The sequence below is a fragment of the Nelumbo nucifera genome, chromosome 5 (genome assembly GCF_055504915.1).
Source record: "Nelumbo nucifera cultivar China Antique chromosome 5, China Antique-T2T, whole genome shotgun sequence".
Classification (NCBI taxonomy): Eukaryota; Viridiplantae; Streptophyta; class Magnoliopsida; order Proteales; family Nelumbonaceae; genus Nelumbo; species Nelumbo nucifera.
In genome coordinates, this window is record NC_142653.1 from 84,647,402 (window position 1) to 84,719,490 (window position 72,089).

The window sequence follows — 72,089 nt, forward strand, 5'->3', positions numbered from 1 at the left end:
TCTTCAAGCGAAGACTGGTGTTAATTTTGAACTATGCAACTCACTTGAGGCTGAGGGTGTACATTTTAAGTTGTGGCCTATTTATTCGATCGCCTAAAGGCAAAGTAGTGAATTACGGGTGGCCATGAGTCGAGCCTTTTACAAATTATTTGAGTTTGGCTTGTGAAAAGTTCGGCTTGATTCAGTTTAAATCGAGCTTTGCGAGTCAAATTCGAGCTTGATATATAGATTCGTTTGCTAATCGAGCCAAGCATGAGCCCAATGAAACTCAGCTTGTGAGGCTCGCGAGCCTAATATTAAATAAATAATATTTGTTATATATATATACATACATACATATATATATAATAAATAATTTTATTATATATATAATAATATTTGTATATATAATATTAAATAATTTTTGTCTAAAAAATAAAAAAAAAATAATTTTATACATATCATTTTTATTTTCAAAAAAAAAACTTGGCTTATAGTCAAGCTCTAACTTGTGAGCTATGAATTGAGCCGAGCTTGAACTCAAGTCTCGAGCTTGAGCCTAATACTATTCCTACGAGTCGAGCTTGAATAACCAAATATTTGGCTAAGCTCAGCTTAAATCTACCCCTAGTAGTGATTATATGTTGTGTCGATGACGACGGTGACGGCGAACTACAGCGCAAGCAATGTTAGATATGAGATTTATCTCAATCTCAAATCTCTCTTTTTTAGATCTGTCATCTAGACTCTTAGCCTTCTCTTCTAGATCTTTCAAATCTCTCTCATTGATCTTTTAGCCCTCTCTTCCAAACTCTTAGCCTTCTCTTCCAGATCTTAGTCTTCTATCACAGATATGAGATCTCCCTCAACTGATCTCTCTCTCTCTCTCCAGTAGATTTGAGATCTAAGATCTGAGAGATTTCTCTTTTCATTCGAATTTGGCTCTTAACGGTTCAACGATCAAACCGTTTGGGTCAACAGTTCGTTGACTAATTCAACAGTTTTTTACCAAAAACCGGGTTTAGGGTAAAATAAAACCGGTCGCTTGAACGATTTCCAATCTAAAAAGTCCGACCGTCCAAGTCAATAACAGTTCGAAAACATTGACCATTTAAGCTTCGACCCACAAAGTTTCTACCATGGAAAATTAACTTGACTACTGTGTGCTTAATTAAGTTTATTCATAAAGAAATATTTCATATCAATATATAATATCTTGGCAAGTGTTTAATAAAATCTTAGGCGGCTTTTTACTGTTTGAATTAGGTGGCACCTTTGCATTTTTTTTTTCTTTTACAATTAACCACTTTAAATACCCCTTAATTTTCTGTTCCAACTTAAATATCGACCAACCGATTGTTTAACCAATTAATAATTAATCAACCTTTGACAAGGTACTAGGTACTCAGAGTGATAAGATATTATTGAAAGTAACAAATTAGTTTTGCCTTTTTATTTAAAAATTAAAATTATTAAAAACAGTGGTAGCCTTTATGGATAATATGATATCTTCTCTATTTTAGGTTGTTGCTCTCTAACTCTTTAAGTGATGGACGATATTAGTATTAGATAAAATATACCACCAGACACCAGTTACACCCCCTTTACCTTTTAATTAGTAAGGTAAGCTAACCTTTTATTTTCTGTCACCTTTACGTACTCTGTCCCTTCTAAGCGACGGCCTTCTTTATCGTCGAAAAAAAGAAAGAAAGAAAGAAATATAGAAAGGAAAGGTTTTAGATATACCTTCCTTTGCATCGCTTCTACCTTTCGCTTTTAAAGGATAAAGAGTAAATATCATCTACCCTATAGACCACAGATAAGTATTAGCCTCATCTTTTTGCTGCTTCATGTTTTAAGGCTTTGTGTTGCCTGGCTTATTTGTAAATTTCTTTATTTTTGGAGTTTAGATCTGTGACCCACAATGTCCGATTGTCTGTGGGACGTTGTGTGAGATAGATCTGATTTTTTTTTTTTTTTTTTTCGGGGGGGTGGGGGGTGTTTCTAATCAAACTCATTCCTGTGATCAAATCTCGCTACTCGCCTAAAAATTTTCCAATTTTCCTATATAATCAGCTTTAATATGAATGGTTTTGGTTTTGATTTGTTAGGTGACTATAGCTATAAGTTTTGGGTACTTGGGCCTATATAATCATCAAGTATGTTTAATTGTATTTTTTTACTTTAAATTTTTCTTATTTTTGTTGTTTGGTTGGATTTCACTTTAAACGTTTTTTACTCTCTACCTCAGATTAATACCCATTAAAGTAGGGTTAATTTTGGTTGTTGAGATAGTTTGTGGGTAATTCACCTATTCACGTCCATGCTTTGGTATTTATTAAAAATAAATTAATATGTAATTACTAATTTACTCATTCTTAGAATAACATGGCATTCCTAAAATTCTCTCAATAGTGGAGGTTGTTGGTCCCTAATAACTAAAGTTTTAGCATTTTGTTTCAAGAAACACTGAAATATGGAAGAAACAAGAATTTAACATTTTTCCAAATGCCATATACACAAAAATTAAAGTATTTCAATTTTCTACCATTTATTTGATGAATGATAAAACCTAAACAGTTGTTTTATTTTGCTTCATATGCAATAAACGCCTATATCTATGTGGTGATGTGGCGGCATTTTATACGCCCACAAAACCAAAAACAACCCAAGTGTCACTCGTTTTTAATAAATCCTCACGAGCAGAAAGAGAGAGAGAGAGAGCACGCACCTTGGGCGCCACATACATCATACATGATACCCGTATGATACTGATATCATGGAGTGAATGGAGGCATGGAGCTGGACCTCCCTCCACCCGTAACAGTCCTACAGGTCTTTTGAAGTCTTAACTTACAAGATCAGATCAGGCTAAGCCCTACAGTCCTGGTCGGTGACAAGAGTGGCGAGTATTTGATTTCTTTCTTTATTTGTTGACCTTGTATTTTTAACGTCCGTTAGGTTGATGGGACATTGGTGACGATGATTCCGTCACTATATGACGTCTACCATCTATATGTATGTGGACGTCACGTGCTCGCTCGTTGGGGGGGAGAAACCAGTCAACTCGTCCGGCGCCAGCTTCAACCAACGGTCCGAATTTGCTCCTCGTTGCGAATTCTCATCATTTCTGAACGATTTCACCCTCGTGTCATGACGACCTGTACGTACTGACACGTGGCGGTTACATCCAAATTATGTGGTCCCTACACCGTCATTTGTGGAATGTGCCTGGGATGAATGCTTTTAAGGAGAGAGAATTTGCCTTTTCACCGACCCGCTTATTCCGTTCTTTTTGTAACATGGATGTGTTTCCCTACAATCTACCCCTCGATCTTTCGCAAATTTTCTATTAATGCCACCCACTTTTACACAGCTGTCCAGCCCTATGATGAAATTACGTTTTTCCCATGCCTCTCTATTATGTATTTGAGTAAAATAGAAAAACCTCCTCTGAAATTGCTGACAATCATAAAAACCCTTCTTTTTAATTTCATTTTAATAAATATCTCCTCTAAACTTTTGAAAAACTCGACAAAAACCTCCCTTCTATCATGTTTCCATACAAAAACTCATAGACTGATGTAGTAGTTTTTTTCCAAATACCCATTATATCCTTTTATAAATTATTTTACATACAAAATTATTGAGTAACCATGTTTTAATTCAATACAAACATTAGAAGATGATTGTTAAAAAGAGATTTTTGTCAAATAAAAAATGGGATTATTTCAGTAATTTTGTATGTAAAATAATTTATAAAAAGGTAGAATAGGTATTTAGAAGAAATTGATGCATTAATCTAACATTTTCTGTTTAAGAAAGTGAGAGAAGGGAGGCTTTTGTTAAATTTCTCAAAAGTTGAAGAGAAGTATTTGTATTTTACCCTATGTATTTTTTAAAATAAAAAAGAACTAATCTCTCCAGTACTATGAATTTTGGCAGGGATGATTATTTTATATAGGAGATTTATAAATGGTTTCGGTCAGTTACTGGTTGAATGGTTTTCAACTTGAAATGGTAATCAATAGAAAAGAAAGTAAATCGTTTCAAAATTCAGATGATATTTTAAAACTATTTTATATCAAACATGTATTTGATCAAATGTACTTACCCATAAGAATTAATTAGTAACGACACTATGGCCTTGTTCTTTTTTCTTTTCTACTACTTTAAAATATTGTCCCATCTTCAAACATGTGGTGGGCATATGTAAGCTTATGCAGATTATCCATTAAAAAGGGAAGGCAAGTTATGCAACAATTACGGGTGTTTTTGTCTTTTTGATTGCATGTGCATGGTTCTGTAATCATAGGATTAGAGATTTGGAATGGCTCACAAATCTTCAAACTCGACAGTAGGAGGAGGGACGGGAGGGAGTTATTGGGAAATGCCTTAACCTTGGCTGTTAGTTCATGTCTTTATTTGTAAACATGCTTTTTACTTTTTTACCCCCCACCACGCTGATGATAACGTGCCATAGGATGGAGTATGACACGTTATCATACTCCACAGAATCAGAATCAAACACATACATTGTTGTTATATGGATGCAACTGTAAGATGCATACTCCAGACTATTAAAACAGATTGGCACCAATTACGAGCAGAAGAGTGAGTACAACGCCATCGGCATCTATATTTGTGCTGATCTGCTCTTTGCGCATTATTAAGCTTCATGTCTTATTACCCCATTTGGACTTTGGAGCTGCGTCTGTCTCTTGCTCTTTCACCTTTTCTTGGTAACAATTAAGATAAAGACTATTTAGTATATATAAGTATGTACGTACAGTAGAGAAACCGTGTAACCGTTGGTATAGTATGGGAGGGAGTACGGTGGAGTTGGACCCTCGCCTCCCTCGGCTCCAACTCCTCCTCGTAACCTTGTCATGTGTGTTACGTTTTTCGAGCATTATAATAATTTATAGCCCATCATCACTCATCAGATAGATGGGTCCTATGATTTCTTTGTTGCATTGAATTGGATAATACTAATTAATAGGTTAACCTAAAAATAATCTAATTATATTATTTATTTCCCCATGATTTTAGCTTCTAATGGCACTTGGCACTCCGCACTCGTGTACGTTTTATTTGATTTGGCAGGTGGCAACTACTGAGCTGATTCACATGCCAGCAGCAGCTACAACACTCATTTTTTCATTTCCCAGACAAGCCCATCAATCAAAATGGAGGAATGGTTGTAAAGTCTTTGGTCGTGTTCGCCAATCGCCATACAGACAAAGTGGGAGTGGGACCCTTTGAAACACATTTCCATCTTTGTACCGTAGCGCGTCTTTTTCACATCATAGGTCTCGCCGTATGTATCGTCTTAACTACTAACCACAACCTTCCAAACAGAAAACAGTATTCCTACACCTACAAGCTCCATTTGTTTTGTATTTAATATATAATAAAAAAGAATCAGTGGTAACGAAAAATAATTCTCTTGAAATTGAGGGGCATTTTCGACTCAACATTTCTTTCCATTACCACAAGTTCCGGTGTCACTTGCGGGAAGTAAGTGCCTTCATCACTGGAGTTTCAGTCACAGCTCACAAGGCGCGGCCACCTATACCTCCAGTACACACCACCCTTCCTTTTCTCCTTCCTTCGCTTCTCTGAATCTCTCAATCTCCAGATTTCAAGTTCAAATAAACATATTTTAATAAATTAAATAATAAATAATAACATATAATATATATATATATATATATATATATATATATTTTTTGACAGAAAAGGAGCCACAGACATTGACGCCCGAGTTAGATCTCCACCCACCCTCTCTCTCTCTCTCTCTCTCTGCTCTGCTTAGCAGGTAAGCTTCTTCTCCGAGTTCCAATTACCTCCAACTCGGCCTTTACTCTTAGTTGCTTCCTCTGCTCCGATCTGCAACCGCTTGCTTCTGTTGGACTCAAGCAATGTATGTTCAAAACTCTCGTTTTACTCACACCGTTAGGGTTCTCCTTGTCGGCGACCTCTCTTAACTCAGTGTTTTCTATTCTTTTTTTCCCCTTAATTACTCAGATTTAAGTTGGATTGATGGATTTCATTCGGAAAAATCGTTTTTTTCGTGTTAATTTCATCTCTTAATGGAAGTTCTTGCATAGAAAGGCGGATTTTGGGTCCTTTTATACTGATTTGAGCTCTGCATTGGTTAGCATGATCTTCTTCATTTTGTTATTTGCCAGGACTTTAGACATTTTGTGTCTGTCTATGTGTGTATGTGATTATCATTGTACGAACTCGACTATAAAGCCTCCCCCCACCACCCCAAAAAAAAGAAAAAAAAAAAAGCTTTTGCGGTTGTTCTTGCCTTCAATCGATTAGTAGATTGTAGTTATCGGTAAACATCCTTTTTTTTGCCATGCAGGGGTTTGAAATTACGCTGTATTTTTCTTCTGTTTAATGATGCTTTAGGTTTCTAGTAGTCTGTGAATTACTCAAACTTTTCTTCTTCTTCTTCTTTTCAATTTGCTATTTTAATTCTTGGAGCAATATTTTAAAATTTCAATTGAACCAATTGGTTAAACAATGTCTTCCAACAGTTCGTATTCTTTAGCTTTGGCTCATTTTTATGTGCATTGTGGGTAGTCAATACTTTTGCATGTCTTTTTGCGCCAATTTGAGATCCATTGTATTAGCTCCTTGTTGTACATGGCTTCCCTTGTATATACTTCTATCCTTTTTAGATCCAAACATGTATACTTCTCAAAATAAAAATCCATTTTCAAATACTGGTTAAATAATTCGGTTATAATTGGCATTACTGCAGATTAAACCTTGTTTACACAAGGTCAACATTCGCAGCGAACTTGGGAAGTTCGAAGCTTGTGTTTCTGTTTGTCTGGTCAATTCACAAAACGCTGTATACCTGTAGCATGCCAGAAGGGTGTTGAGCATTACAGCTTCTCCTATTGGTTTATTTGCTTCTGAGACAGGTAGAGATTAGTGATGGAAGGAGGAATAGACGTTGATGCACCTTTAGATTATGCTGCATTTCAGATTTTTCCAGACCAAAACAGGTTAGCGCATTTCCCTTGTAATTTTAAGATGGTTTTGCTCACTAACATGATGTGAAATTTTAAGGGGCTATTCCTGAAATAATGAATGATGAAGTTTATGTTTACTATTTTATCATTTTCTGCAATTTTAGTGCATCAAGAGTTATGGTTCTGGGCAGAATTTAATTGAGAGTTTTTTTTTTTGTGTGTGTAGATCTTGTTCAATTGAATTCACCTTTTGATCGTGTGAATGGAAATTTGAAAATTTTATTAAATGTAGATCAGCTCGAGTTATTTATTTTTCTTGAAACCAAGGTCTTTAGAAGTCAGAACCTAAGAATTGTTGTTTACCCCTCTAAGGGTTGTGTGTTTGAGGATTAACCCCGACTCACTCAAGCTTAAAATGCGTGGAATCAGTACTGTGCACTTCTTGCTTATTTTAAGAAGCATTTCCTTTTGATGCTCCTTCACTTCTCTTTTGATGACTCAAATAAAGAAAAAAAAGTTGTTAATTCTACGTTCTTGTGCTATTGAGGATATCTGGTTTGTTTTTTCATAGGTATGAGGCATTTATATATGCTGACAACAAAGTAGAGAAACTAGCTTTTGGTCTTCTGGAGCATCTCATATTTCATCTGCCTGAAGTGAAGGACTTCCGCCCCAGAGAATCGGGTGACAGTTTCAAACTCCAGTTGCCTGCAAATCTCAGGAGCTCAGCATGGTTCACAAAATCTACTCTTTCCAGGTTCATGTTATGAATAAATATTTCCTTTCCCTTCCATTTCTTTAGTCATTCTGTTCTTTTCAGGTAGGTTCTGCCTCTTCTTCAGTTCCTCTATAAATGTTAGCGCCATTATTTCTGATCAGGTTTCTTCATATTGTTGGTGCACCTGAATTAATAAAAAATGCTACTGCAATTAAAGATGAGATGTTGCAGCTGGAAGAAGCCAGAAGGTTTCACATTTCCTTGTATTCACAGGTAAGAACTTGTACCTCTTCTGCCAACTGAAACCTAGCCTCTTTGTTATTCATCAGAAAGTAAGAGCATTTACTGTTTACAGGGTAAACGGGATCTTTCTGGAAATGGGGAAACAGGTATGCCTGGTAAAGTCTTAAAAATATTTACATAATGTTAACATTCACGCCTTTTAGTTCTTGAATAAATTTTTATTGATAAATGGTGGTGCTTTTTGATGGTAAAATATATACAATGATGACATACAGCAAGTATAGTCACTATATGTGTACATATAGTCTGCCCAATTCTGCTCCTTTAGCCCTTAATAGAGTTGAACTACAACTGCACAGTCTTCCTCTGACACAATAGGTATTCCCCCCAAATCAAAGCTTCTTATTAATTACACCACAAGCTAGGGAACCAGCCAGTGTATTAGCAGGCCTTGGAACCTGTGCAAAAGCTGTTCTCAATAACTTTTATTTATCTAATCTGCCACAGTCCAACCATCTCTCCTTTCAGCCAAGTAATGATGTAGTTCTTGAAACATTTGAATTTAGATAATCCAACGTATAACCCCATTTCTAAAATTATGTAGAGAATATAATTGTCTTTGTTTGTGTGTAAGGATGTCTTAGTAATTTTACAACTTTTAAGTAAATGATGAATACAGGGCCATATTCTTCTGCTAGCATATTTCTCTTCAACATTTTTCTTTTAGCCTTCTCTTCAATAAATGGCCTACCATAACTGTCTACAAATAAAACAATTTATATCCAATTTGATTTTCCTTGGAATTGTTTGGGATGTTTTCTGTACTTGTTCCTTGGTTCATTGCTCAGGTCACATATTTTGTGAGAATGGTTTCTTTTGTAATGGCTATCCTTGGATTTAGAAAAAAAAAAAAAAAAAAAACAATGGCTTTTTAATCAATAATGGGAATCTCAATTAAAAGGGACGTACACCAAAAGATTTGGCCCTGGAGAACCTAAGTCTAGATAGGACCTTTTTAGACCTTCCCTTGCTAGAGAGTCAGCAAAGTCATTGGCCGGCCAATCTTGGAGACTTGGACTCCAGATGAATGAGATATTCAATCTTTGCCAATGGTCTTGCTTCTTGGATGTAATGTTAAAGTGTTCAAGGACCACCATAACTAGAGGGCATCCAGCTAATTACCACCCTGCAGTTTACTTCAATCACTGTCCCACCCAAGCTGATGATTATACTAGTTTTAAACTTTGTAGAAGGGATATGGTTTCTGCTCTTGGAGATTTTCCTTCTCGTATAGGCCTCAAATAAATTACCAATAGCCAATGCCATCTCTTGATTCTATCAAGTTGGTAAGGATGTTGACATCTTCAGATTCATTGTTTTCAAAAATTCTACTATTCCTTTCACTCCACTGGCTCTGCGTGTTTCTCTGGTGCACTGGCACACTATTTTTCCCCTTTACACCTGAATATAAAAGTTCCATATGTTTTATAATGGTTCCTTGAATCAATGATGACCCTGATAAAATTCATTAATGCCATACCAAAGTTCTGTGGTCTTTTTGGGAATAGCTTCAGGAATCATGACTACAAAGGGAAAGGGGTTGGGGAGCTTACACATGTCTATTTAGAGCATGTTTCATGACTTCATCCTTGACTCTTATAAGTTATATCTTGTTCCACAATCAAGTTATTCAAACTTGCTAAGAAGCAAGAGAAAGTTGTTCATCAAATTGTTTTCCTTAAGTATCCTGCCAAATATTGTTATGCTGAAATCCAGCATCACATGCATGTTTTATGCCATGGTTAGTACTCAGTGACATATGTAGTTCTAACCCTTTTTTCATAAATTCATTTTTGTTGTGGATGAAACCTTCATTAGGACAACTATACTGCAATATATAGTTCTAACCCTTTTCTCATATGTTCCTTTTTTCTCCTTAAATTTTATGAGGTTTATTTTCTCCTTAGCAAAAAGTTCGAACTCCAATTTTCAATACTAATTAAAAGAAAATAAAAAGGAAAGGAGAATTGATTCCAATTTTCCTCTTTAACAGATGACAACAGCTTGAAAGATTCTGGATTAACACTGAGAGTATGTTCTTTTATCTTTCGCATTTCTTTTGTTGAATACATCATGTCATTTAATTCGAATTATGGGGCAGATTCTTTTGATCATTGTTTATTGGCTACTTAACATGATTTCTGACATGTCTACAGTCTGAAGTTCAGAACACATCATCTGATGCCACAAAGTAAGTTCAAAAGAATGTTGCTATTATGTTTCAAGTTTTATCCTTGTTCCCATTTCTTCTGACCACAACAATGAAAACTACCAGAAACGAACTGCTGCGAGCAATGGACTTGAGACTTACAGCACTAAGGGAGGAATTGTTGGCTGCTTTCAACAAGATTGCAGCTTCCACATGCTCCACTAAACAGCTTTCTGATTTAGCATTATTTGCTCAACATTTTGGAGCAATAGATTTAAGGTACCCTATTTGCTAGATTTGGGTTTGGATTGATCTGTTAGTATTTTAGTTTTCTCCATTGTTATTATTTTACAACTTGCAAAACAATCATTAGATAAATCCTGTTTTCCTGTTCTGCTGATTATATATACTCGTGCACTCTTTGACATTTTTTTTTTATTCCAGGAATTCTTTTTTCAAGTATATAGAACTTTATCAAAAGAATCAGGATGCTGATAGCAAAAATGAGCAGTCAACATGCTTGCAGGATTCAGGGAATGACAGTAGGAAAATGGGAGATGGGATGCCTCAAACGTGTTCTCCAGTACATACAATTAAACATGTCAAATATGGTGTATCCCCTGCAAAAGTTGCACAACTGGAGCGCCAAAGCTCATCAGAAAGCGAAGAATGCTCTAACTCAAGTGATGGAGATCAACCATCTAAAGAAAGAAGCCGCCCTCTTATTAGATCTGCATCACCTAGAAGGTCTGCATCTCCAATGCGAAGAATCCAAATAGGGAGATCTGGATCAAGGAGGGCTACTGCACTAACTATTAAGAGCCTTAGTCATTTCCCTGTTAGGGAAAGAGTATCATCCAACAGAAATGCTCCTGGGAACAGCAGTGATGAGGAAGAATCTGATCAGCTTCAGAAGAAACCTGACAGTAATGTACTGAGAATGAGTGTTAAAGATGCAATAAGTCTCTTTGAGAGTAAACAGAGAGATCAAGATTTACATCCTCAGAGGAGGTCTTCAGCAGATATCATTATCAGCACAAATAAATCTGTCTTGAGAAGATGGAGTGCAGGCATGGGGGATTCTTCCACGCAATGCTTGTCGGAGAATGCTTCTGAAGGTGTTGTTCAGGTAACTCCTAATAATTTAATAGTTGGAGAAAATCGGAAGAATTCAATGGACCTGATGACAGAGAATAATCTTACTGCCGAAGGTGTGGATCCTGTTAAGACTGCTGAGGTAGATTCTTCTGTTGAGGCAGGGAATATAAGATCATTTAATTCAACAGATAATCCAACAGATAATGCTGTATCCCAAGCAGAAGCAGCCTCTGACCGGTTAACAGCCTCTGCAGAATGGAGTCAGCAGAAAGAAGCTGAGTTAAACCAATTACTTATGCAAATGATGGAGACTAAGCCTGTCAGATATCGAAATATGGCAACTGGAAACAGCAGAAGCCAGGAGCTCACTGAAAAGAAAGGTGCCTCTTACGATTACTACAAGGAAAAGAGAGATGAGAGACTTCGAGGACAAAATTCTGGAAAGCGAACTGAGAAGGATGGACAGATTAAAGCAATGCAGGAAGTGGTTGACCAAAGGAAAAGTGAAATGATCTCAAAAACTGCAGCTAGTGCAGGCAAAAAGGATTCCCTTGGTAAGCCTAGAAAATCAGAAAAGAATTCCTCTCCACCTGTACAACAGAAAAAGGAAACCTCAAAGCCTGCCATTTCCAGGAAACCTTCACCTAAAGCATCAACTCTGCCTGCGACACGTAAGTCATGGCCATCAACTCCATCCCCTAAAACGACAAAAACAATAACATCCAGAACCCCTAATGGGATGCCCTCTAACACCCCATCAACTCGTCGGAAACCTCAGGCAACACCATCACCAACTCAGTCAAGCCCAAAAGTGGAGAGATCCCAGCAGCAACAAAGAAACATTAATGGGAGCCAGACTGACACTAAGCAGGGGTTGAAAAAGTCTGCTGAGAAGAAGCAGCAAGCACTGGTAAAGGGAGGCAGAACAACAAAGACAAAAGTCCAGCCAGATTCTGGAGATGATACAGGCACAGTTCCAGTGAAGCCTAGTTTTTATAGCAAGGTGACCAAAAAGAACAGTAGTGTGGTTCCATTGGAGTCAAAGCCTTTTCTCCGGAAAGGGTCCAGGGTTGGCACCGGAATGGGTCAAGTTATCAAGTCAAAAGCTTCTCACTCTGATGAATCTTTGAAAAATAGTGGGAATCTTATTCAGGCTGACGAGAAAGAGGTAATTGATGGAACTCCTGAGGCAGTAACTGAGCAGAATGACAAAGATTTAGCTCCACAAGTAAGTGATAGTGCTAATTTAGAAGGTGAAGATTCAGCAAATATCCATCAGAAATGTGAAAACACAGAGACTTCTGATCAATTTGCCCCTGAGGTTGATGATAACCTTGAAAAAACCACAGACTTACCGGTTAAAGTTCCAGCTGATGAGGAATCGGCTATCTCGTCCATTGCCTGGGTGGAAACAGAAGATCAACATGAAGTGCCTCTTCCTTGTGAAAGCAGCACACCTGAAATTACGGTTCTGAAAAGTGAGGAACCAGTGGTATTATCAAATCCCCGTGTTCGTCACTCCCTGTCACAGATGCTGCAAGAAGATAGTGGTGAACCTGAGATTATGGAGTGGGGGAACGCTGAAAATCCCCCATCCATGGTCTATCAAAAGGATGCACCCAAAGGATTGAGGAGGTTGTTGAAATTTGCTCGAAAAAGTAGGGGGGAAGCAAATGTTACTGGTTGGTCCAGCCCATCAGTCTTTTCTGAAGGAGAGGAGGACACTGAGGAACCAAAAACCACTAGTAAGAGGAATGCTGATACTCTACTGAGGAAAGCTACCTCTCAAGCAAAGAGCTTTGGGCAACATAAACCTTCCTCTGGTGAAAGTAATAATAGCGGAAATTTCACTATTAATGATAGACTGTTAGGTATATTTACCCTTCCTCCTATCTGAATCACAAAAGTTGCATTTTATTTCATTTTTCTTGATCACCAAATATGTGTTTTGTTTTTCTTGATCTCCCATGTTATCCAAATGGTTTCTCCGTTTTCAAAGCAAGTATATGATTTTATCCTTTTTTTCTATTGAGATTTCCTCTTATTCCATTTTAGATAAATTTCTTTGGTTGATATCATCAGGTCTATTACTTCTTTCCTGGAATCTCATGCAAAACTAATGGTGGTGAAACTTTCTGTCTGCAGCTCAATCAAACCAGAGCAAGTTTGCTCCTGAGTCTTCTCAAAAGTTGCAGGATGGCCGCATCTCAGCTGCAGCCACTTCAACTAAGGGTTCTCTCTCTCTCTCTCTCTCTCTCTCTCTCTCACACACACACACACACACACACGTAGACAGCAAGCATTACCTCAGATAACTACTAACCTATAACTTTGTGGTTTTTTTTTCACATTGTTTCACAACCTCTTTAGTATTTTGTATTTTTTGAATTTAAAAATAAAGAAAAATCAGATATGGGGCTATTTACACTCACAAACAACCAATTCAGTTTCAATTTAATCACTCCCCTATGAAATTTGAACATCTTTTAACCCCAGCATTAGATTAACTATAACACCAGAAAAGAGGGTCATTTTCTCACTTGTACTAGATTAACTATAACAAGCAAATTGAGAGATAACTCTACAAAGTTAGTTGAGCTACAGCTAGGTTGCTGAATTAAGTATTTGTCTTCAATCAATATGCATAGTGATGGAATTAAGAGCAAGCTTTTGGCTTTAACATGCCTTTATGTCTTTTGGAAGTGTATAATAAACCTTTTTTTTTTTTTCTCTTTTGGTAGAGAATGAAGTTATGCATTGAAACAACCTTGTACTTATGTTATTAGTGCTGTAATTCACAGAGAGATATCTACTCTTACTATACCCAAACCAAAAAAAGAACGGAAAAAAAAAAGATTTCTTTTAGGGAAATAAAATATATAAATAGCATGAGCTTCATTACCTATTACCACACGTATAAATAAATGGTTCAAAATTTTCTCTACTTGTGGGACGAAGAGAGGAAAAGAAAAGTTAAGTTTTTTCTTGCAAAGAAAGGGATTTCATCACCCCAAATATACATATTTATTTGTGCGATAGAGAAAAAGTAAGTGAAGGGAATATTTGGCTTATTACAATCATGATTTGATGATTATTGGTTTCCCTTTCTTTAGCGGACAATAATTGACATCCCTTGAAGAATATATCCCTCTGTTCACAGGATATATGATCAGAACAACTGTTGGCTGGGGCCATCATGATCCATAAAAATTTGAAATGGGTGGGTAGTGGGCACCATTCGACTGTGGGACAAATGGACATAGGTGGCTGGTAAAGGGACCTAGGATCTAAACCTATTTATGGCTCCTTGGTACATAAGGACTGTAGACACTCCCTTGTTGGAATCAAGACAAACATTCCAAAACCCGCAATGAATGCTGTTGGTAACTTGATTTTGGTACCCCAGTCCCTCAGGCCACAGTCACAGCTTAATCTGTATATATGTACTCTCTCTCTCTCTCTCACACACACACACACGCATACACTCGTACACTACGCATATTACCATCATCTGATTCCTCTATTCATTGTTGTGTTTGTGCTTTCAGCAACAAAGTCATTTTTCTCCCTTTCAACATTTAGGAGCAGCAAATCAAACGAGACAAAGTTTCGTTAAAGTAGGGAAGCTCTAAAGTAGGAGAGCTGTTGACGTTTGCTTTATCCGCCCTGTGTATGTGCGGGTGAGGTTCACCTTGATGCAAATACTTCTTGCCTTCTTGCCCATTTTTACTTTGTAAATGTGATGCTATTTTAACTTTGTAAACTAAATGCTACAAGCAGATGCTTATAGAAGGTAAAGCATCTAGGAGAAAAACACTAGCTTCGCAGACCCATTCACAAAGCAACTGAAGCATTATTTCTCCATGTTTAAATATTTAAGCTTCATTTAATTGGTGGAAGATTATATGCAGAGCTTCCTGATGTTGCATGTTACTACATACAGGTCTTAGTATCGTGTTTGCCTCCTCTTAGTGAATATCATTTTTGATTTTCCCTGCTTGCCTTGCTTGGAATCTATTCCAACTGAACGTCCATACCTGTCTCGCGGGCTTGAGCCTCGAGAATCTGAAAATTGCCAAGTAGTCTTGAATCCACGTTCATTAGTGCACCCATGTATATGAGGAAACGAAGTTATGCGGGCAAAAAAATAGACCTTGCTTCTTCACGAATTCAGCCACCTTGGCCTTTCCAAATGTATTTGAAGTATGAAACTTCCTCTTCTTTCTCTCTCCCCATAGCAGATCACACGAGACCTTGATCAGGCACAACAATTGGCCTATCCATCACTCTTACGTGATCCAAGCTGTCCATATCTTGAGAAAGCCAGGGCTTTCTTGTTGTGAGCTTGTTTAATAACTTCCTATTGCCCAATTATATTACATGACTTCATGAGCAAACACTGTTGATTGTCGAAGCTTCATGTGGGTTTACGGGTTCCTCTGGCCAGTTTAGGCTTAGTATCTCTCCTGGAATTAAATCGTCCTGTAGGTCTTTTGTTAGAGTTATAACATCAACATGTTAGCCAACTGATTGTTCTTCTTTTTGACATCTATGCTTTCAAACATTTCCTAGCACATTAATAAATAAACATTCTTAGTTACTATTTTAAGATATAACTAGTAGGGACCCGTGCAATGTACGTGAAAATCTGAAAGATTTAATAAATTTATTTATTATTAATTAATAATCAAAATTTATTGTTAATTAACTAATTTTAATAATTGTATTTTCATTTAATGTTGTTTTACAAAAAATAATTTTTGTTAATTTAATATGAACAAATATTTTTTAATAAATTTAGTTTTATTAATAATTTATAGTAATTTTAATAACAATTATATAGGAATGATCACAGGGTGAGTTCAGGGCGGGGCACCCCATCATTGTCCTCACCCCATAGTCAAAACACTCTACCCCATCCTCGCCCGTCCCCAGTGTCAGGCGGGTTCAAGGTAAGGCAATCACTCCTCAATGTCAAGCGAGTTAGGAGCAAGACACCCCACTCATCAAGGATGGGGAATTCTCGAATTTTTCTGCCCCGTCCCTAGTATTGGGTGGGTTCAAGTAGAGGTGTAAACCAGTTCATGTTGGGCCGGGCTAAGCTATGAGAGATCAAATTTAAAAAAAAAAATGAAAAAGATGTTTAAATTTTTATTTCATATGATTTTTGATGTATACAATTGTTTATATATACAATTAAGACTTATTCATGGGCCAAGTAGCCCGACGGCTTGGCCCTGCTTGGCCTGACCCATTATTTTTCAGGCTTGGACAAAATTTAAGGCTCGTGTGCTCGAGCTTGGGCTTTCTCAAATAAGCTCAGCCCGTTATATAAAAAAGTACTTATGCTTCTTAAATTATTAATAAATATCAAATTACTATTAGGAAATAGAAATTAGTTTATTAAATTATTTTAAATTAATATAATATTAGTTTATAAAAGTATACTGAAAATAAGACATTTTGTGTACAGCTCGGGCTCGGGCTCGAGCTTTGGGCTTTATATAAGGGTTGGGTTTGAACTCAAGATCTAGGCCCGATGGTTGAGTTGGGCTCGAGCTCAGGCTTGCAGATTTTCTGTTAATAAAGAGGCTCGTGTTAATTATAAAACTATGATTTTTTATAAATTAAAATTTTTATGTAATTCTAGTCTAGTATAAAAAATATATATATAACATTTCTATATATTAATAAAAATTTTGTTATTTAAATATTATATAATAATATTTACCATATATGCATATAATTTCCAAGTCGAGCTTATTAGGGTTTAACTTGGGCCCTATCTGTTAAAACCATCATTGGACTTTTGGACTCCAAAAGTTTGATACCCAATTAGACTTCAGATATGATGTGTGGGCACAATACATATCTCAACTAGACCTAATTCAAAAGAAAATAGTTGCTTGCAAGGTTCAAAATATCAATACACCCGATATGCCGGTAGAGGTGTATTGGGTGAATCGATACCTTTTTTTTATTTTTTTTCAAACCTAGTTTAGGGGGGCCGGTTTAGGGCTCCTCCACCCCCTGAACTGGTTAGGCCCCTTGATACATACCGGTTGATACGTGTAAATACTTTGAACCTTGGTTGCTTGAGCATGCAAATTATAATCTAATCGGGTTAGGTTAAGTTATAAACGATTTGTTACTTTTTATTATTAATTATTAAAATATTGTTAACTATTAAAAGTAATTAAATGTAATATGCTAATTTTTGGGAATTATCATATTTTCAGAAATATTGCTAATTTCTTGGCTAAACTAATTAAATGCAATTTTCTGGTAATTAGATATAACTTTTTGGTAATTAAATGTAATTTTCTACTCTTTATAGCTTAAATTATAAAAAAAAATAATTATTGTTATTTGTTAATTATATTGCTATTAATAATTAAAATAGATTTTTTTCATTATTTTTCAATATTTTCATCATTTATTTTTACATATTACATATATATATATATATTAAACTGATGTTATTGTAGGCTTGTAGCTAATGGGCGAACCCCAACCAGCACTTGCGTAAGGCTCGTTGCAGTATAACTAAGCTGTGGTTAAATGATTTGGCTTCTAATTAAAAAATACCTACCCAATGTCTAAGATGATGCATCGTGTTCTCAGAAAACATTGAATTTGGTCTGAAGCAACGTTTTTTTTTTTAGTTTTTGGAAAAATAGTACCAAACAAGAGAGCAATGTTTAAAGCCAAACATTGTCCTAGAATCCATGGTTTTGAGATTGTCAAATTTCAGAGCCAAACATTGGCTCTTAATTCTTCTACTCCTTTAATTACCCGGTTATCATTCATTCATCCAGAAAGCTATTTCTAGCCGGTCTTTGTGCTTCTCATAGAAAAAAAAAACGATTTTATATTAATGTAGTTTCTTCTTAAAAATAACAACAGAAACACTTGTTACAGACTTACAGTACAATAAAGACAGCATACTAAGTTGCCGAACAGTTAAAAAAAACTGACATTAATGATGCACTAGGACCCAAATTGGCAAGAGGCAACCCATATTGCCCCAAAAGCATGCTTAGATCATGTAACAGGCTATACCTTCATAGGAGGTAAATCATTCCTCCCTAGAGATCCAAAATTAAAAAAAAATGAAGGCAAGGAGAATTCTAGAACTGAGATTTGTCAAGATTGTCAAAGTAACGATGATCAAGTGCAGCCTTTGCTGAAATCCTGTTTGCTGGATCATATTGGAGCATCCTCTGTTTCAAAGAAAAGAGATAGAAAGACTTCAAAATAGCTTCAAATTTAAAGAACCCATTTCTAACCAATGTACCTTTTGAAAGTCATAATAAAAGAAAAGCAGGTAAGGAGTACTTACAGATAGGAGATCAACACCCTCAGGTTCCAAGGAAGGAACAGCACGTGCCAAGTTTTGAGGTTTCCACTGGGGATATTCATGCCAGTCCCTCAAGGAACTAACACCTGGCCATTGCTCCTCTGTAGGAGTTCCCAACAACCTTCACAAATGGGAATTAGAATTATGATTAGATTAAATGGAGAATTTAATTGGAAAATGAAAAACAATGAAAACTTTTCAGGAAATATAATAGCATGCGAGCACAGTAAATAAAACACCAAACAAATACGAGAAAAGAAAATCCTAATTAGAAGTTGAATTGCATTTCAGGAAACACAAGTCTTTTCATCAACATATTATTATAACATCCAACATATGGTTTGGAAGGGGTTAGGAAAACCAAGGCAGGGACCTGTACACAAGTGTGGGGTCCCCATAACTTGCCACCTATCTCATGCTTGGACTTTGGAGCATTGGAATCCACCATCTGATGGTTCTACTTATTGGTTCAACTAGGCCAAAATCAGCTTGTATAATAATCCCAAATCAAAGGTTGTCATCTGATTCAGCAACTACTACAGATAAAAAAATCAGACATATAGCAACTACATGGTACAACAATTACAGTTTTAGTTGGGACCAAGGCCCATATATGGGTTTTGCTCCTATACAAATACACAATCCCAGGTTAAGCCTTAAAAATATTGGTAATTTACCATATATCAGGTAAAAACAACAATTACAGTTTTTGTTGGGACCAAGGCCCATATATGGGTTCTGCTCCCATACAAATACATAATCCCAGGTTAAGCCTTCAAAATATTGGTAATTTACCCTACATTGACATGCAAAAGGCCATAGACCCTGTTCAATCAATTGTGAAGCAAAACAGAACCGGATCAGTCTAATGATCAACCTGGTGTACAAGACACTAATTTAAGACAAGTTATAAGAGTAGCATGGGCATCAACCAGTGGCTGACAGGTGGCTAAGAAAAATATATGAACAACTCCACTGCCATTTTCTCAGACCTCCGGAGATGTGTTCATCGCCTTTGCCTTGTTACAGTGGTCTTACACTAGGCATATTAACCAGAATAGCTAATACATCATCATCATCATCATCATTATTGAATTTATAGTCAGTTAAAAACAGTGTGGACTACCATTATCTATCCAAAACAAGGTGATAAATGTGGATCGACTATGGTCTATGATATCATCGAATACTTTAGATCCTTTTTTCAACAGAGAGACAAGAACCTAATGGAATCAAAATTAGATCCATAAAATTAAGCCAAAATTTTCAATTAAGACTTTTACTAGTTCAGAAGTTTGAATGGTTGAAAGTTAAATATATATTCTTAAAGTCCTAAATCTAGTTGAGAAAAGAAAATGGAGTAATAGAGGCACATATAACATAGGTTTCTTCCGCAGAACCAGCAATTGTAAATATAAATGCCTATACCTAAAAATATGAAGTAGTTGCTGCAACTCTGAGTCACCAGGAAATAAAGCTTGTCTTCTTACCATTTCAGCTGCAAAGGAAAGAGGAAAAATATTAAGTTAAAACAGAGAGAAGGAATAAAAGGCAGTGGTTTTCTAATAAGAAATCACAGGAATAACAACTACAGCCAAAGAAAGGACAAATGTAAAGTGGCAACAATTCTCATGATAGGCAGCAACTAAAAAAAGCCAAGAGTTGGCTTTTGCTTCAGAAATGACCCAGCTTCAGTATCCTGTATTAAAAGTTTAGTACAGAAAATATTACCATAAGGAAATTTGACAGTTCGATTGAGGATGGGGGCAACATTTGCTTGATTTACTCATTAAACTTTTTGTTTATCATGCATATCTTAACAAGTCTATTCAAGATCAATAATCATCAAAGGTGATAAAACTGGCACCGGTTGCAAGGAGCATGATATCATTTATGTAATGAAAGAGTCTTGGGGCTAGGTATCTTTTGCAAATGTCTTAATCTTCTTTTTTCTTAAAAGCAAGAAATCATAAATTACTAAGCTAGGTTTTTGCTTATATTTGCTTGATGTGAAAGAGACTTGGCATGATTTGATGAATAGTGGTTTTTTATCATAGCAATCTTTACAGCTCTTTTTTTATCATAGGAATCTTATTGTATGATTTGATGAATAGTGATTTTTTTGGGATGTACAAAGTTAATACTTTCCTTGTCCAGTGCATTACAGGGAAAGGTCTGTATACATGTTTAGTTTATTTAATGAAATACTTTACCACTCTCTCTCAAAAGAGACACTTAGCATGACATCGATTACATGGTATCAGTACATGGATTTGTATGAGTTAAGTAGAAAATAGAACTCTAGGAAGAGTTTACTGGGGCAGTGTTAACATTAATACTCACAATGAATAATATACTAATGAGTTACCATTACAATATTAGATGAAACAAGTGATCCATTTTTCTGTAGTGCAGTCTGAGTCTAATGTAAGTGGTTAATTTTCACTAGACACACGCTAAAGTGGGAAATGCACAAGATAAGACAAACTGGGTCATGAAAGACCTCAGAAATCAAAGCAAACAGGGATAAAAACTGGCATCCCCTATTGCAACATTAATTGAAAAAAGTAGATGAAACAAGTAATCCATATTTCTGTAGTGTGGTCTGAGTCTAAATGGAAGTGTTTAGTTTTCACTAAACCATGCTTAAAGTAGGAAAAGCACAAGATCAGACAAATTGGGTCATGAAAGACCTTAGAAAACAAAACAAACAAGGATAATAAAAATTGGCATCCCCTATTGCAAAATTAGGTGAAAAAATAGATGAATCAAGTGATCCAATTTTGTTATAGTGTGGTCTGAGTCTAATGGAAGTGGTTAATTTTGCACTAAACCATGCTAAAGTGGGAAAACCACAAGGTAAGACAACTTGGGTCATCAAAGACCTCAGAAATCAAAGCAACCATGGATAAAAATTGGCATCCCTTATTTCATCCACTAGACACCCTTGCTTGGTGCGGTGGTCAAATCAGAACTGACAAGTGTGAAAGCTCAGGTTTGAGTCCAAGACCCGCAGTTCATGCAAGAGGTTGGGTCCATGTCAAGTCCATCTCACCCAAGATCACAGACAGCCTGTCCGTATCAAGTCCATCCCACCAAAACCCAACAAGCTCGTGGTTCCAATATCACACAAAACTGCCCCAACCATATGAAACTAAGAGTGGGAATCACCCTTGGTTTTCAGGCTATATATAGTTGGTGTTTTTCTCAGGTCATTTGATGAAGAAATCTGAACAACCTAGCAAACCTACACATGTAGATATACTTCGGCGCCTAAGATGATTGTCTTTTCATAAAAATGCAGAAGATATCTGAACCACATATACAACTAACGTAATTTTTTTCAGGAAATAAGATGTTTCTAACTTAATAAGCATGATTGTGTTCAGGAAGCAAGAGCTTACATGACAATAGAGAAACAAAAATTGCACTTTATCAAAGAGTAACAAGGAAGAGAAAGATTGAAAATACCAAATATACAACCAACAGACCACATATCCACCCCAGTCGAGTAATGGGTTGTTCCTAGCAAGACTTCTGGAGCTCTATACCAGAGTGTAACAATCTGCAATCAATAAAAGGCCCAAGAAAAATCAGAACCTTTAATCCAACAATGATCGAATTATATGAAGATCCTAAATACTCAGTCTAAATGGGAAAAACCTCGTGTGTATAACTTTTAAGAGGGACAGTGAAGGCCCTTCCAAGCCCAAGATCAGCAATTTTCAGTATACCCTTCTCTTTGTCCACTAAAAGATTTTGAGGTTTCAGGTCTCTGTTAAATACATCAACAAGATTAAACATAACGTATTTTCATTTTTGACGGGATCATGACTAATGTTGAAAATAAATAATAGAATCATGAAATAAAAGGGAAAAAAGGAAAACACAAAAAGGAACATTGTTGTATACAACCTGTGAAGCACACCATGGCTGTGACAATGGGCAACCCCTTTGCATAATTGATACAAGAAGCTCTGTAATCGACAGGAAAAAAAAAGAGGAGTTTCGAGTAAGTCACCTGCAGAATTTGTTTATATTCTAAAAAAACATACACAAGCACGAAGAGAGAGAAACAGGGACAACTGTCACTTTAACTATCAATTAAGAACAATAACAAAGAACAAAATATCTGGATTTGTTTGATTGACGATCAACTGCAAAAACAAGCGAAGCCAGAAGAAAAAGAGAGGAACCCAGCTCTCATTTTCATAATCTCCACTGGCCCAATTCACATCCATCCCCATCAACTCTAAAACTCATTCAATCCCCAGCAATTTCTACGATGTAGAAAAGGCATGGTACCAAAAGAACTTTGACGAATCAGAACCCTCCGTGAATTCAAATCCCCTCTTTGAAACAAAGCTTAGAGAGAGAGAGAGTAAGAACCTGAATGAGGGAAGGAGGGAGGGGCCTGGGGTTGGGCCCCTTGCGATAAGAATCGATGAATTTCTTGAGATCGGTGTCGAGATACTCGAAAACCAAATAAAGCAGTCTTTTGCCATTCTTGTCGACATGCTCAACACACAGCAACCTTACGACGTAAAGACTGTGAGACAGCATTTGAAGGAGCGAGACCTCGCGGAGGGCCGTGGGTGGTACTCCTTCTTCGTCCATCTCAAGCCGGGTCTTCTTGAGAGCCACTAGCTGCCCCGTCGTCTTGTCCTGTGCCTTATACACCTTACCATACGTGCCCTCTCCGACCTTCTCCAGCTTTTCATATTTCTCCATCTCTATTGATATCCGCTGATCCGATCAAGTCTTTTTCTTCTTCTGGAGAAACCCTATTTTGGTTCTCTTCTCTTTAATATGCTTTGTACTTTTCGTTTTGCTTCGATGGCTCTATTCTGTTTTCTGTGATTGATTGTTTTGAAATGCTTAGAAGGGAGGGAAAGTTCGGGTCTTTAAAATCTTTAATAATAGAGAGGGCCAGAGCGGAGCGAGTTCGGGTCTTTTAAATCTTTAATAATAGAGAGCGGAGCGACTTCTCTTCTCGATGGCGATATCATTATTTCTGAGATTACCATCGAAAGATGTTCGCAATACACGGCCGGGATGTGCCGTAGGACGTTGTAGGAGTAATCTTGTGGGGGGCTGATTCGGGGAGCGTGTCCGCGTGGAGCGTCTGCCGTCTGTAGGCTTAACTTAACCCACCCTCTTTGCCTTTTTTTATTACTATTTTAGCATTTTGGCGTTGAAATTTTGAAATAATAAAAAAAAAATGACGCGGCCGTTACGCCCAACTTTCTTCTTTTCTTTGCAACGGTGACGGTGGCCTTCATTTTGAAATTTGAATTTAACATTGCCCGTAAAGTTCTAGAGGAAGCCTTTAAAAATGTCTGGAAATTGGAATCGGAAAGTCCCGTTTCAATTTCAGATTCGGCGGATTTCGATTCCCGGTGGAATATGGAATGGCATTTTCCAAATATCCCTCTCCTTTGGGAGTGAGAATCCCATCTCAGAGCTAAAACGACAGTTTTTTATTTTTATTTTTTGGCAGACAATCGGAATAGTCCATTATCAGACCATTGTGTAACAAGTGTTCTCTTTGTCACACCATCAAGTGCCATCCATCGTGCCTACAGCTGCCACTCCAGTGTCCAAGTGTATGTCATGGGTGGGCTATGCATGTACTTTTGTATGGGGGATTGCCAATGGCATTATGTTTCTTATTGTCACTCCCCCAAAAGCTTAACGTACTCTTTGAGGGGAGGTAGTTAGTCGAGTGAGTCATGAGCATGTAAAGGTTAAGCATGAAATCCCCTCGACACTGAATTGTGTGCTTATGCTTGCCATCCATTAATACAATACAAGTGGCCTTTTTCTAATTCGTGTGCCATCTTTGTTGCATTTTCTTGTGTTGTTGCTTGTTTCTTAGGCTTACTTGTCGCATTCGAGTGCCGCACGGGGTTCCAACGACTAGCCCCGTGACAGTTGGTATAAGAGCAGGAGCTCCTACACACACACATTGGACCTTGTCTTCGCCCCTACTCCAGCACAATGAAGAGCAACCGTGACATTGTCGATGACACACTACACAGGCTACACCAAGCCCACAACACCGATGAGGCTCTACTCGATGATCCTACCAACATGCAAGCCCCAAAGGGCCGAACAACTAAAGCTAGCAAGCGTGACAAATCTGTCGACCAACTAGCAAGCATGGATATGCGCATCCTACGCTGTGAAGCAACAGTAGGTGAGACTCGCGATCGGGTTGAAGAAATCCATCTCAACATGGAAACGGTAGAGAATGCTGTGGTGGAGTTGGAGAGCCGCTTTAACGGAGTCCTCCAGGACGTCTAGAACACAATGCAACAGGCACAAGCCGGCCCTTCCCAAAGTAGCCTTCAAGGTGTGATGGACAGCTTCCAAGCGCAATTGGATGAGATGAGGGCCGAGTTGACAATCATGAAAAGAGCTATGGCCAATTCCACCAGCCCTTCATCTGCTCCATCCACCCACATCAAGGTGCGCCAACCAACTCCATATTCTGGTGCTCGTGATGCTTGGGATCTTGAAAATTTCTTGTGGCAACTTGAGCAATAACACAGGTACGTACCGCCGCCATGTATTTAAATGATATTGTGATGTTATGGTGGTGTAGATGTTGCATGGACATTGAATGTGGCACTCGGACCCTCGACACCTAGGCCAACTTCAAGAGAGAAATCAAGCGACAGTTCTTCCCCGAAAATGTTGAGTACTTGGCACGAAGGAAGTTGAAGAACCTGAAGCACCAAGACTCATTACATGACTATGTCCAAGAGTTCTCAGCCCAGACCCTTGAGATCTCCGACATGTCCGACAAAGACCTTCTGTTCAACTTCATGGATGGTCTCAAACCCTGGGCAGAACTTGAACTACAACGGCGTAAGGTGAAGGACTTAGCAACAGCCATGGTGGTGGCCGAGCAACTAGTTGATTTGAGGAAGTCAGAAGAGGAAGACCTCCATCCACACAGCCCGCATACCAACAGCTTCAGTGGGGGAGATCAGAAAGCAGCCTCTACACAGGAGAAACCAGTGCCCGCGAACAAGCCCTACAATTACCAACAAGGAAAGAAGCCACAAGGAGGCCCAAGCTATCAGGGCCACCAATTCACTAGGAGACCTCCTCCTGCACCTTGTTACCTTTGCAATGGGAAGCATTGGACGAGTGACTGTCCTACACGAAAGAAAATAACTGCCCTCATCGCCAAACTCAGCGATAGTGAAGAGAGCGATGAGGAGAAACCCATAGCGGCGCCAAGAGTGGGTGCCCTCCAGTTCATCAACGCCATGGTCAAGAAAGAGGCCACATCCAAGCGACCCACCAAAGCCCACAAGGGGCTGAATTATGTAGACATCACCCTTGGCGGGAGGCCAACCCAAGCCCTGGTGGACATTGGGGCCACCCACAACTTCATTTCGCTTGCGGAGGCAAAACGACTCGGCTTGACCACCACCAAACAAACAGGGTGGGTCAAGGCTATCAACTCCGGGGCCAAAGCAGTAGAGGGCATGGCTCGTGGAGTAGAACTCCAAGTGGGACCCTAGAAAGGACCCATCAATCTATCTGTGGTACCCTTGGATGATTTTCCGATTGTTCTTGGGGTGGAGTTCCTCACGCAGGCGGAAGCAGCACTTATGCCACACATCAACAGCTTACTTATTTTGGACGAATACTCCCCTTGCATGGTTCCTGTCTCATCAACCTTGCAGATACTTGGGAAGCAACTTTCAGCCTTGCAGTTGTACCAAGAAACCAGCAACCAAGAAGACAACGCCGCGTCAACAAGGAAGAACCCCTGTCAAGCATCTCACATCGACACTGGAACTGGTTGGGAAGTCGTCACAAGGAAGAAGTCTCCCCTAAAGCAGTTCCATTTCCAACGCCAATGCCAGCACCCAAGTCAGCACCAACTTTGGCATCCGCATCGGCTTCAACACCAACCACATCAGCGGAAGTCAACTTCGCAGCAGAAGCCGCAAGTGCCTGCAATTGATGGGCCCAACAGAAGACCCAAGGCCGTGTCAAACCTTGCCCACATCTACTACCACAACCACCGGGGAGAGCGAGTGCCACCCAAGCCATTTAGGGATCACATTCACATCATCCCTCAGGTCGAATCCAGTAGTAGCCTTGTGAGTCACCCTTGAGGAAAAATGTATGGGAACCAACACCCTAACAATCCAAAATATCATTTTGACTTAGCCCTGGCCACAAACCTTCCTAACATCAAGCTAGAGCAACCAAAATCCTACCTTGAAGCAGTCAGGCAAGGACTTACCATAGGGACTAGCCATAGGTTTTCCCACCATCCATAATGCCTTGAACACTTCCACCCATCATCATGCCCGGGCCTTGGAAGAGATAAACTTCGTGGAGCAGCTGAAGAACCTTCCTTCATCAACAGCAGATCGGAGCCTCAAGCAGAAGCTAGTCTTTGAGGACGAAGACTGAATTGAGTGGGGGAGACTGTAACAAGTGTTCTCTTTGCCGCGCCATCAAGTGCCGTCCATCGTGCCTACAACCGCCACTCCAGTGTCCAAGTGTATGTCATGGGTGGGCTATGCATGTACTTTTGTATGGGGGATTGCCAATGGCATTATTGTAATACTGTAGTATAATTTTTCACCTTTTTAATGTTTCTTATTGTCACTCCCCCAAAAGCTTAACGTACTCTTTGAGGGGAGGTAGGTAGTCGAGTGAGTCATGAGCATGTAAAGGTTAAGCATGAGATCCCCTTGACACTGAACTATGTGCTTATGCTTGCCATTCATTAATGCAATACAAGTAGCATTTTTCTAATTCGTGTGCCATCTTTATTGCATTTTCTTGTGTTGTTGCTTGTTTCTTAGGCTTACTTGTCGCATTCAAGTGCCGCACGGGGTCCCAACGATTAGCCCCATGACAATTGGGCATAACTAAAGTTAAAGCCAGCAGACATGACCACCGGTAAAATTGATGGTATCCAAATATTGCCGATGGTGACCCTGACACAAATGAGTTAAGATCACCTGTCCACGAGAATTCTGCTCACGCCTACCCTTAATACACTACCCCTCATGAATTAGGAACATCTCCCCCTGTACATTACTATGGAGAGGATGAGATATTCTTCATGTGTGGCTGTGATAAACATAAGTAAGAGATCCGGACTCCACACAAATAGACCTGAATGCGGAATGTCAGTAAAATTGGTAAAGGTACCCATTGGGCTATGATTAACTTCAATCGATAAAAAAAAGGGTATTTTTTTCCTTTCTCTTGTTTCCTATCAAACATTCACCACATCAAATTCCGATAAAATGGTATTCAAAGAAAATATTTTCGAAACAATATTTGATTTGTGTAAACACTTGTTATTAAATTAAAAATTACAAGGATTTTGAAATTTTATTTTTTACATCAATTTATATATCATCTAAAGGCATTGAAATTTAAAAACCTTTACCCAAAAAAATTAAATAAAAAATACCATTCAATTTCCAACATAAATCAAATACGAGCCAAATCTATGGTATTTATCCTTGTATACCCCCATTAATGGAGCAAGGTTTAGCTGTTCAGTTTACACATAATTTGTTCTAAACAAACCTCAATGTTGTGCTAAACGAAAAACATAAATTGTCCTAAAGTAGACCATGCTAGTTAGGGGATAAGAGGTAATGTGCATGGTTTTCATTCATTTTGACAGCCCTGGTTTCATTCGCTTGGCTATCAGATCGCATGCGCTGCACTTGCGGAAGCTTCAAAAGATTGAAACGCCATAGAATGGAAGTTTGAACACTATAAATAAGGCTGTAATTGTCTGAATCCAACTTTAACCCAGTCTCCTATAAATAGGGTAGGGTTGGATGGGTTGAAGTTTAGGTTAGGGTTAGGATTGAGAAGTATGAATCCAACTTAATTTTGGATTGGTCCTTCTATAAATGTAAATATCTATATATTTATGTTTTTTTTTTCACTACAAGTATCTATGTATTATTATACTAGTGGGACCGTGCATCCCACGTCCAAATCTGAAAGATTGAATAATTTTATTTACTATTAATCAATTGATAAATTAATAATAAAATTTTGTTGTTAATTAACTAAAAATATTCAAGGTCATTGTTAATGTTTAAAATTTTAATAATTGTATCTTTTTATTTAATGTTGATTTACATAAAATAATTATTGTTAATTTAATAGGAATAAATATTTTTTAATAAATTTAATTTTATTAATTACATAAACTAACATTTATTTTTTAATGTTGATTTACATATAATGAAATTTTGATTTATTTTAAATAAAAATAATTACATAAGCTAGCATTTAATGGCAAAGGGGCGAGTTTGGGGCAAGTTGCCCCCTTCTTGTCCACGTCCCATAGTCAAGACACTTTAACCCATCCTTGCCCCGTTTCTGTTGTTGGGCGGGTTCAAGGCAAGGCACCCACTCCTCGTTAGGGACAAGGAATTCTCAAATTTCCTTGTCTCGTCCTCGGTGTCGGGTGGGTTTAGGGAAAAGGCACCCACTCCCCTTTAGGGATGGGGAATCCTCGAATTTCCCTACCACATCCCTGGTGTTAGGCGGATTTAGGGAAAGGTTCCCACTCCCTTTTAGGGACGGGGGAATCTCCCGTCCCTAGCCTTGAGCGGGTTCACGACAAGGCACCCACTCCCTGTCAAGGATGGGGAATCCTCGAATTTCCATACCTCGTCTCAAGTGTCAAGTGAGTTCAGGGCAAGGCACCCACTCCCCATCAGAGATGGGGAATCCTCGAATTTTCTCCGCATTGTCCCCTATGTTGGACGAGTTCAGGGTAAGGCACCCCCACTTCCTATTAGGTATGGGGAATCGCTCGAATTTTCTTACCTCGTCCCTGGTGTCAGGTGGGTTCAAGGCAAGGCACCCCACTCCTCGTCACTCCGCCAAGGATGGGGAACCCAATATTCAATGTGATGACAAAAATAATCAAAAGGATATACTGAATATCAACCAAATGGTAAATTTCCAGAAGTATACTAAATTATCTTTAATTTTCTAAAATTTAATTTTATGAAAATTTATTACATTTGTGTAATTTTGAAAACTTATTGAAATTTATTTTTAAACTATTATTTAATAATTTATTTTCTTTTTAAATAGTTTACTTACAAAGTTACACTAATTTATCTTATAGTTTCTAATATAAACTAATCAATAATTTCGTTTTCCAATATTAAAGTAATTTATCTTAATAAATTTGGTAATTATTTGTTCAAATTATAGTTTTCCCTTTCCCATACTCATTTATCTTTAATAATTTTCAATAATTTACATGAAAATTACACAAATTTTCAATAATTTTCCAAAATCTATCAAATGTAACAAATTTTCCTAAAATTTCCAAAATATTCCAATAATTTTCAATAATTGTTTACTGTATTTTAAATAAGCTTCCAAAAAATTTCAAAAAAGTACAATAGTATATCTTTTATTTTCCAATATAAATTAATTAATAATTTTATTTTCCAATATTATAATATTTTTCCCCCATTTGCATTGGAATATTAACTATAATAATAGCAATAACTAAAATTTTATACTTCTTGATAGTTGTTAAATATAATTCTCAATTTTATAGGAATTAGTTAAAGAGTTTTCAACTTCTATAAAATTTTGTTAATTAATATGAATATAATAGTATTTACCCAAAATACATTAAAAAGTCATGATGAATTAATTAATAACAGTATTTATTAATTTTTAGTAATAATAGTATTTAATGTTCATTGAATATGGGTTGGATTAAATATTAATTGTATTTAACTATTTTATTTTTTTGGTATTTTAACTATTTATTATTTATTAATTGATATGAATATTTAAAATGGGAGAGAACAGATATAGATTGGGAGAGAGATTTGAATTGATTAGGGAGTGGGATACCGAATGGGTTAGAGGAGATATCTTAGGATAGAGATTGTAGGAATATGTTTAGGTAGTTGGTAGGGGTGAGCATTATTCGGTTAAAACCGAATTACCAAACCGAAAATTTCGGTTTCGGTTTTTTTGGTTTTTAGGTAATTCGGTTTTTGGGTAATTTGGTTTTTGGTTTCGGTTTTCAAATTTAGAAATTTGGTTAACCAAAAAAATCGAATTAACTATAATTTATTATATAATATATAATATATAATATGTTATATATTTATATATTAATATATTATGTATAATGTATTACAATGAAATTAAATTTAATAATATATATTATAATAATATATATATATTATAGGTTATAATATATAGTATTATGTATATATTAATTAAATTTGGCTTTAACCGAAAATTTTGGTTTTATTGTAATTCGGTTTTCTATTTGGTTTTCATTTTTTAATTTCGATTTAGTCGGTTCAGTTTTTAACTGAATAAACCGAATGCTCACCCCTAGTAGTTGAGTTGAGAATAGAGAGGGAGAATCTAGTGACTTGGCTTATTGGGAGTGGTGGAAAGGGGAGGGGAGGGAGAGTCAAGGAGAATGAAGGGCAAGAGTAATGGAGCAAGGAGAGGCATAGTGACGTGGACCTAGGGGTGCAAATGGATCGAATCATGATCCGATCTGATCTGAGATTTGATCATATTGGGTAGAATTCGAGTCCCATCAAATTCGATCGGATCTTCAGATCATATTCGACATGAAAAATGTCGGATAAGATTCGAATATACCCTTACTCGAATCCGATCCGATCCATTTGCATCCCTACATGGATTGTCTTGCTATATGAATATAGATATAGATATAGATGTTTTTGGTGCATGTTATAAAAATTAAATTTGATTTTATAATGTCAACTTATATCCTTACCCTTTTACTTTCACATGCATATCAAATGCCTCTGTATGTTAAAAATTTTAAGAGAAGTTCTAACTCGAAAAGTGAAAACTACCCAAGCCCAACCTGAGGTTGACTTGAACCCAATCCAATGTTTTAGGGTTACATTGGGTTGGGTTAGGATTGACCTCAACCCAACCTAACTCAGCCCAATCCGACATAGCAGCAATTTCCCAAGTATACTTTTATTTTGAATTTCTGATGTTTTGGAACTACTAATAAATTTACACGTGCTTTGCACGTGGCTATTTTAGATGATGAAGATAGTAATATACATCCAAGTTATTTTATATTTTGTATATATTTCTATGTATATAAAATAACTCTATATTAAAGATGTCTCAAATGTTTTCTACAAATATTATGCATTTTTTGTTTTTGTCTTTCTTTAATTTTTATTATTTAATTATGACATCACGGCTTGACCCATTTGACCCAAATGGTTGAAATGCTTATCCACCACCTAGAAAGAAGGACAATTTCATTTTTTTTGTTCAACTTTGAAAAAAATGAGATTTATTGTTAAAAGTATTGATATAGATCTAATAACTGAATTTATATTAGTGAGAAAATATCTTAAATATATCATTTAATGAGATAGAATAGGCGTTGGCCCCTCAAATATAGGACTTAATCAAAGGGACTTGAATGAGGTGAAAAATAATAGTTCAAAATACATTTTTTATTTAATATGATGAATATACAATATTAGAGATGCGCCAAAACGATTTTTTGCAAAATTTATGTATTTTTTTCAGTTTTATTATTTATTTAATTTTTATTGTTTAATTATGACATCAAATATTGGCACATTTGAATTAAAGGTTGAACGATTGATCTGGACCAAATAGGAAATCAATTTCATTTTTTGGTTGGTTTTAAAATTTGTGTTTCATTTCCATTATCAGTATAAACAATTCTTGTTTATGATATTTATTTTTGTTTATTATTATTAATATAAAATATCAAAGAAATGGCCCACATGGATTCACCCAATTGACCCTAGGTGGTCTAATTGGCTTAGCCACCACTTGGATGGAAGAACGGTTTCACTTTCTTTTTTTCTTTATGGTTAATTTTAGAAAATGATAAATTGTTGAAACCTACCTTGAAGTTTCTGACCGTTGTTGAAATCTCCTTGAAGTTTGGTAATTGCAATCGCTTCCCTTAAACTTTCTAATACAAATGCAAGTAGACCCTTTCTCTTAGAATCCTCTAATAAGAGGCACACAAAATGTCCAAAATACCCATGTAGTTTCCATTGAGGCTAGTTTTTGCATAGCATAATGCAAACTTTATAAAATAAATCAAATTCGAAAAAGAGGTTGGAAGGGTTTGGGGTAGTGATTGATATGAAGGGAAAATTTGGAAAATAAACATTTTAGTCAAAGTAACAAAATGGTTAGTAATGGTTAGTCAAAGGAGGTGATTGCAATTACCAAATTTTAGGGGAAGTTTCAGCAATGGTTAGTAACTTTAAGGGGGTTTTAGCAATTTATCCTTTAAAAAACATGGGATATTACATTATTAGCCCTCGGAATTAAAGAGGAACTAAATTAAAAAATAGGGGTAGTTTAGTAAAAAAGAAAGTTCAACACCCTCTTTGAGTTTAATAGTATATATATGGTCATTTACTAAAACACCCCCTATATTTTACAATCAATTTACTTAATCGACCTTCCATTAGATGAAAGTGGAAAATGACGTTTTTAACCCTAAAATTCATTCAAATAAATTTAATGAAAAGAAACTAAAAGCAAAAATGCCATTTTTGCCCCTAGTAAAACATGGACAACCATTCTATTCTTCTCTATCTGATCAATTTTGTTTTCTATGCAAAAGTGTTAGGGGTACTTTTGGAATAAACAACCATGGATCCATATCCTTGAACATTTTCCTTTCAATTTAGGGGTATTTTTGGAATAAATAACCATGGGTGAACATTTTCTACTTAGTTTAGGTGATTATGTTACTATATTCAAATGGCAAAACAAATATTTCTGTTGGAAACTATAAGGGATGTTTTTATAAAATGCAAACTAAAGGGTAGGTTTAAGTAAATCTGTGAAACTATAAGGGGTGTTATAGTAAATGACCCTATAAAATAAAAGATAAATATACACAAAAAATTTCAACTTCTTGTAGATTGCACATGGGAATCTTAAATTACAATTATTATTATTATTATTATTATTACTATATTTTAAACATGAGTTTATTTGAAAAGTTGGATCATTGACCCACCATCTAGATAGGAAAATAGCTTTTCTTTTAAACCAGTTTTAAATTATATATTTTATCTACATTATATAAATATTTTTTACTTATTACACTAAATTTTTGTTTGATATAATTAATATATAACATTAAAGATTTATACATTTTTTATATTTTTTGTATTCCTTTGATTATTTGTACTTTTTTTTTTACTTTTTAAAGATTTATTATTTAACTATGACATCATTAGTTAATTCATTTGACCCAAACCAATAATCCACCACTCAAAAAGGACAATAGTTTTTTTTTTCAAAAAAAGAAAGGAAAATATGTTGATTTTTAGGTTGACTTTAAATTTTGTATTACATTTATATCATTGATAAAATTAATTTTTATGTATAATATTTATTTTTGTTCAATATAATGAATGTATAATATTATAGATGCACCCGATATTTTATTTTTTGCAAATATATAACATTAAATATGTGCCCAAATTTTTATTTAGTTTTTTTTTTATTTTTGTGATTATTTTTATTTTCTATTTTTAGAAATTTTATTTTTTGACCATGGCATCATTTCATTTATAGGTTGATTTTAGATTTGACATTCCATTTGCATCATTAATAAGAATACTTCTTATATTTCACACTTATTTATGTTTAATATAATGGATATATAATATTAGAGATATACTTAATTTTTTGTTTTTTTATTTTTTATATTTTACGTATTTTAATTTTTTATTATTAAAGTATGACATTGTTGATTAACCCATTTAACCCCAAAGTTGAATTGCTTACCCACCACTAAGAGAGAAAGGAAATGTTTTTGTTTTCAAATAATTTTCAAAATATTTATTTTTATAGTAATAAAGTTGATGTTGCGGATTTAATAAGTGGAATTTAATGATAAAAAAATATATGTTGAATATAGGATTTAATGAGAAAATATAAACTAGATATGAGATTTATAGGAAAATAGTTTTATTCCAAATTGGTTTTAAATTTTATATTCCATTTTTATCATTAATAAAAATAATTATTATTTTCCATACTTATTGTTTAATATGTAAAATATATGATGTTAAAAGTGTCCCAAAAGTTTATTTAATTTCTATTTTTTGCATTTTATCTATTTTTGAATTTTATATTATTTAATTGTGGCAACATGTGTTGGGCCATTTTGACCCAAAATGGTTTAATTTCTTACCACCACCTAGATGAAAATTTCATTTTTTCCATGTAAGTTTTAAAAGTACAAGTTTTTAACTTTTTATGTTATTGGAATTATTAATTTATTATGTATGGATTTAATTTGTAGAATTTAGTGATGATAATAAATAAAGATGCTTTAAATATATGATTCAATGAAGATGAATGGGAGTTATACCTTAAATGTGTAATTTATGAGAGGAAATTGAATGCATTGAATAATAGCATTTAAGCTGCATTTTTTACATTCACAATAGAGGGGATTATATATTCATATTTCATAAAAGAGGGGTATTTTAGTCAAAAAAAATTCCATAAATTTAGAGGCTATTCATACTTTTTATAGTAGTAAGTATAGATTTAATAGTCCGCTACTTAATCTATGTTGTGCACTTGTGTGATTGAAAATTAAAAAAAAAAAAAAAAATCTAATCTAAATGGTATACTCGTCTGAAATAAAATGACTGATACTTTGAGGAAAAACTTTGCAATTTTAATTGCTTATTCTGAAAGCTATATCACAGAAGAAATGAACCAATCGAACCAGAACAATTACATCTCTTATCTACGGATTTAATTATTCAAGGTCATTGTGCTGGAATAACAAGATATGTTCATGATACTTGGAGAAACAAAAATGCTTGTTTCATATACGGTAAAATGCTAACCAACAGAATCAAGCCGTTGAAAATGAAGTGGAGTCATCAACAGCCGTTCCAATGTGCTGAATGACAAAGCCATAAATCTTTCGCTTTAAACGTTCAATTTTTTCCATTATCAACTCCTCTCGTTTTTCCCCCACCCGATCTAACCAGTCATTGACTCGTTTCAGCTGTGAAAGAACTGCAGCAAGTGGGCCATTCTCTGGATGGAATACTCCCTTGCCATCATTTGAGCAGACCCTAAACACCCTGAAACCTGCATCCAAGGACTCTTCAACAAACTGCAAAAACCACAATTGCATCTCTGACTGCAAATTTTTTGTTAACTCCACCGTCTCCTTGACTCCAGAAGCCCTTGACCATGATCCAGTAACAGAATCAGAGGATAATGACTGCACTTTAACATGGTTTTTCCCTGGTGTACTAAGTGATTGCCGCTTGGATAGACTCATCCTTGAAGGTGATGGAGGTCGTACATCAAGAGCACAATTGGTAAGATTTTCCATGTTCTTGACTTTAGTGCTAGTTATTAGAGAGACAATTTCAAGATCAGTAGCCAAAGCTGCTGCAACCCACAAAGAAATGGATTTTGAACGCTCTGTTGAAGTGGCATTATCAGTTCTATCAGAAGGGCGACTATTTGCAACCGATTCGACAACTGCTTTTGATTTGAGCACATCTTCATAAACTGATAGGAACCGATCAATGGTGGGTAATGGATTTTCAGCCTTAGACGAAGAACATACATCTGAAAACATGCTGACATAAAAGCAACAGGGAAGAATTAGTCACCAATTCCAAATTATTAACTTTAGTTATTCTAATTCTATTTGGACATGAGTGGCTCCTAATAACAACATGCAACCTGTATAAAAGAACAAATTTGAGGGATGTACATACGCATTAAGCAATCATTCCCTATGTACTACAATAAAGCAGGACATTCTAATATTACAGCAAGGCTCCCACCATGACTGTAGTGCATTCAAAAGGGTAGCCACCTGGCTAGCATTCCTCCGAATATGCTTTAACAAGTATAGGTAAGCGAGTGACAAAGTAAAAAATAACCTGGGAGTATTGCACAAGAACAGACTATATCTCATAACTTCGCATAGATAATGTAAATCGTCCTTTTCTTCCTTAGTGATTGAAATGGCACTATTGGATAAACCTAGAACCCCCCTACTTCACAGCCAGGAAAAAGACAAACCACTTGGATATTTACCTTAAATTCCTTATAATAGATTCAGTAACACTAGCCTCTTCTAAGGCCTCCGCAGCAGCTATAGAAGCCATAGCTCTCCTATGTAAAGCCTCCTGCACATGGTAAAAGGTCCATCTATGATTAGTCCAAGAACTAATTTGAAAATGCGAGGAATCAAACAAAAAAGAAGAAGAATTGATTTATCTAAGAAATAAATCTTGGCCAAACTTGACTGAGTTTGAAAATCTTCCAAATTGAAAAGGATTTTTTTTTTCATTTTTTATCCTTCTTGAACCAACTCAACCAAACAGGAAATTCGTCAATTTTATTCATACCTTTCCAAGCCTTGCAAGGTTAGCAGAGACAGCATCCAATGGAATGCTTCCATCAGTCCATTTCCGATCATGAACAGTTATTCTTGGAGTCATGCAGTTATGCTTCTGAGACAGCAGAGAATCTTCGGTTTTACAATTAGACTTTGGCTTCTCATTAGTTGAAGTATCCCCATGATCAGGTGGTCCACTACTGGCATCACTCAGTCTATTTGCAATAGCAACCTGGAAAATTATGACAAAATCCTCAAAATTTGTGATCTCATAAGACCAAAATATATAGCCGAATGCCAACTACAGATAAGGTGGAAATAGCTGAAGCGGTAGTTCTTAAATTTGAATTATTACAGATAAGGTCAGTAGAAGTGGTGCAGCTGCTTTGCACATATTCCATTACTTTATTGCTTCATTTTACTTGTTTCTATTGTTGGGCTACGTAGGGATAGATCTACCATCTGATGGTACTTATCTTTTCAGAAATAGAAATAGCTGCAGAAGTAATTCAACAATGTCTATATTTGAATTCTTATAGAAGAGGCAAAGATGCATAATTGATTTCAATCTATTTTGCCCACATTCGTTGAGCCAAGCAAAAAAAATGTCATATATATGTACATATTTGCGTAATTCAGTGGTTGCTTTTAAGGTCATTCCTGTTCTATACCAAAAAAAAAAAAAAAAAACAGTTCTATACCAGAGATATGCATAATTGATTTCAATCAGTCCATATACTTTGGTCTGAAAGTCTTCTAATCAATGACAGTTTCGTGGTCTTACAAATGAATTAGACCTTGCTCGTTTGCTTTATTATCTGGCCTGAGCCTACTTGGAAAAGCAGCACTAATTAATTTTGACATTTGTTAGAAGCTTTGCATGTGTGGAGACATTTAACCGTAATGTAGATTCGGGTTGGCTAACTAGTACCATAAAGTTCAGAAAATGGAAGTGACTTACTTCGATTATGGAACAAACTGTGGAACCAAAAACTAAGCAAGCACCAAAGCAATAAGAGAAAGACAATCAACAGTACTAAGCACTAAACAAGAGAAAGCGAAAAGCTGAAATTCAATGCTTATATCAAACAACTTTCGAAATGGCTATTATATCACAACTAATGAACAAACATCAATTGAACAGAAACTTGCAAGGACAAAGCATCATAACGACGGCAAGAGGTAAAGAAGAATGAAATACCTGTGCACGCAGAATAGCTTGCGGATCAGTTTTCTGTTTTGAGACCACCTTGTCTTTCTGATCCTCCGTGGATGCAACATCTGATAATTCTGTCTCTGTCCAGTTTTTCCTCGTTGCCTTGGTAGACCCCACTAGAGCATCCGAAACCTTCGAAATCCCTGCAACAATGGTAGCCATCTTCTTTTTACTAGCGGAATCCGCTGCAGCAGCAATGACAGGAGAGACTTTCAATCCACCGGAAAGCCTTCTCCCTGGAGAAAGAGAAGCCCTTCGCGCACTTGGAGAAGCCTGCCTCCGTGCAGTAGGCGATGGTTGCCGGTATCTTGAGGGCACAATAATTGCAGGTTCCCTTGACGTCTTCCAATTCTCATCCCTAGCCACAACCAAGCTTGGAACTACGCATTTGGAAGGCACTGGCGATGCCGACCTCGAATTAGCCTTGCCTGCAGGCGAGGGCTCCCTTTCAGTGCCGGGTCCATTCTTCTTCCCGGCCGATACAGATCGATTATGCTTTGCCGAAGATGGCGATGAGAAGCGACGAGGCTTCTGTGGAGGCTTCAGCTCGTCTGAATTCCTAGCATTTCCGGTGGTAACAGAAGGAACATTATCTCGTGATGCTAGAACCGGTCTGTCCTGATTCTTATCGGCTAGGTTCTTCGTTTTCGGCTTGGTATCACCAGAGGGTTTCTTGTTAGATAAGTAGGCGGCAATGGGGTCAATGGAACGGTCGGAATCGGAAACGGGCTGAATGACGAAACCACGATCGGAACCCGAGAAGCGAGCGATAAGTGGTTCAGGGGTTCCAACGAAGGGATGGCGACCGGCGATGGGGCGGATGCCGGAAACACGGGGAACGGGAGGGGAGTCGAAGTCGAGGCGGTCAACATAGGCGAACTGGCCAAGCTGGAGAAGGTTGGTTAGGATGAGATCGGTGTCACGGTCAGAGAGGGAGACGTAGGTGGAGTTGGCGGAGTCGGAAAGCTGAACGTAGAAGCCGTGATTGGGCCAGAGGTCGGAACCGGCGAGTGCAGGGACGATGCCAATAACCTGGAGGAGGACGGAGCGGTGCTCGCCGACGACCTTGGTGTCAGAATTCATGGATTGCATGAGTTTTAGGAGGATGCCAGGTGTGAGGGACGCCATCATTGATCCAATATCCGTGTCGAGTGTCGAGAAAACTCCTCTCTCTCTCTCTCCGGTCTCAGCCCTCTTCGCTGCAAAATTTGCAAAGGGACAACAGGCACAGACAGGGTCAGGGTATACTCCCAATCTCCCATATTCATATCTCCTGATGTTATTACGTGGGCCTGGCAGTCGCAGCCGGTGACCAGTAAAGAAAAGTTGCCGTTACAATTTTCAAATTTCAAATGCCCGCTTTCTTTTCTAACCTCTCTAATCTCTTCCATTCCCATTTTGAATTCCCCATTTTCCGTACGGACGGAAATTGGATTGCCATTAGGACTCGGAATCGGAAGGAATCACGGGCTCATGGTCATGCTCACGGCGGCACCCATCCAGCCCAAGCCCATGGACAATGGGATCTCTATTCTAGTATTCTCTCCCGGTCACCAGTCGCCCGTCCCAAATCAGCAAACAAATAAATAAAATAAAAGGATAAATTACAAAGACCCCTGTACTGGTATGTGACAAAGACCCCCTGTATTATGACCGTGAGACAAAGAATCCCTTTCATTAGCTTTTCGTTGAAATCCGCCGTTATAATATTTTTTAATCCCTATACTTGTAATAACTATTCAGACAATCGGGAGAAAACACTCTTTCCCTTCTATCTCAGATTCCTTCACATTTCTCTCTCTCTCCGATCTCTCTTCTTCCCCTTTCCCATTCTCTCCTCCCCTTTCTTCTTCCCACTTTCCTCTGTTATGTCTGTTATGTCCAAACTGTTCAAATATCAGGGTTTCGAGGAGGTACAGAGAGAATATGAGATTCCCTGGACATCAGAGTTTGGGATTGGAAAAGGTGGCACCTATAGTGACGATGGAAACACTGGGTTCATCTCAATCTGACATGCAAGATGTGTTCTTTGCCGGCAATGGTCCATCGAAGACATCTCGCATCGTCGCATTCCATTCCACAACCCAATGGAAAGCTCACTTTGGCTCCTGCAAAAATTCCACTAAGCTGGTAATTAAATTACCTAGACAAAAAATAGTAAAACACGGTTCTCTCCCAGTTATTTATTTATGTATATGAATTAAGCCTGACAATTAGGGATCATCCCATGTTTTCTTTTTCCTCCCAATCGAAGATGGTGATCTATTTCACGGTGTTGTGGTGCGGGCCTTGTCGATCCATGGAGCCAGCACTCGACAAGTTTGCTGCCAAATACAAAGACGACATAGAGTTTGTCAAGATCGATGTCGATGAATTAATGGTTCTCTCACTCTTTCCCCTCTCCATTTCTACTTTACTGAATGTTTCGGTGCTGCATCTGAGCCTTGAATGAATGGATGATTTGATTATGGGGTTTTTCTTGATTGTTTTGAATTCTGATCATCAGGAGGTGTGGGATGAACATTGTTTTCGAGTTGTTTATGGACCATTAGGGTTTCTTCTCATTTCCCTTTCTGTTCTATTTTGTCTTTGTTTTTTGAGATTCGATGAGTGACAAACAGATTTCTGCACCCCCCATTTATTTCCGCTCCTCCTTATGTTCTGACTGGGGGAAGCTCTGCTCAGTTGGAACAACAATAGCAGTGTGAAGTTGTGAATCCGAAGAGACCTAGATACACTACCGGTCAATGGAAGCTCCTGGCTAGGGGTGGCAACGAGCCGAGCTCTTTAGGAGCTACTCGAACTCGGTTTGTGAGAAGCTTGGCTCGGTTGAGACGAGCTCGAGGCTAATAGAACTCGGCTCGTGAGCTCGCTTGGGGAAGATGAACAATGTTTTTCTCCCAGTTGTCCGAATAGTTATTACAAGGGTAGTACAGGGATTAAAAAATATTACAATAGCAAATTTCAACAGAAAACTAACGGAAGAGGGTCTTTGTCTCACGGTCATAGTACAAGGAGGGTCTTTATCGCAAAACAAAGTACATGGGGTCTTTGCCACAAACCCCAAGGGGTCTTCGTGATTTATCCAAAATAAAAATATCCTCTTTCCTCACTCCTATTATTATTGACAAAGGATTATATGCTTGATAAAACATAAACACAGACTCCCTTTAGCTCCCAGAGGCCAAGCCTTAGCCTATATCTCAATTCTCAATAAAAAGAGCATCTCATCTCGTGTCTCATGTTTATGGTTCTAAAAGACTGTCCATCATCATCATCATCATCATCATCATCATCATCATTATCATGCCATATCCATTATTAAATTATGAGTACCATCGCAAATCTCAATGTATGCATTTCTATCATATTCAATTTTACTTTTCAGATCAAATATATATAAGCATTCTAAAAATCATGGCTTTCAAAACTAGATCGGACCGAATGGTCAGACCGGGAAAACCAGGAATCAGTCATTCCCCAAAATCATATTTTCTCCAAAAACCGTTAATTTTGTTAAGCAAACCGTTGATCCAGGCGGTTAACTGTTTGAACGGTTTTGACCATTTTTTATTTTTTAATTTTTATTTTTTTTTGTTAGAACAGGCCGACTGTTCGACCTAGGAACCGAACCCCTCACTGGTTTGTTATCTGGGTCGGTTTTAAAAACCTTGCTAAAAATTGTGCAACTGCTAAGCGGAGCCAAAGAAACATTATTAAAATTTGGAAAAATTTCCAAATTAATACCTTGTACTTTGTGCGTAGTGCCACTTTGGTCTTCAAACTTTAAAGTGCGACAATTCAGTACCTGAACTTTTAAAATGTGACAATTCAATACCTGTCATTAATCAGTAGTTAAGTGACATTTGAAAAGGACACAAATGCCCTTTGAGTGTCATTTAATTTTCTTTATCAACCATCTAAACGTTGACAAAAAATTAACAGTCCCAAATCCTTGCTTCTTACATTCAAGAAAGTTGGGGTCAAGGTTTTAAAAACCGACCTAGAAATAGAATCATTGTAGCTACCGGTTTCCGAGTTAGCGACTGCTCGGGTCGAACGGTTTGCATATTACGGCAAATATTTATATGAGATTTGAGAAAGGAGAACTGGATAAGAGATGTTGTCGGTTGAGAGAGAAAAAGAAGGAAGAAAAGAAAGGAGAAAGGAAAAAAAGAAAAGAAGAGAAAGGAAAGGAAGGAGGGAAGAAGAAGAAGAAAGAGGAGGATGATTCGACGCTCACTGGTAATGATAATGGCAACGACGAGGCAGTGGCAACAGATGATCTCAGATCTCAAATCTAAGATCGATTTCTTTGCAACATCTGTAATCTTCTTCTTCTTCTTCTCTCTCTCTTTGTGCTGGATCTCAAATCTGAGTTCGTGTCTCAGGTTGGATCTCAGATCTTAGTTCATGTGTTTCTCTCCTCTGCAACTTTATACTGCGAACCATTGTCTAGGTCAAACGAGTAGACGGTTCGACTGTCCGGATCAGTTGCTTGAATTTTTGACCCATGAACGAGTTAAGGGTGAAACGGAACCAGTTGCTTGAATGGTTTCTAGGCCAAACGGTCCGACCGTACAAATCAATAACACAAGGATTTGGGACTATTAATTTTTAGTCAATGTTTAGATAATTGATAAAGAAAATTAGATAACACTCAAAGGACATTTGTGTCTTTTTACAATATCACTTAACGATTGATTAACAGCAGATATTGGATTATCATGTTTTAAAAGTTCGAATATTGAATTGTCATATTTTAAAATTCAGGACCAAAGTGGCACTAGACCCAAATTACAGGGTACTGAATTAAAAATTCGCGAATGCTGTGTGATGAAGAGCATGTAACTGTCATATTATGCTGGGATTATCTGTAAAACATATCGTCTTCGAGTCTACTGCGTGATTTTACTCACATTCACACAGGCCACAGCTATATCCTTCAGTTCACTCGTCCTCGTACAGGAAATCATGTAGCGAATTCCATTGCTAATTAGACAGAATAAAATATAATTAGAAAAAAAAGGGGAAAAGAACCAGTGAATGGTGTGGTGCTGTTAGATAGAAAAAATTACAAGGGAAAGTGCCAAAGTGGAAGAAAACAAGTGGGGAGTGACGACGCTGAGAGAGCCTGAGACGGGCAGGCTGGGAAACGGAAGACGGGTATCCCAACCCTAGAACTAGCTCTAGCAAGTAGCAGCGACGATCGCCAACTTTCTTGAACTGTACCGTTTACTGACACTGAAGGGAAGGATTTCGGTGCAATAAATTGCGGGCACTTTCAATATATATACCTATAACCTTACCATCCAAATGCTTTGATAGGTAGAAATACGTAAAATGTTGTCTTGCGTTAAAAATTAAATCGTCATACCATCATCACATATTATCGTCTCGACTCTTGATTTACGAAATATAAACCAGGTTGAAAGTTTAATTACTAAAAAAATGAAAAAGGGGGGTGAAAATATGCGATGCAAGTCAATATTCAAGAAAAAAAAAACTGCATCCAGCTTCCTTTAAGAGCAGTCTGAGAAGAGAAGCGGAAACTAAAATAAAATCCTCAACCTGCCGTCTGACATATACTCTCACTCATAAGAAAAACAAAGTCACTTCAGTTGAGACAACATTGTAATTTCTAACAAAAACTTCTGTAGCCTGTAGCTGTAGGGCACCTCTCCCAACACATTCTGAGGGCCATTCCAAAATGGAAGATTAATTATTAGACCTTTTTATCATAAAATACGCTACGCTTTTTTAACCCCTATGAGTCCCCATGAGGTCATGACTATTTCTTTTAGTCTAAACAATAGTAACATCATCAACTAATTCTCAACAACCTCGATGAGAGTTTGCTCGTAATCGCTTGGAGCCACGAACCCATGGAGATTCATCACTGTTGCAGCTACATTGGCGAGCCCACCATCAAGAACATCCTTGCGGAATCTGACCCCAGGCAGCAGTCCAGGACCACCAATCGCTATTGGTACCTGCACGTCATCATCATCCAAACACATTAACATACTGAAACTTCTTCAGTAACAATTGACCTCTCCTATGAATTAAACCCCAATAACTCAACTCATACACCATCTCACTTCTGTGAACAGTCTAATTAGTAGGACAATCATTGCACATAGACCACAATACCCAGCCAAATTTCAAAATAAATAACAAATCTTGACTCATCTCAACAGTTGCTGCTACAAGAAGAAAGATGAGTAGGTGCAGTTTCTGTGCTAAAGCCCAATCCACATAAAATACGGGAAAACCAAGCATAAGCAATACAATACAGTACTACTGATTAATAGGACAAGCCTCAATTCACACTAGCTTTATATGGGTGGGTATAGAGTGTCGCACACTAGCTTATATGGGTGAAATGCCAAGACAGATCAGAGTCAACTTACAGGTTGAAGAGTGTGAGAAGTGAGGATTTGAATCTTTCCACTCTTGTCAAGAAGAGGTTGCCCACGCTTGTCCCTTTTCACCATGTCCTCAGCATTCCCATGATCTGCTGTAACAACATAAATGCCACCCACTTGCTCTATCGCATCAAGGATCATCTGAAAACAAAGAGGTAGAGTTAAAATCAGTGAAAGTTGTTGGTGTGACCATAAGTGTAACAAATTATGAAAATACAACATTTGAAAGAGAGTGGCCCTTCGTATAATCGACTAGAAGCTTCAACAGTGGTCACAATATTAGTTTCTTCAATGTTAAAGAAGCAACAATATTGCAGTAGGACAAATCCATTTCCAAGTACCAATGCTCATTCTACTCTTTTTACATATTCTCTATTATAAACCCAATAAAAAAGCAGTAAAAAATGGAGCTCCCGCATCTCAGCACACCTCCATGCCCTCTCCCACTCTCGTAACAATCTAATAAAAAATAGTTATTGAATTGCTTAAATATATCAAATGATAAGAGTTTGGTCAATAAAAAGCATGACAAAGTTGATTGACCTTTTACTTATCAATGTGCACAGTATGTCCTACCTGCTAATAAAATACATTTTCTTATTTTAGACTAATTAAATACCTTGACAGCTTCATCAGCGGCTTTGCAAGCCACGACTGTTGCCTCAATGTCTCCAGTATGCCCCACCATGTCACCATTAGGTAGGTTTACACGTACCTAAACAAAAGGGAGAGGATAAGAACAAATACAATAATAAGTGATCTATTTGGCACAACTCCTCTCCCCCAATAGCATATGATGTGTTCAAAATTACCTGGTGGAACTTGCCACTAAGAATTGCATCCCTTGCCTTCTCAGCAATCTCCAATGCCTTCATTTTTGGTTGGACATTGAACGTAATTCCACTGTCACTGGGAATTTCCACATACTCCTCCATTTCTTCATTAAAATACCCAGATCGATTCCCATTCCAGAAAAAAGTGACATGACCAAATTTCACAGTCTCACTGTGTAACAGAAGATATAGTGGCATTAGACTAAAAATAACAAGTCAACAACATAGCAAGAGAGCGAGCGAGCGAGTGAGAGAGAGAGCGAGAGAGAGAGAGAGAGAGAGCGAGCGAGAGAGCGAGAGAGAGAGAGAGAGAAAGAGAGAGATATCCAATGTGTAAAAGGCATCAAGTAACCTCTACCCAAATCAGCCTGCTTTTTTTGTACCACCTAGGCCTAATGCTCCCTGGAACCTAAACCAAACAAATGAGAATTTCCTGGTCCATGGACGCATGACTTAGTAGTCTATGATGACTAATTCACTGAATAAAATAACAGAGTTTGTCAGAACTTCCCCAACTCATGGACCTTACAAGTCAAGTAGTGAACCAATTGCAAGCCCAAGAAGAAAGGTCCATGACAATCAAATCAACATAAACTCACACCTGGTTTCATCAAAATGAATTCTCTATTTTGTTTCTTTGTTTTTTTTTTCAGGATCATTCCACCCTGGTTTCATCAAAGTCTTGTTGTACATGTTCAAGAGAACTAGACCACTCCTTTGGCTCAGTTCCTCTAACATCACATACAACCTAGTGCCCCATAGTAGACCAAGACCCTCACGGCCTCACCACTCCTTTGGCTCAGTTCCACCCAACTTAGTAGTCTATGATGACTAATTCACTGAATAAAATAACAGAGTTTGTCAGAACTTCCCCAACTCATGGACCTTACAAGTCAAGTAGTGAACCAATTGCAAGCCCAAGAAGAAAGGTCCATGACAATCAAATCAACATAAACTCACACCTGGTTTCATCAAAATGAATTCTCTATTTTGTTTCTTTTTTTTTTTTCAGGATCATTCCACCCTGCACAACATGCATCAACCAGTCCTATACTCAATTAAATATCTTAAAAAGATTCGTCAGTTTTTTAACTGAAAATTTTAGTTTTTATAAGATCAACTATAAATAGTTTAATGCTGCATGTCTCTGAAGGGACATATAAACTTTTGCTGTTTGAATGAAAACACTCCCTCCATGAGTTTCTCTTTTGCTGTTTGATGCTTCCAGAAGGTGGACAATAAATACACCGACTTTGACCACGTGAACTGAAATATCCTATTCTTGTTATAGGTAAGAGCTTCTAATAAACTATTCTTTAACCCCTTCGTGGCTCCATTTTTTCTTCAATGATAGCTACCAGAAAATTTTCTTATTTTACCTGTTCAAAGAAAAAGAAAATTTATTTAATACCACAAAAGTCTTGTTGTACATGTTCAAGAGAACTAGACCACTCCTTTGGCTCAGTTCCTCTAACATCACATACAACCTAGTGCCCCATAGTAGACCAAGACCCTCACGGCCTCACCCACCCAAGTGAGCCTGTCATTCCTTTGTATCTTTCTCCAGTTAACACGTACATTCAGAACCCCCAAAACCAAAATTCTATAATAGTCCCTACCATTATTTTCTCTTGCTTCGATTTTAATTTTCCTCCTAGACCTCATCCACTGCACAGATTGACAGACACCTCCAGAACACCCAAAAGTGGATGGTAGCCCTGTGGTGGTAAGTTTTTTCTCACTTAGTTTCCATTGCAAAAATTAAGATAGTAAGCTCAAGAATAAAGAAAATATGGTTTCCGACAGCAGAACTGGAGAAAGTCAATCTAGTTAAAAGAACTACTCAAATTTTTATAGCTCCATACGTTTCCCTTGAGTTTATCATAAATTGGGTGGCCTTGGGTGGTCAGGCCATAATGAGTAGAATTGCAAGACAAGCTCTCATATCCAGATACAGGAAACAGGGTTACAACTTACAACTCTCTATTTCCTAAAACCCTGGATATGGATCGAGTAGGAGTATCCTATTGTTTATATAATGCTTTTATATATAGTCTTTAAAGCAAATTTCATTTTCTCGATACTAATGTCTTGAAAAATACCAGTTTATATGTTTCCTAAGTGTTAATTCTATCTAGAAATGTCTGTGCAGTATCCAATGTCATATCAGGTCAATATCGTGTCTCATACCGGTAGCCAGGCATGTACAAAATGGCCCCCACTTCAAGAAGCTAACTAAAGCATCTACTTACAAAATTCGATGAGACTATCACCTGAAAGTTTTTATTCTTGGAAATTATATTTGAATAAGAATCACTAAAAACTAAGTAGATAGAGATTTTAAAAAATAACATGGTTTCATCTCACCTGCATGCAAAAGTCCGGACACCATTGTGCACCAAATATTCACCAGAGGTCCTCTCTATCTCTGGAGGAGAGACAAGGTAATGGGATGGAAGTTTTAACTCGCCATCATATTGAAGCATTCCTGCATAGCGGATCTTTGGAAATCGAACACGATCAAATTTATCAAAGTTTTCATACTCAAGTGCCTTTGCAGGCATGACCATACGATCTGCACGGAAGTTAAATGTCACAACAGCATCACCATCCACAATTGGGCCCACAGCCTTCCCACTCTCGTCAACTATAACAAATGGAGGCAAGTATTGGTCATTGGCTTTGGGTTCCTCCCTCAACTTTTTGACAGCTTCCAAGGCACTTCTAAACTTGTGCGGTGCTTCACCAAGAACCTGAGCATCCCATCCTCTTTTCACCACACCCCAGTCATTCTGCAGAAAAGAAGCAACTAAAATTCTTTTGTTGACAAGCATGAATAATCAAGCTATGAATTTATACTGTGGTCATTCAACTGACCAACCCAGAACATCTAAAGCAGTAAATACCAAATAACAATATGATTAGTTGGTTTGACCATCCCATGAACTTTTATTATCTAGGATTACTTTCTCCACACTATTCCTGTTCTTAGAAAAATGTAACAAATTGGCAGGATATATCATCTATCCATGAAAAACAACATGCCCTCAACTGGAAGGACATCCAGGGTTTCTCCTGGATGATGTCAGTTTTTTAGATTCTCAAACAACATCAACAACTCAACATCAAATATACTAACCCACCTCATAACGATCCATTGTGACATACATGCGACCCCCACCAGAGGCAATCTTTGCATCAATGCCTTTCTCTCGTAACTGTGCAAGATCATTCTCAAGAATCTCAACAAAGCCTACACTTGAACCATCAAGAACATCACGACCATCAGTGAGAATATGAACACGGATTCTCTTTGCACCGTTTTCGCTGGATCCTTTTAGAAGCAACTGTACCAAAAAAATATGACAATTGTCATGGAAAGAGAACCTAGAACAGATGGCACCGACAAAGACTTCTACCACAAAACATACCTGCAGCTGATCAAGCCGGGAGTGGACACCCCCATCACTCAATAATCCGATGAGGTGCAATGTGCCAGATCCAAAACATTCCTTAATGTAATTAAAACCTTCTCCTTCATAGATTTTTCCTGAGGCAAGAGCAATGTCCACAAGTTTTGCACTGCATTCAGAATGAATTAAAAAATCAGTACTGGCAGTTCACTTGACAAATGATACCAATTCCAATAATATTTAAACCTACATGTGTCAGTATATGGGACCTATGTATCACATGGAGACTTCATAAAAAACAAATGGAAATATATCTAGACAAATATTTCATAAGTTAATAGTATGTTTCTAAATAACAATTTTATCAATTTATGTGTCTAAAACAATATAGTTTTTTTTTTCAAAAGGTAAACAATGAGTGTAATTAAGATGGTAAACAATTCAGGAGATTTAATGATGAAGCATTCTATGTAGTTGTTTGCTTGCTTTTCCCTTTTAATTAATAGTTATTGAGGCATCTAGGTGACAGTGGAGCACCTAGTCACAATTTTGCAAATAAAAAAAACATAAATTCTAGGTTTTTTGAAGGCAATTCTAGGTTAATTCCCCAATTTTACATACCGGTCAACATGTATAAATTGAAAAAAAAAATGGCAATGCTCTTTACTAATAACATTATATTTCTGCAAATTGCATCAGAAACAAAATATAGTTTAATTTTAACACTTCAAACACAACAGTACAAAATACTGAGTAATTAATACAGCAATCTTTTACCAATAACTGGAATTTTCATCAAGAGATTAAAAGAGAATTAGAAAGTGTACAGAAAACAATTGGATATAAAAACAGCTTATCTCCAATACCCTAGTGCTTTACAACTGAGCCCAAAACATTTATTTCCTCTTAACCCCTTTTTTCCATAAGAGTCGGCCATGTTGTTAGCCGTCCTTTGCAGCCATTGAATTTTAATATGCATGGCCCTGGTTACCTATTTAAACTTTTTGAACTCAATTCTGTATATCCACAAATCAAAGAGCCAGCAATTGCATGTCAAAAGATAAGCAAGGAGTCTAAGTTTTAAACTAGTATAAAAATTAAGAGAGTGTAACAAGTAGAGAAAAAGAACGAGGCAAAGCCGTTCCTCTATCTAATGAAAGAGAGAAAGAGAGATTGTAGAAAAAAGAAGATAAGTTTTATCATTCTCTTCTTAAATAATGTACATAACAATTTTTTCTGATAAGTGGTAATAACAACATAAAATATGATAGATTAACACAATAGTGAGAACAATGTAGATAATAATACATGTTTTACCTTCTACAAAAACTGCCTTGTAATTTTTGTCACCTAAAGCATGTGCCTTATTTCCTATGTGGATGCTTAGTCACATAGACAGGTCCCTTTTTTGTACAAGTAGCACTTGAAAATAAAGAGACAAATAGCTAACCTAGTTACCTAAGAAGAACAACCACATGTATCCAACCACCTCAACCGAGTTTCAGAAAACGGAATATCATAAGACAGGTGGGAAAAAAAAAAGATAAGATTGTTCAATTCTAGAAGTATCCATTCCTAATGATTTCACTATAAGAAATAGTAGCACAACAACAATTAGTCAAAATAGACTTGGTAAAAGGCAAGCACCCTCTGAAGACAGTTTCCAAATGCATATAGAAAGAATGATGCCATTTTCATGGGAAACGGGAAAGCTAGTCTTAAAGGTCATGATGCAAAGCCAACTGTTTTACCCAAACACAAAATGGACAAGGTGTCAGGCAGGGAATTTTACTAGAAATTGAATTTTTCCAATATAGACAAATGATTCATTTTAATGTATATTTGAAACAAAGACCAGTCCATATCATCCAAGTCACTCACGCAAACCTTCTGACATGCTGCATTCATTCGTTGAAAAGGGTTCTAATGCATGTTTTGGATGGTATAGATGCCAGAGAGACTGACCAAAATGATCAGCCCGGAATTTGAAACATACCTCAAGCAACTATAAAACATTGGTCATGAAACAGAACAATACCCAAAAGAAGCAAAAGGAAATAGAAAGAGGGCCTTTGGCACTAAAGCCATGGATGTTCTACTCTAAACTAAGATTTTAATTGGTTGAAACATTCTTTTTATAAATCACGTGATTTTTTATCAATTTTTTATAAATCACATGTTAACTCAACATTTCAAAAAAATAAAAACATAAGTATTCCATCTCAATTATCACCATTAGGCTACCTCTTCTAAAATCAGTGTTGTCTGACACTCTGACTCATTTGGTGACATGGGCAAATAAATATCATCAATGATGTATTTTATTTGTAAGTCAGCTTCAAAGTTAACTCCTTAACAATATCATATTAAAAACAATTCAAAGTAGAAAAATTTACCCTTGGGCATAAATCCGCCCAGCACCAAGTGCATTATGACCAACCTCACTGTTACCCATGTCATCCTCAGTTGGAAGCCCTACTGCTGTACCATGAGCCCTCACCAACCTCCATTTTTCCGGTGCACCCTTCAAAGAAGAAAAATGACTAATTATTCCATTGTCTGACTGGCAAAATGCACAAAACATTCTGAAATGGCAGAACCGATTTCAATAATCCTAGCTTAAAAATGACAAAAGACGATGTTTCTGAGATTTTTGTTGTTTTTTCTTTATATAGAAAGGAAGCATATATGGGGAATTATATTGTACTGCAAAAATAGCAATTTGCAATCATGGGATACAAGAATAACATAGGCAATCCACCTACGGGAAGATCAAATTCTATAATGATGGAAGGCACCTACCCAGTACTCAATGATAGTTTTTTTCCTCATAAACACTAAAACACATCCAGAAGAGAAAGGATGGCTGAAATATAAATTTTTATAACCGTGCAGCTCAAACAAACTTACAAAAAATTGATTAGACAATGAAAATCAGTAAAATGAACTATGCAAACCATCTAAAGTATGAAACGATTCCAAATTACTGAACAAATGTAAATAAGAATCACAGAATGTGAAAGCATAAGAGTGGAGAAGCCGATCAAGTACTGTATTAAATCAGAATTAAAAACGCATAAAATGCAACCCATTAACAACGATACGAAAAGGCGGAAAAAGAACAAAAGCCCAACAAGGAAGGAGATATTAAAAGCTACTGAAAGGAAAATCTTTTTTTTTTTCTTCTATTGTTTCTGGTTTTACCTTTTTGAGAGAATCCATTGTAGGGGTCTCAGCGACATGGATGCAGTTATACTTATCAGGATTGGCTTCACCCCATCCATCCAAGACGACCACGGCTACAGCCTTCCCCTTGGGGAGCTTCGGGTGATCCGCCAATTTCCATGAAAAATCAGAGCTACCCATCTCACTAACAAATCAAAAACCAAAAAATTCCAACTTCAGATTAAAAAAAAAAAAAAAAGAAACCTAGATCTTGGATGCAACCGAGATCACAATTCAACAAACTGAAATGAATCCGAAGACCAATCAACCAAAAAAGAAGAAAAGAAATCGCGCACCTTGTATGCCGGTAAGTGTGATTAAGCAAAGGGAGATTTGTTTTCGGGAGAGGAGAGCAAGAAAGAACGGTTTGGGAATTTGATGGGAGGAGATGTATATATAATTGTTGAGATTAGGGCAGTCAGAGAAAGAGAGAGGGAGAGAGTCCTAAAAGGTGGAGCGAAAACGATGGACGGGTGTATGATTCGGCCTCCAGTTTTTCTGTTCAGAAAATACACGTATTCATTTTACGAGGGAAGTGATTTGGGCACACCTCTTTCATCCTTCACGAAAACACCCTTATTGAAATGTTAAAAAGACCAAACATTGGCACCACAACGTAGATCTAATCATCTAACTTCTGTTTCAAGGTTTAAGGGTGATTGCGTTTGGACGCGGCATAGAACGTCATCGATTTAGTCACGTAGAACTTTGAGTGGACCGTTATAACGCCCACTAGGTACTCTTTAATATTGAACTTCATCAAAACTTTTGAGTGGGAATTGAGTCCGTCCTACCTAACTTAGTCCAAAACCATTTAATGGACTGTTTTGATCCAAGAAATAAATACAATATTTTATCTCTATCTTTCTTCTATGAATTAGGGAAAATCAAATTGAAAGATTTTATACTATACTAGTAATTTGTTGTATGTAACAATTTTATATAACAATAACAACAATAAAAAAAATAACTTTTATCGAAATCCATGAAACAAAGATGAATAACTAAAGCAAGGTGTCTAGGAGATATTAAATTTGTATTATATTTTTCCCACTAATAACAATACTTTTTATTTCATGCTTATTTTTATTAATATTAGAGGTGTTCACAGAAAACTACAAATTCTGTATTTTTTATAATTTTTATCTTTATTTTTATTATTTAATTATAACACCCTAACATTACTCATATAAAAAAATATTGTTCAACACTTAACTTTGTTTAATATGATAAATGTATAATATTAGAGATTTATCTTTTATATAAATCCCTATATTCTATCTATTTTTATATTTTATTATTTAATTATGACATCATGGGTTAACCAATTTGACCTAAAAGGTTGAACTAGTGACCCACCATTCTAACAAAAAAGAATTTCATTTTTAATTGACTTTAATTTTTGTATTTAATTTCTATCATTATTAAAACACTTCTTGCTTATCATGCTTATTTTTATTTAATATGATGAATATATAATATTAGAGATGTATCCAAAATTTCCAATGAAACTTTTTGTGTTTTTTTGAAACTCTTATATGTTTATATATTCTTAATTTTTATTATTTAATTATGACATTATGAGTTAACCCATTTAATGTGGATGGTTGGACTGCTTACCTACCATTCATTTTCAAGTCAGTTCTAGGGGTGTCCACGATTCAATTAACCGAACCATGGGCATATTTTGCAAACTGAACCGGTGGTACCCATTTTTCCATTTCTCCAAACTAAAACTGAACCAGTACCACTGGTTAATCGGTCTGCCGGTTTTGGTTTTTGATCGGTTCGGTTCTTCGGTTTTATATATATATTATACAAATATATGTATGATATTATATTATAAATTATAAATGATATATAATATATTATAAATATTTTAAAAATATATAATATATTTATAAATAGATTATTATAAATATAATATAAGTATATATTTATATATAATGAATATATATTTATATATAATATATAGAAAATATGTGACATATATTAAAAATATATATAAAATATACACATAAATATATATACCAGTCGGCTCAGTTAACCGCCGATTTTTTGTAGGTTAACTGAAAAGCGAACCGGTCCTTCGGTCTTTCAAAAATTCCAAACCGAAATTGAACTGATCGGTTTGATTAACCGCATTTTGTGGTTCATTTTTCTCGGTTCGGTTTGGTTTTTTGGTTTTTCATGGACACCCCTAGTCAGTTCTAAAACATGAGTTTTATATTGTTAAGTTATTGGATATGAATTTAATTAGTAGAATTTGTTGGTAAAAACTAAAAATACTTGAAGTATAGGATTTAATGAGAGAGAATCTGAATTAACAATTAAAATATAAGATTTAATGAATGGGAATGGAATGAAGTGAAAAGTAATAGTTCAAATTAGATTTTATGACATGGTAGTTATAGAGAGACCAAATTCAAAATCGTGGGTGTTTTAGTTAAGGATTTAATGAGAACAAATGGGAGTTAACCCCTTAAGGAGAGGGTGTTAAACAAAAGTAGTAGTTTGAGTTATGATTTATACCCTTACAATTAAAGAGGGACTAAATTCAGAACCAAAGGTATCTTAGTTATGGAAAAACAACAATGATCATTTATTTAACATACCTTGGATTCTAAGAAAATTGGAGTAAAGAGTTATTTGTGCTATAGGCTGCCATTGGAAACAATGCAAAAAAGAGTGTAAATGCAAACATTCGGAGTGCATTATGGTCCATACAAATGCAAAGTTGGGTTTGTTTTGCATTGACACTTACAATATGACTTTTAGTTGTAATGGATGCAAACATGAATCCCGATATAGAAATATACTTTTTCTAACATTAACCACTATATATGAATGCATTTTTACTTCTTTTTTTAAATTTAAAGTTACTTCTCATTTTAGGTGTAAACAGGGATTGGAAATTGGGTTTTAAGTCATTATCAATACACAAATGCTTTCTTGCCAAACATCAACAAAATTGAACTAGAATGCATATTTACACTGAATCGGCATTTACACCCTATTTGTACCATTTCCAAATGCAGCCATAGGGAATTTAGAATCATACCCTTTTCAGCTTAGACACTTTGATAAGAACCCACTAGACGACCTGCTCTAGGAACTCTTGATTCAATTTGTTATGCGCACCCAGAAGCTAGAAAACAAGTTGTAGTTGATCAGATTAAAACCTTAAGGAAACTAAGTCCTCAAAGAATCCAATCTTGAAGGCGCCACAAAGGTTGATCACTCCCTTGAAAAGTCAAGATATTGTATTCCATCAAGAACACAAGAAGGCAAAGCTAAGCTTGCTGAAAATACCTCTCTATTATTGATGATCTCGTTTTACATAGTTGTAGCCTTTATATAGGCATGTAAACATCATTATCTTATAAGGAAACTCCTAATCTAATCATGTAAACATCATTATTTTATGAGGAAACTCCTAACTAATGAGAATCCCTTTAATTTAGGAAAACAAATCTGCCTTGATATAAGAAACATTCTAAAAGACTATAACTAATGACAACTAAGCATAGAAAAGTCAAAGTAAAACAAAACAAAACAAAACAAAAACAAGCTCAACAAGACAAACAAGCCCATCAATACATCTTAGCATGCGGATTGGGCCTTTCCTTATCATGTCCATGCGCCTTGGTCTTATGTCATGGATTCCAAGCTTTGTTCTTCCAAATCTAAGCCTTGTACATCGTCTTGCACATAAAGATAAATGATTATCCTTGGTGAAGCTTTGGCAACTTTTAGAACAGTCTTAGAATCTTCTAGAACAATATCTTTGTCATGCACTTCCATGATTAAGCCTTGTAAAGCCTCTTTCATCATCTTTGTCCTTGCCCTAGTCATTGGACCACCGATTCCTTGCAAAGGATCTTGAGAATATTTGGGAATATTAGCTTAAGCCATTTGGCCAGCACCTCGATCTCCATTACACTTCGACCGTTATCAAACAACACCTTATAATGGATGGTTTGTACTAAGATTTCTTCATTTTAGACTATGGTTTAAATCATTGAAACTCCTACTTAGTTTATGAGAGTAAGGTTACAATCATGTCAAAAATGCGTTTCTAGAATTTTCAAAAATGTTTTTCAAACCACATTTGCACCAACCCTTAAAATTGGTGTTAATATGAATGGTGCAAATTGATGGTGCACGATCTAGATACTCCTAACTGGAAGATGATCCGAACTCCAGTTGTGCGGTGAGTTGGACCAAGCTACAAAATAGTAGATCAAAGAACCCGGGGTGGCTAACCTGACGAGGTCGCTCTGATGCTTAAGTCAGTACTATACCATGGATGCGAGTTAAATACTTGAGTGCTTGAATGCTAGTGAGTAAGTAATCACGTGTACCTTTGCCTTGGGGTTTCATGTCCTTATATAATGGAGTAGTCATGGGCCTTATGAAAGAGCTTTGGGATCTTCGGGCTATGCGGATAAGATCTGTTCCATTTTTGAAGGAGATCGATGTGTTGATAAGGTTTATCGTTTACCTTCGACTCAGGCGGAGGTAGGATGAGTCTCGTCGTGATCCGAGAAATTCGGGGTCCGTTGGGCCTTTGGAGTCGATTACATGGCGTTTCAGTTCTTTAACTCCGAACTGGTACTTCGATTTTTTAGTCTCGCATTGGATTGGATGTCAAGGTGTCTCTATGCCGAGGAGGTTGAATATCCGAGCTCCGAATGTTGCGGGCTGGTTCGTTTGGCTGATTTGTCACCCTTCGAGCAGATCGCGTCTACGTGTCCCCTTCTTACTAGGTCATGCCAAATCACCCTTCATCACAAAGACTAAATACATATTTCAATACTACCATGCATTGGATTATACAACTAATATGACCAATTGTTGGTGGCTCAATTGGTAGGATCATTGTAACGAAGAGTTAGGATCAAATTCTTGTTGTTATTAGGGATGGCAATCTTCCCCGTCCCCGATGAGGTCGGGGTCAAGGATGGGGCTAACACTGAATCCCCAATCGGGGATGGGGAATGCAATCCCCACCTCGCCCCATATATATATATATATTATAATATTATAATATTATATATATATTATAATATTATAATATTATATATTACATATATAATATTATATATTATTTGATTAACAAACAACAATTTCAATTAACAATTAATTAAACATTACACAAATTACAAAAACTCAAAAAGAGTAAAAAAGTAAAAGACTAAAAAGACAAAAACTTAAAACTCTCGAGAGACTCTCTTCTACTACCATTTGACAAACAAAGAAGAAAGAACAGAGGTGGCAACTGAAAGCCTAAAACTCAAAACCCTAGTACCCTATTCTTCTTCCGTTGATCAGTTCTTCCTTCTTTGTCTATCGTCGTCGACCGTCGTCGCCAATTGGCACTCTCTCTCTCTCTATGCTTTCGATTTCTGATTTTTGAAATCTCAAACAGAGTACAGATCTAAATCTATTCACAAGTCGCAAGTATGGAGTCTCTCTCTCAAGTCGGGGATTTGGGTCTCCAACAGTGAACTCATCCCTGTCAGGGCTGGGGATAGAGGATAATTTCTTTCTCCGACAGGGATTGGGGACAGGGATGGGGGTGGGGGTGGGGGTCGGGGATGGGGAATGTATCCCCCGCCCTGAACCCACCCCGTGGCCATTCCTAGCTGCTATCAGTTTTTTTCTTTCTCTTTTGTGTTTTATTGGGTGGGGGGTATGGGTATAGGAGATGGCTAAAAAACAAAAAGACTAGACAACCAATATGTAATTGGTTATGTTGCATTTGTAGTTGTGGAAGATATAATTGGAGATGCATTGAGAAAATTCAAATTCTAGTTATTTATAAGATTAGAAAACATTTATCCAAAATCACTAATAAACCATTCTCCAACATGTAATTTATCATCATCATCTAAGCATTGTCTCATTTATATGAGATTAGCTACATGGATCCTATTTCGCCGTGTGACTGTAGGATACAAGTGATTTTGGATGAACAGGGTCTAATATGTAATTGATTATGTTAAATACAAGTGAAAGGGAGGTAGAAAAACAACTAAGATTTTCTTCATGTGTGACTGTAGTGTATTGTGGACAACAAATTTCGACCCTTTCTTTATAATGCGTCACCTTTGGGTTATTTGGGCTTAGTTTGGAAGGAGTACACATGCAAATATGTAGACTGCAAAACTTTATATTTTGTATTATTTTTTATGTTTTTTGCATTGTACATATTTGTATTTGTAGTCTTTCCAAAGTGAGTCTAAATAAAGTGGTAAATACTTATTTTTAAAGAAAGTGAGGCTCAGTTTGGAAGGAGTACAAATATAAATATGTACAATACAAATATATACAGAATAATACAACATACAAGGCTTTGCCCTCTACATATTTGTATTTGTGTTCCTTCCAAACTGAGCCTGAAAAAAAAAAAGAAAGAAAACGAGATGAAGCATTTGAGTAAATTTTAGTAAAATAAAATCAAATTAAAAGAAGAAGATCAGATATAGTCTCTCTGAGAACATAGAGTCATCCTAACCGAATCATTGTCATTACCTTTAAAAGGGGAAGAAATTTGGTGTAATTTTATTACAATAGCATCATAGAAACCGTTTCATGTAGCTAAAAATCCCTAAATTTATTTTAAAAAAAGGCATTGTCTCTAATTGCTTCCATCTTCCTTTTCAATATCAAAATAAGGTGCTAGTTTTGTTAGTTAAGTAGATCTCTGGCTAGCTGTGGCAAAGATTTGTGATCTAATCAAAGGTTTTTTTTTTTTTTTTTTTTTTTTGGGGGGGGGGGGACCACCCTCCTCCTATGCTCTCTATAAAAAAAATAAACAATTAGAGTGGGTAATAATTATAGTGGCAAAAAATGCTACAATGGCTTTCAACAATGGTACTTGATAGATTACAATGATAATTAGGGATACAGCTACAATTTGAGCTAGGTCAGATTGAGATTTTATTGAATTTTGAATGGGGCCGAGCCCTAGGGATGGCAATTTTCTCCGTTCTTGTCAAGTATTCAACCTCTTTGACCCAATGGGATCAAGGATGGATGACAACTTTTATCCCCAACGTGAATTGAGATCAGGGATTGGAAATATGACCCTCGCCCCGAACCTACCCCGCTGCCATTCCTACCGAGTCATTGAAAAGATTAGAGAACATCATCAAGAAGTGTATGATTGTGGGTGAGAGGATAAAGGCCGGTCAAGCCGTGGAATGGTTGTCCAATGAAGCTCATACCTCTAGCACATTGAGTGTTTCTAGTTTGCATTGGAATTTATTGAATATTTGTTTATGTGACTTCTAGGGAAGTGATGCCCTATTTTATGTAGTTCCTCTTTTTTTATATAGAAAAAAAAGGAATGAGACCAAACCCTAACCCAAGCTTAATATAATTGAAGTTATTCATTAACTCGACTTACACCCGAGAGCAATAGGGAAACTCTATGGGTTGAATTGTGAAACAAGAAACTTGAACTGAATTGTGCAACATATCATAGTTGAATCTTTAACATAGTCTTTAATGTTAAACAAAGGAAATAAACCATGTGACATATTGAATGTGATTGATTGAAATTTTGATTTAACATGCATCAAATATTCAGAGTGTACTGTATTTAGGCTATTTAATTTATAAGTGACAAGAAATATGGTTGCTCACTTGTTGGCCAAATATGCTCTTTGTATTGATGTTTCTGTTGTTGTTTAGAGATCTTATTCTCTTATTTTGTAATCTGTTTCTTTTGAAGTTGAATGAATTTACCTATAGTAATTTTTCCTAATAAAAATATAAATAAAATAATAGAAAGGCCAGCATAAAAGTAAAACCTAATTTAAGTTTACATGTCAATTAAGGTGGCATTTAATAGTATAGTAAAACCACGAGATAGTAGGTTTCAAACCATGCCACACCTCATTCAGGCGTTTAGTAATGGTGTAGTGTGAACCGAAACCCACTATTTTGTGGTTTGGTCTACACCATGCCCCAATATATCGACCACAACATTTTCTCGTGGTTGTAACCACACCACAAGGGACTATACTCCCCATTAGCTATTCCATGCTTCACATGCAACTCAATCCATTAGTCATCCCATACTTTTTATGTTTTTACTAATTTTAACAATTCCATATTAATTTTTATTAGTTATTATAATTAATATTGGTTATATTATGTATTGTTTTTATATTTTTATATCACTTATTTTTTAATCATTATTAATGTTTTGAATTTATCTAGTGGTTTTTTTATTAATTATATTTTTTTATAAATAATTAATATTTCAAATTTGTATTAGTGAAGGTTAACTTGTATTTTTTGTTTAAAAAATAAAAAAAAGTATATTACTCTTAATCAATATTGTAGATCACTGAGATGAATAGAATTAAAACATATGATGTGGCCTGAACCTCACCAAACCCCTGCATATACCTATGTGGGTGTAGTGTGATTCGGATTTACCCATTTTTATCTATGTTGCAAAATACCTATTATATTATGATCTGATGTATTGTCAACCACACTGCAGCATTACCCAATTCACACTAAAGAAGGAATACATGTAAGACTAAAAAGCCCATTGGTTTGTAGGTAAATATGTATGAAAAAGTTGGTCAATGATCTTTTTGCATCAAGTAATGAGCCCCATAATAAATTTACCCTTACGTTCCTAGGTAAAACTTATTCATCTCGTAGGTGGATAAATAACTTTTTCGACTAAGAAAATTTTTTACAATCTGATGGGATCATTTTACCCATTTTAATAATTATTTTTTATAAATAAAAATATTATTTTATTATTTATTTGGGGATTTTAAAAAATAAAAAATATAAATTAATACACTTATCCAGTAAATTGCACTGTTACGTATGAAGGAACGGAGCCAAAGAATTAGTCTTGACGAGACGAGTATAAATAAAAGGGAGGAACTGAGGAAGCTAAGATGAGGGTAGTTTTGAGATTTCAAGTATTAAGTTGTGAAAAGGAATCTTATATATCAAGAGGGATATTCCAAATGAGTATGAAAAGTAAAAGACGGTGCGTGGATTTATCAAAAACAGAGGGCGCTCGAATCAAGATTCGAGAGAGAGAGAGAGAGCGCACATTGAATAACGAGCAGATGTGGTATCCGCATGCCTGGGGCAGATACCACCACGCACATGGCATGATGGGAATGGAAGGTAAATAATGGTTGTTTCAGGAGTCTTGTAGAAAAACTGATTTGCCACTTTTCTTATGCACATTAGCTACCACCGCCTTAGGCCTTAGAAAAACTGATTTGCTCTACATGGTTCTGCGCACGAATAAACCAATAACATCTAAGAAGAAGAAGAAGATTCATTTGATGAGTCTATCGATTGAGACCATTTATGAATCCATGATGGCTGCTTGATTTTTTATGTCTACTCCATGCATGTTAGCTAGGATCCATTATTTGTCGATTTCTTTCCTCCTAATCTTTACAGGTGTTGCTATTAGACACGTGGCAAGTTAACGCCTTTCAAAGACCTAGCTGCACGCCGTACCAATATCATGATATTTTAAAATAGAACCCACGCGGCCACGCATCGCATGCTATATGACTGAAGCTGTGAAGCAAGCCACAAGCCTACAAAGCTACAATTAAGGAGACCGGATCTGCTCCTCATACCTGGCGCTTTACACGCATATCCTATCATGCATTAAGAATATCTTTCTATTTATTAATTATTATTTACGGAAAATATTTCTAATACACTGTGGATGTATTTGTGAGGCGCCCATTCTGCTTCACAACTAACATCATGTGTCTTACCTCACGAGTCACGGTCATGGCCACACACATGATTGATCACATTCGCATCGACCTACACGGACCTACCAGTACCACCTTTATATAGTTGACAATCAGTTACATTTATTAATAATAAAATACAAAAATTTCTCTTAAAATTTTTGACAATTATAAAAACCTTCTTTATAATTTTATTTTAACAAAAACTTCCACTTAATTTTTAAAAAACTCAATAAAAACCTTCCTTCCCTCAATGATTAAAACAGAGAATGTCAATAGTTACAAAATTACCCCTAAATGTCATTTAATTGTTTTATAAAACGAGCAATATCTTACATTTTCCTTTTCTTTTTTGTTAGATTAGAAGAACGTAAACCCTAAAGTTGCAGTGGTGCTACTGCTTGGAATGTTCCACTTCTTGAATATCATCCATTTTCTGAAAATTGTTCTTCATCAGAGACTATCACTGAGTGGCGACTGGCGAGTGTTCTCATATTTCCGTTTTGAAGCTTATTGTCTGTGTTCACTGAGCTAAGGGTTCAACGTCTGAACAGTTAGTGTTCATATGTTGGTTTGAATGAATTTTTATTGGATTCGAGCGGGGTTTATTGTAGTTTATAGGTTTTCTTTGCTTCGTTTTCTTCCATTTTCGTTGTTTTAAACTTCCATTGATTTTTATTTCTCTATTGTAACTCATCGTTTGACTTCATCAAACTTCACTCCAATTCATTGATCTATATTAACTGGTGCACAAAATTACAGGAAGAGAAAATAAGAATCAGACATATGATGCATCTTTAGAATGGTGCAAATAATTATAATGTATTGAAATTTGACCTTGGAAATTTGCTTAAATCGATTCATATCCATATTTACAAGCTTAAACCCCTCTCTCCTTTGGAATTCAACAAAAAATTTCACATATGTTTGTTGTCCCTAAGGCTAATAGGGCATTCAAGGATTTTGCTCTCCGTTACAAAGCAAGAATCCCCATCTCATTTTCCCAAAAACCAGTGTTAAGACATATCGAAAATAGAGCAACACTGACTAAATAATGTCAACGGCTACCTCATTGGTTTTGCAAGTTTGCAACAGAGGTATAATGTCAATGACTACCTCTCATTGACTGAAGGAGAAGGAAGAAATCACCAAATATGAAAAAAATGGAAAGGAAAAAAAAATCTAGAGTCAATAGAATTCCTTGAACCCTTGAGATGTATTCCTCCTACTACTCTTCAGACTTGATGAGCTGGGATAAGAAAAGAGGGTAAATAGGACGACATGAGAGGAAAAGAGGATAGAATGTCAATAGGGGTATTTTAGCAAAAATAGATGCAAATTAATTTAAAAAAAGGGTAAAATAGCTATTTGAAAAAAAAATTTGATTCATCAGTTTAACGTTTTTCGTTTTGATCCTTGATAAAAGGGCGATTTTTGTCGAATTTTTTAAAATTTTAAGGGAAGTTTTTGTTATAACGAAATTATAGGAACAGTTTTTGTTATAATTTAGGGAAGGTTTTTGTATTTTAGCAGTGATCACCTCCCTCAAATTTCTGAGACCGTTGCATTGCATCTACGCCCCTTCCGTGAGAATCCGCAATTACAAAAATAACCCTTTGCTCGCGTTTTCCCTTTTCAAAATTTCCCTTCCAGTTTCAGATTTGGCTTCTTCGGTTGGTTATTCGTAGATCAGCAGTAATTAACCAACATTACCAGAAATTCAGGGTTTCATAAGTCGGCATGAGAGAGCAACTTTGAGGTCCGGGCAGGGGAGGATGCAGTTCGCAGATTCAAAGATGCCGAATCACCCTTCCAAACGAAGCCCATCTCCAAAATCTGAAAAAAGTGGAGGTGGCGACTTAACAAGCGGATTGATGAGAAGAAAGAAGACCTCAGACAACTTGTCGGAAGTCGGTATCGCATTCTAGTCGATTCGTGGGCTCTGTTTGTCCACATGAAAGCTTCATGCAACTCGAACCAAGGAATCCGTTCGCTCTCCAGTCTTCACTGCTGCTTTCTCTAGTTGTGTCAGTGTGGTGGTAGTCCAAAGCGCTGGCCATGGTGTTAATTTGCGCCAGAAGTAGACAACTGTTATTTGTTACAGTGGGTTTTGCACCAACCGGCCTGCGGATGCTTAAATGAGAGTTTCAGCAGTTGGGTTCCCATCGTTTCAGGGTTTCATTCACCCTCTAATAGTACTACTGCTGCCACTGGAACACCCAAATGATTGCAGAATTGAAACAGGAAACAGAAAGCCTGCCAATAGCTCCGAGTCTCCGACAATCTTTTCTCGTTTTCAAAATCGAAATTCCCCCTCTCGAGTGTATCCCTATTCCCATCCGCTCCTCCCCTCTCTCCATTAAAAACTTTCTGATTGAGATTTCGAAAATCAGAACAGAGAATCCTCCCCTTCTCCCTCCTTGAAATTAAAAATGAAAATCATAAAAAACACAATTTGAATGTTTCTTCCAAAGCGAAGCAAAAAAACATCACTACCCACCATTATATATGTCTCTCCCTCCCTCCTCGTTTCACCATCTCTCCGGCTCTCTCGTTTTTCAAAACAACAAAGAGAACATCCCTCCATTCTTTGCCAACCAGACCGGCCCAATTCATGCAACCAATCCCTCTCCCACCAATAAAAAGAGGAGGATCATCAGAAGGCATCTCGAGAACATTACCCATCTCATTTATCCATACAAGCTCGATGCATGCAGTTCAGTTGCCGATGTCAATGTTCTTTTGTAGACAAGTTTGATTTGGACAGGGAAACCTCGCAAGAGGAAAACGAGTTATCGCCTTGATTCAACGAGAACACTTGGTTGAAGATCTCTCGGGAAAGATAATTTTAGGTAGTTGACGTTACCCTTCATCTCCAACTGATCAGATGGAAGAACCTCTCGCTCATTTTAGGTAGTAAGTGATCTCATACAAAGCATTTTTCCTGTCATCGTTTTTAACGTTACATAATTGAAGAAGGGTTATAGATGCAACGGTGTCAGTAACCTTGAGGGGAGGTGTGTGGTATTAGTAAAAAAGCAGGTGAGGTATCAATCACTGTCAGAAACTTCGGGGAGATTCAACAATTTTATGTTATTTATTACGTTATTTTCTCCTCCCACCACCACCAAACCAACCTCCCCCCTCTTCACGTAATGTAATGCGTTAGGTTGGTGGCAGTTGGATATATATATATCTTTGGAACTTGAAACCCTAGCATTTCGGAATCTGAGAATAATTCTTCTTATTTTTCTTCTTTTTTTTTGTTATAGATCCTGAGAATAATTCTTTTAGTCGCTTGCAAACAATTCTGCCTTTGTTGTATTTAGTAATTTAAGTCAAGTTTGAGAATTGAGAGTGTTTATTTAAAAATAATTGATTATTTAATAAGTGCTTAAAAGTGATTATTTGAACAATTATTTATTCTTAGCTTTTTGGGCCTAGAGTGAGCTGACCCATTAAAAATTCGGACAAGTACGGATACACACGATGTAGAATTCTGAATTTCAGCCCCCCCTCCTGTCCATGAATTTGGCATCAATTCACGGTCAGGATGCATTCCCCCTGTACTTTGGGGCTATAAAATTCTGATCTGGGCTGATTGGTCATTCTCCCTTAAAAATTTGGGAGAATGATGGTTCAGCCCAGGATCGGAACTTATAGGCCCAAAGTATAGTTGGAGTAGGTTTCAGCTCAAAATTAAATTAATTAATGTCAATTCATGGACAAGCATTGATGTATAGAGTGGGGGTTTTTAACATTTTAAATGTTTATAATTCTACAATGAAAATCAGAAATCTACATTGGGTCTGTCCATACTTTTCCGTACAAATTTTCTATTTACAAATTTGAAATAGATCGAGCAAAGAGTTCAGAACAAGTTTGGTCTTCTGCGAAAGCCATTGGCAAGACCAGTGGATTAAATTTCCCTCTAGAAAGCTTCAAGAGTTTTCGGGGGAGTCGGAGCAAATCAGAATATGGTCGGGAGAGAATTGCTTGGCAAAAATAGCTCCTTCATAAATTGTCCGCAGTTCAGTTTCATCACTTGTACCATGGTTTTTTCTTGTTCCACCACACAAACTTAAGCAAGACAGATTGTTAGCAACACAAACTACACCAAAGGAGCATAAATTTTGGGAAATGCACTTGGCACCATGCTTTAAGTGTTATTTTAAATCATAATAGGCGTTTAGTGGTTTATTTCTCCAATAGGCACTTATTCATTTAGGCTGCATTTGATTGCGATGAAAAAATCCTCGTGCTAAAATCGGTCGATGGAAATTTGAATGGATCAGGGGATTTTTTATGTGAGAATCAATGTAAATGATATATTGATATTTGCGCTGAAAAAGTCAGTTCAAAAAGTGATTTATATCGATTTTTGGTGCAAATTTTACATTCCAAGCAAACGATTGAAAAAGTGAATCAGGTGTAGAATTTTACATTGGTCTGCTTTTGCTTTGAAACAAACATGTATAAATGCAAATCCACTGTAGGATTTTACATCGATTCGCATTTACACTGTAATCAAACACAAACTTAAAAAGACAACTTTAACCCTCATTGGTTTCAATGATGGCCGACCTAGATCATTGTCTGTCAAGTTCACCTAAAAATGTATACCCACATGCCCAAATCTACGGGTGCAAATGGATCTGATTAGAGTCGGATCGGATTCGGATTACCCCCTATTTGATTCGATATAAATATAAATATATAATACAAATTTATATGTGATTTATTTATTTATAAATATACTTTTATAAATTTGTTATATTATTTATTTTTTATAAAAAAACATGTATATATATATGATGAGAATAATTAAAAAATACTTGTATTTTTGTTATTTTATTTTATTTAAATTAGTATATTTAAATTTTCTTTTAATAATTTATTAATTAAAAAAAAACAAATTGGATTGGATCAGACTGAAAACCCGACTTACTGATAGGATTTGAATTCGAATAGAGTCCTATCAGATTCGATCGAATCTGATATAAACAGTATCGAATCGGATTCAAATATACCCTAATTTGGATCTAATCCCATCCGTTTGCATCCCTACCCAAATCCATTAAAACCTTATAAAAACAAGAAAATACAAACAGAGGCAGAGACAGAGAGACCAACCAAGGAAGAATAAAAAGAAACAGAACATAACATTCTCCAATGAGTTCTCTCACCATGACTTTCTTTTGCTTGGTATGACAACCCTGATAGACTGTTGTTGATTCAGTTACGTATCCACCGGAAGAAAGGGCATAATGAAAACTAAAAACAACCCATGTTAGAAAGGTAAAATAGATTGAGAGAGTACAAATCCGAAAGTAGCTTTAGCCTTGACTTCTTCTTTACCAAAAATTGCGTAGCGTCAACCACTATCAAGCGATGAAAGCTCTACCTTTTGGAGAAGACTCAGAATAGGAGTGGTTGTGTTTTGGAGTTCGATAAGGGGAGAGAGGCAGCAAGCCAACAACAATAAGAGAGACAACAAAGGAACCTATAGTTCGAGCTGCAGTTTTGCTGCTAGTGTTTGGAGAAGACGGTGGAGAAGAAATTTAGCCGATCAAAGGGTATAAGTCAAACCTTGAAATTTAACCTTATGCTTAAAAAAGCTATGGTATAAATGGCATTTTGAAATTTAACTAGGGAATATTTAGAAATTAAAACTTTGAATAAGTGATTATTCAAAAAGCTAGAATTTTGGACCTTTTCAATAATTTCTTATTTTTAAAATAAATACTTATATGGGATTATTTTCCAAACACCAATAAGTGTTTATTATTTCAACCTAAAATAAGTGTTTATTTGAATAAATTAGCCAAATGCACCTGACTCAGAGCAAATTGAAATTATGGAGTAACCCAGTATGGCCCATCGGCAATTAATTGCCAAGATGACAGTTTTGCACCCTCCAACGTCCGGACATTGGTTGAAGTTAGCCTTTGTATTTGGATGTGCTTGCTAATTAAGAAGTCAAAGATGTGATTCATATTTTGATCTTTTGGCGAAATAATGAAATAGGCGGCTTTCAAAAAACTAAGGCCCTGATTGGTTTGCAGGAATAGGGGTATGAAATCGGAATCAGAATTGGAATGGACTATTTCAATTCTAACTATTTGGTTGGGCGGAATCGGAATTCCATTTCCATTCCTTCTGGAATGACATTCCCCCATTTGAGGGAATGGCCATTCCATGCCTCTCCTTTGGGAATGAGATCTTATTCCTGCTGATTTTAATTCTTTGTGTAGACCACAGGGCTCTCAACTGTGTCACCATCAAAGGCTTACCAATGCCTCATCAACTTTTCAGACTTTGATGAACAACATCTTCAAGGAACACCTGCGAAAGTTAATCCTCATGTTCTTCGATGACATTTTCATTTATAGTGACTTTCTTGAGGCCCACATCCAATATTTGAAGGTTGCACTAGAGATTCTTAGACATCACAAGTCATTTGCTAAGCTAAGAAAATGCCAATTTGTCATTTAGAGGGTAGAGTATTTGGGTCATGTCATTTCGGCACAGGGGGTGGAGATGGACCTAAAAAAGGTTAAATGAACTACCACTTGGCCCATTCCCAAATCTATAAAAAGGTTAAGGGGTTTTCTTGGACTAGCTAAGTATTATTGTAGGTTTGTAAAGGGCTACAGAGTTATTGCACAACCCCTGACTCAGCTTCTCAAAAAAGGGGCATGGAAGTGGTTGGGGCAAGCAACAACAACATTTGAAAGATTGAAGCAAGCCATGGTGACTGGCCCTACCTGATTTCTCTAAGAACTTCACTGTTTAAAGCGTTGCCAGCGGCACGGGTCTGGGAGCAGTTTTTTCTCAAGATGGCAGGCCCATGGCATACTTCAGCCATGGCCTATAAGGGAGAAATCTGGGCCTCTCCACGTATGAGAATGAACTGTTAGCCGTACAATCAGCAGTACAGAAATGGAGGCATTACTTGCTTGATGCGAATTTTAGAATCTTAATTGATCATAGAAGCTTGAACTTCCTTTTGAAGCAAAGGATCTATACCCCAGTTCAGCAGAGGTTCATCACAAAACTACTGGGCTTCGATTGTGAGATAGTGATTCGGAAGGGGAAAGAAAACATCATGACTGATGCCCTTTCTCATAGAACCAAAGAAGAATTATTGGCTATCTCCCACCCATTCCCAATTGAATGAAAATAGTGAAAGCAGAAACGGATAATGACCCTTGTCTACAACAACTTATCTATAAGTAAGGTCCAGCCCAGAGAGGTTTGAATACCGAAATAGGTTTTCGTGGAAAAAAAGAAGAATAATGATAAGCCTAGATTCAGCTACTAGAAGAACTGTGTTTGAAGAAGCCCACGATTCTCCTTCCGGAGGACATTCTGGATACATCAACACCATGCACCGCCTTTGACGGTTCAGAACTCTTTTGTTTTTTCCCTTTCTTACTTTCTCATGAAGCCCGTCATCAGTGTCTTCTTCCTCTCTGGTATGGCATGCCTACTCCACTTCACCGTTCACAATTCCTAATCGTGATAACAGTCGTGAGAAAGCAAGAAAATAGTAGCTTGATCGTGAACTGTCATAGGTAATTAGGTATGTTACTCGTTGTCTTCCAATGTCATTTGGACTTTTTCCAACTTGAAAAATCAAAAATGTCTACCAGGTGTCAAAAATTGAAACAGGGGAGCGTGTTTCCCTCCAACGAAAACCAAAACCGATGATAAAAGCTTAAATAGTTCATTATTTGTCAAAGTCCCAATGGTTTTACAAATAATCTGACCCAGACCCAAAACCCGTTTTCGCCTTGGTTTTAATGGTATTTCATTACAGTAATTATTAATTAATTTTTATATTATTTTTTAAATTGTCTTTTCTTAATTTTTATACTTTTTATATTATGTATAATTATGACAATTTAATTTCTTGGGTAAATTAAATTTTAATTTCATAGAATATATTATTAAATTATAATAAATTAATTTTCAGAAAATTCAACAAAAATCCAACTTTGAAAATTAATTTTTTTGAATAAATCATTAACTATTATTTTCTATTAATAATTTACATTATTTAATATTTTTAGAAAATCTATAAATGTTTTTACCAGTTATTTCATTAAAACAATTTATTTTATTTATTTGTATTTTTTGGAATTATTTATATTAGTAAAACTAGATATTTGTATTTATTTAAATTGAAATAATTTTGTGATAATTATTAAATTAGAATACTTTAACTTTTAGAAAATCCAACTTTAGAAAATTAAAATTTTTAATTTGGAATAAAATTATTTTTTGAAGCTATTTATGTATGATAATTAATAAATTCGATCATTCGGGTTAGTAGGTTGTTGACCAAGTCAACTATTTTTTGGCCAAGATATGGGTTAAGGGTGAAATGAAACTAGTTGCATTAACTATTTTCAGGCCGAATGGTCCAACTGTTAAGTTCGAACGAATGACCTGTTCCAATTTAAAAAATAAAAAAGTTGAGGGCGAAACGAAACCAGTTGCCTCGACGGTTTTTAGGTTGAAGGTCAAACCGTCCAAGCCAACACTGGTTTGAAAACCATGACATTAAAACTATTGTCTAGGTTGACGGTTCGATTGTTAGTGGGTTGTTGACCAAGTCAACGATTTTTGGCCAAGATACAAGTTAAGGGTGAAATGAAATTGGTTACCTTGATGGTTTTTGGTTCAAAAGGTTTGACTGTCTGGGTCAATGACGTTTCAAAACCATGATATTCATCATAAATAATATAACAAAATATTTAAATTAGAAAAAAATAGTTATCAGTCTATGAATGGTTATCCACTTCTAACAGTTCCATGATTTTACAGTCTGGATCAAAGGAATTATATTTTACAAAATAATGGACTAAGTAATAATTAAACAAAAAATGTGACCAATTTTTCCATTGAAAGGGCTAGGTTCAATGATCTTTGGTAGGGAAGGAGCCAATTTTTTTTATTTTTATTTTTCTATGGGGACCAAAACCTGATTAAATAGATAGGGACAGGAGAATAAACACGGATGGGCTTTGGGGGGGACACTAATCATTGGGTGGGGTGGGCGAGATGGGAAATTTATATGGAAAGGGGTAGTATGAGTGGGGATTAGATTTCCTTCAAGTCGCCCTAGCTCGGCCCTTTATCATTGGGGTTGCTTTACCCATTGCTTATGTTAGAGTTTTTTCCCTCCTGCAACTAGAAAAATAAAAGGGTCGGTTTTATTTAGCTTGACCAAAGTAGGAATGTCATAATACTCCTACCTTAAATATACTTGACAAAGCCGTGCATTGCATAGTACACTTAATAAAAAAACGAGCAAGTACAATCTAGGGGCAGCTCTTCTGGAAATCCAAGGGTGTTTCCTGTTTCCCCTTTCTTCGCTATCCAGTCCGCTGTTCGTTGACTGGTTGGCCTCCCTATAGATGTGCCTCACTACAAGAAAAACACTCTAAGCCGGCATCTTAGGCCTTTGGACTGCCGCCTTAGATCTAAGGCAGCGGTCTGCGGTCCATATTTAAGTAGTTGCCACCTTAGGTTAAGACCGCCAGCTTATATAGAAAAGGCCGCCACCTTTGGTAGCCGATCTAGGGCGGTTCAAACTCAGTTAATGCAGCGGTCTGTTAGATCCGCCAGCTTAGCATTATTAAAGGCGGTGTTTCCAACTACCGCCTTAGGTTTTGTTGAAATTGGCTTGCTTTTTCATGTGGCAGTCTAGACCGTCGGCTTACACCCTACCTGACCACTGCTTTAGGTCTTGTTTATGACAATGACGGCGGTTCGGTGACCGCTGGCTTAGACCCTACCTGACCGTCGCCTTAGGTCTTGTTTATGACAATGCTGATGGTTGGGTGACCGCCGACTTAGAACTTTTTTTTTTATTTTTCTTTATTTTTATGCTAGGTTAATTTCAACTTCTTTGTACCTGCACTTTATTGATTCATCACTTTAACATCTACTTGATACAAATCTCATGACAATAGATATATGAAGACTTAAACAATTTAAATAAAAAATATAATTTAAAATAACTTCTATTAATTTAAAGAATTACAATATCTAAAACGAATGGTTCAACTACAATATCCAATTGACATAAAAATGTACAAGGACTTTAAAAAAATTCAAATTATCAAATA

General features: G+C 36.4%; 4 protein-coding genes across 7 annotated transcripts; 1 reads left to right on the top strand and 3 right to left on the bottom strand.

The window, feature by feature from the left end:
• Nucleotides 1–5,538: 5,538 nt before the first annotated feature.
• On the top strand, nucleotides 5,539–15,154 carry LOC104612946 (uncharacterized). Of its 4 annotated transcripts, none has more exons than XM_010280611.3 (11): nucleotides 5,539–5,800; nucleotides 6,758–7,007; nucleotides 7,546–7,731; nucleotides 7,854–7,965; nucleotides 8,048–8,090; nucleotides 9,989–10,026; nucleotides 10,152–10,186; nucleotides 10,271–10,423; nucleotides 10,589–13,113; nucleotides 13,388–13,474; nucleotides 14,791–15,154. In XM_010280611.3, the coding sequence occupies exons 2-11, from the start codon at nucleotides 6,937–6,939 to the stop codon at nucleotides 14,856–14,858; spliced, it is 3,318 nt and encodes a 1,105-aa protein (XP_010278913.1). In that variant the 5' UTR covers nucleotides 5,539–5,800; nucleotides 6,758–6,936; the 3' UTR covers nucleotides 14,859–15,154. The 4 variants fall into 4 exon arrangements, with proteins under 4 accessions (XP_010278913.1, XP_088745065.1, XP_010278912.1 ...); XM_088888939.1 differs by having other exon boundaries at nucleotides 8,048–8,081; XM_010280610.3 differs by having other exon boundaries at nucleotides 5,723–5,905.
• Nucleotides 15,155–18,095: 2,941 nt separating this feature from the next.
• On the bottom strand, nucleotides 18,096–23,533 carry LOC104612945 (cyclin-dependent kinase B1-1). The gene is made up of 7 exons (XM_010280609.3): nucleotides 22,992–23,533; nucleotides 22,518–22,579; nucleotides 22,266–22,377; nucleotides 22,074–22,167; nucleotides 20,031–20,100; nucleotides 18,585–18,723; nucleotides 18,096–18,465 (listed from the first exon to the last, which is right to left on the bottom strand). The coding sequence occupies exons 1-7, from the start codon at nucleotides 23,331–23,333 to the stop codon at nucleotides 18,373–18,375; spliced, it is 912 nt and encodes a 303-aa protein (XP_010278911.1). The 5' UTR covers nucleotides 23,334–23,533; the 3' UTR covers nucleotides 18,096–18,372.
• An 11,885-nt stretch (nucleotides 23,534–35,418) lies between these two features.
• On the bottom strand, nucleotides 35,419–39,554 carry LOC104612944 (serine/arginine repetitive matrix protein, putative (DUF936)). The gene is made up of 4 exons (XM_010280608.3): nucleotides 38,270–39,554; nucleotides 37,079–37,300; nucleotides 36,765–36,856; nucleotides 35,419–36,298 (listed from the first exon to the last, which is right to left on the bottom strand). Exons 1-4 carry the CDS (start codon nucleotides 39,413–39,415, stop codon nucleotides 35,554–35,556), a joined length of 2,205 nt encoding a protein of 734 aa, XP_010278910.1. The 5' UTR covers nucleotides 39,416–39,554; the 3' UTR covers nucleotides 35,419–35,553.
• A 4,283-nt stretch (nucleotides 39,555–43,837) lies between these two features.
• Nucleotides 43,838–52,747, bottom strand: LOC104612943 (2,3-bisphosphoglycerate-independent phosphoglycerate mutase). Its single transcript, XM_010280607.3, has 10 exons — nucleotides 52,480–52,747; nucleotides 52,163–52,328; nucleotides 51,355–51,482; nucleotides 48,977–49,127; nucleotides 48,689–48,892; nucleotides 47,913–48,337; nucleotides 45,525–45,717; nucleotides 45,332–45,427; nucleotides 44,698–44,853; nucleotides 43,838–44,277 (listed from the first exon to the last, which is right to left on the bottom strand). Exons 2-10 carry the CDS (start codon nucleotides 52,322–52,324, stop codon nucleotides 44,113–44,115), a joined length of 1,680 nt encoding a protein of 559 aa, XP_010278909.1. The 5' UTR covers nucleotides 52,325–52,328; nucleotides 52,480–52,747; the 3' UTR covers nucleotides 43,838–44,112.
• Nucleotides 52,748–72,089: the final 19,342 nt, after the last annotated feature.

Excerpts from the sequence above, each read along its gene's own strand:
- LOC104612945 (XM_010280609.3), bottom strand. The coding sequence starts at position 23,333 with ATGGAGAAATATGAAAAGCTGGAGAAGGTCGGAGAGGGCACGTATGGT. Across the intron at positions 20,101-22,073 it reads GTCTGTTGGTTGTATATTTG|CTGAAATGGTAAGAAGACAA; the intron begins GTATTTTCAATC and ends TTTCCTTTGCAG. Across the intron at positions 18,466-18,584 it reads AGGGTGTTGATCTCCTATCT|AGGATGCTCCAATATGATCC; the intron begins GTAAGTACTCCT and ends TCTTTGAAACAG.
- LOC104612943 (XM_010280607.3), bottom strand. The coding sequence starts at position 52,324 with ATGGGTAGCTCTGATTTTTCATGGAAATTGGCGGATCACCCGAAGCTC. Across the intron at positions 45,718-47,912 it reads GTCCGGACTTTTGCATGCAG|TGAGACTGTGAAATTTGGTC; the intron begins GTGAGATGAAAC and ends TCTGTTACACAG. Across the intron at positions 44,854-45,331 it reads CCGCTGATGAAGCTGTCAAG|ATGATCCTTGATGCGATAGA; the intron begins GTATTTAATTAG and ends CTTTGTTTTCAG.
- LOC104612946 (XM_010280611.3), top strand. The coding sequence starts at position 6,937 with ATGGAAGGAGGAATAGACGTTGATGCACCTTTAGATTATGCTGCATTT. Across the intron at positions 8,091-9,988 it reads TGGGGAAACAGGTATGCCTG|ATGACAACAGCTTGAAAGAT; the intron begins GTAAAGTCTTAA and ends CCTCTTTAACAG. Across the intron at positions 13,114-13,387 it reads TATTAATGATAGACTGTTAG|CTCAATCAAACCAGAGCAAG; the intron begins GTATATTTACCC and ends TTCTGTCTGCAG.
- LOC104612944 (XM_010280608.3), bottom strand. The coding sequence starts at position 39,415 with ATGATGGCGTCCCTCACACCTGGCATCCTCCTAAAACTCATGCAATCC. Across the intron at positions 37,301-38,269 it reads AAGCTATTCTGCGTGCACAG|GTTGCTATTGCAAATAGACT; the intron begins GTATTTCATTCT and ends ATAATTTTCCAG. Across the intron at positions 36,299-36,764 it reads TCTATTATAAGGAATTTAAG|CATGTTTTCAGATGTATGTT; the intron begins GTAAATATCCAA and ends CTTTTATGTCAG.